Source organism: Eulemur rufifrons, chromosome 7 (assembly GCF_041146395.1).
Source record: "Eulemur rufifrons isolate Redbay chromosome 7, OSU_ERuf_1, whole genome shotgun sequence".
In the NCBI taxonomy this organism is placed as follows: Eukaryota; Metazoa; Chordata; class Mammalia; order Primates; family Lemuridae; genus Eulemur; species Eulemur rufifrons.
This window is the reverse complement of record NC_090989.1, coordinates 97,022,036-97,094,124: the sequence shown is the minus strand read 5'-3', so window position 1 is coordinate 97,094,124 and position 72,089 is coordinate 97,022,036. Positions and strand designations below refer to the sequence as shown.

The window sequence follows — 72,089 nt, the reverse complement described above, 5'->3', positions numbered from 1 at the left end:
GACCGGATCTGATTCTCAGCAGATCCAGGGGAGCTGTTTGTGTTTTTCCACAGGACGCCCCGGACCCTATCTGGGTTCCGACACGCCTCACGCGACGCCTCAGTCATCCTGCTGCTTCCTCGCCGGCTCCTGACGACGATGCTGTTGTGGCGGATTCTGCTTTCCCTGACCATGACCCTCCTCGCCCTGGGAGTGCTGTCCAGGGCGAAACGTCGTTGGGCCATCCTGCCTGTATTCCCGAGACCCCTGCCGGTGTCTCATGATTCGCAGATATTCCCCCGGTTCTTTATTACCAATGCTTCCCTAGGACTTCCCTACCTCCCGTGGTCCAACGAGTCTGGAGCGGTTCCCGGCAATGAATCCTATATCCTTGCTGGGTCCTTGTGCTTTACTACCATTATCCCGACTAACGGCAACCTGTCCTGTATACTTCTTGCCAACCAGACGGGTGCTTGGGTGGACCGGCCGCGTCCCCGCAACGGGACCTTTGCTAATGGGACTTTTGTGACAGGGATGTGGCCTGCGTTACACAAAACTGTGAACATTTGAGACCGCTGCGTCAGGTGCTCAGTTTTCCAACGTGACCTTCGGTCCCACGCCTGTTTGTCTCTGGCCTCCATTCATCTGGATTGTGGCCCACCTGGAAAACCATACGGCCACCCTTAACTGCTCCACCGTAAACTGCACGTATACACGTTGCTGGAATGCCTCAGAACACAGGATGGCCGTGGTTGCACGCATGCCCCGGTACGTCCCCTGGCCGGTTGACGCACCGGATTCGTTGGTTCTCTTTCGACATCGTAGGGACTTTGGCGTGACAGCTCTTGTCTTTGCTATTGCAGCGGCCTCCGCTGCGGCCCTTACCGCCGCTTCGATCGCGGCGGCGGGCGCCGTACAAACGGCACAGGTCCTAAATAACCTGTCAGCAACGGTAGCAACTGCCTTGGACACACAAAGCTCTATCAACTCACACCTGGCGGGAGGGATTATGCTCCTAAATCAACGTGTGGACTTGGTTCAAGAACAGGTGGACAGTTTGGTACAGCTCGCCCAGCTTGGTTGCGAGCGACGACTGCCGGGATTGTGTATTACTTCGATCCTATATTCTAACCTTTCCCAGGCGGCCAATCTCTCTAAAGAGCTTTCTCGGCTGTTACAGGGCTCTTGGTCTGCCAATTTCTCCAAGCTAGCCACTCAGTTACAACTAGAAATCACCCATATTAATTCTACCCGGTTAGATCCTATGCTTACTGATGGCCTCCTCCCCACCTTTTTGTCGCTTCTACACGGGGTTCGGGAATGGGCAGGTCTTGGATCCCTGGGCCTGCTGGGATGTCTTGCTTTTTGGCCTCGTGTTCTGGATGCTCATGCGTGTCCGTTGGCAGCAACAAAGGGATCGAGTGGTCATGGCTCAAGCCTTTGCTGCCCTTCATGAGGGCTCTCCTCCTGGAGTGTGGATAAGCATGTTACATACGGACGGCAACTACCGCTTTTCCCCTTGACAGCATGGCGTGGCCCTTGCACCCCGAGGGCTTGTCCCCATTGCACCGGGAAGGGCGCGCGACCCCTGTTTTGTGGTCAGCCCTTGCACCTTCATGAGCTCTCGCTCATTGCACTGAAGAGTGGTGACCATACGCCCCTTGGTGAACTGTGACCCTAGATCCGGACTGGGGCTTCCGTTCACCATGAGGCAAAAACAAAAGGGGGAGCTGTGGGGAGCGGTCTAGGCCTCCTAGTGTATCCGCCCAGGACATGCATAGTCAGGCCCTCCACCTATCCCTGTGGGACACGCTTGTGGGACACACCTATCCGGGGCTATAAAAGCAGCTTGCATTTCCTGTTCGAGGTCTCTCGCCATGTAACTGTTGTAGATGCCTCATTAAACTACTGCTGGAAGAACTCCAACTGGTCGTGTCGTACTTGCTGGCAACTGCGGCGCGACACATATATTAGAATGCCTAAAATTAAAATATTGAAACATACCAAGTATTGGCAAGGATGTGGAAAACTAGAATACTTACGCATTTTTGGTAGTGGAAACGTCAGCTCATATAACCACTTTGAAAAACATTTTGCTGGTTTCCTAAAAGGGTAAACATATATATCATTTGATCCAGTAATTTCACACGTAGGCATTTGCCAAGAGAAAAGAAAGTTTATATCCTTACAAAGATTTGGTCATCAATGTTCACAGCAGTTTTATTTGTAATAACTCAAAACTGGAAACCACCCAAATGTCCATTAACAGATAAATGGATACACACATTATGGTATATTAAGATAATGGAATACTACTCAGCAATAAAGAGAAACAAGCTATCGATACACAAAACATGAATAAATCTCTAAAAATAATTATAAATGTCAGAAGTTAAACAAAAGAGTACATAATGCATATTTATATAAAACTTTAGACAATGCAATGTAGAGGCAAAAAACTCAAATCAATGGTTGCTTGAGAGGATGGCTGGGGAAGAATAAGAGGGAAGGATTATAAAGGGGCAGGAGAAAACTTCTGGGGGTAACAGATGGACTCACTATTGTGATTTTGTGATGATTTCACTGGTGTATACATATATTGAACTTATCCAATTGTACATTTGAAATATATACAGCTTATTATGTATTAATTGTGACTCAATAAATTTGTTAAATGCATTGATAAGTCAAGCAAGAGAGGGAAAGCATTTACTTGTACAATAGGGCTAAGTATAAAGTATAAATACTTTAGAAAGATTGATTCACACTATTATTACAATGTCAAGGGACATTATCATACCCTTAGATTAGTTTGCTTCGTTTGGTAACTATGTGTCGTGAAATTACACGAGAGGACAGAGTTTTCATCAGTTGACATTTTATCAATTTAGGTATGTGATATCATAAATGTGTTGAAAGTTATAATTTTAGATATATTTATTGAAATAGATTATTGTTAAAATTTAATGATAGTTTAGATTTATCTTCTCTTAATTTCTACAAATAGTTTTATTGCCCTCCAAATTTATAATATAAAATACACATTAAACAGAATGCTATAATATGTGCCTGACATTGTGCTAAATGCTTTCCATAAATTATTGCATGTACGCAAATGTAAATAAGCAGCTGGAACAATTAACCAAACAATTATTTATGAAGCCAATATTATTAATATTTTAGTACTCATAGTTTTGCTTAATAAATAATCAGAATTAACATTGAAATGTATATATTATGTTATATATTATGTATTATATGTATTATAGTATGCATTATAAGTATATATTACATATTAATATATTAATATGTCAACATATAATATTATGTGTATGTATTATATATGTATATAATAAGTATATATAATATGTCAATATATTAATATAGTAATATAAATATATAATATAATATATTATATATTATATGTTGATATATTAATATTAATATATAATATAATATATATTATGTATATATTATATGTTGATGTATTTATATAGTAATATTAATATATAATATAATATATACTTATAATATATACATATATAATACATACACATAATATTATATGTTGATATATTAATATGCTAATAGTAATATGTAATATATACTTATAATGCATACTATAATACATATAATACATAATATATAACATAATATATACATTTCAATGTTAATTCTGATTATTTATTAAGCAAAACTGTGAGTACTAAAATATTAATCACATTGGCTTCATAAATAAATGGTTAATTGTTATAAGTATATATTATATGTTGATATATTAATATAGTAATATTAATATATAATATAATATATACTATATAGTTACTTGTTAAATAATTTATAATTATGTATTATAATTGTATTATAGTATATAACATGCAAGTATATAGCACATAAAATATAGTATCATATATTATGTAATATATAATTGTAATCATTGCATATTATATATATAAATTTTACATATATATAGAAATTGCCTTCTGAAAAAATACCTAAAACTATAGTTCACACTTTTTTTCTTATTGCCTATACACCAGAATTGTTTAAATTCTATATTTTAATGTATTTGTGGCTTATTTTAAAAATATTCTTTGGAATTGCCTTGCGTTAAAAAAATTAATGTAGTATGGAAAAGCCCTGTCATTTGATCAAAATGTAAATTTTCAAACTCTTTTAGAAGGTAATCTGATAATGTATACTTAAATTTATAATAAGCATATCCTATAATTTAATATTATATATATATGTGTGTGTGGATACAAATAATTATATAATAATTATTTACACATGCTTTGTAATGGTAATTCATATGTCAATAGATAATTGGTTCAATAACATGGTCACAAACTGGACACTATGCATTTGTTAGAAATAATTAGGCAGATTTATCTATCTATCTACCTCCCTCACCATGTATCAAGATATATTTTTTATGAATTAAGCTCCTCATAAGTAAGGATAGGGAAAACAAAGATGTAAAACAGAGTCTGCATGCTACCCTTTGTGTTATAAAAATAAAAAAGAGCACATACACAAGGAATCTATAACTGTAGAAATACATAAAATAAGCTAGGCTTAATGGTTGTTTTTGAAGGGAAAAACTGCAATATAGAGTAATTTGAAGTAGAGGGCTTACTTTTAAATCCACATTCATTTTTACTCATTAAATTGCTTTATGTATATATATATTTTCCAATAAATATCTCATGACTTACAAATCAGGTAGAATTATTAGAGGAACATAAAGACATAAAAAAGAAGTTAAAGAAACTCAAAGGCAAAGAAATAAAACACCACTAAGAATCACCACTCTGAAAATATTTTCCTTGACAGAAAGTTCACCTAACATCAAGGATAAGTCAATTTTCAGCAGCTGTAGACAACTATTTAAGTTGAAAATATAAATCACTCCAGTGGGAAATATAGTAAAAGATAACGTACTGTTGTCACACTGGAATTTATGTCTGTTTCAGTGAAGGAAATATGTATAGCCTGTTTTCCAGATCTCAGAGGCCAATATAACCTCCCATGTTGAGATCGATACCCTCTTAACTAACCGACTGGAAATTGATAGTTTATTTCTTTGGAAGTACTGGATTCATTCAAAAGTTATCACATATTGTTTTTACCACCAGGGAAAACTTCTTAACTGAATTTAGTGTTATTTAATGTCATAGTTTTTAAGCTAAGTTTGAAAATACATTCAAAATAATATGCCAAGTAGGACTGATAAGGATGTTTTCATGCACTGTAGCTCAGTCAGCAGCTCCATTTGACCTTGGACCTATTTCCCTTCTTTGTGTCTGCAGATTTTTATCATGTGTGGGACATATTTAACTGTCCATTATCAGTAATTAATTACACTCATTTTTTCACCCATGAGATGTAAGAATTAGAGTTAGCCTAAAAGTAAGGTTAGGACGAAGATCAATTTACCAGTAGTTCTAGACTTCCTGAGTGGCTTGCCCCATTGTATAAAACTTACCGCCATATTCTCATCTAATAACATCTGATATATAACTTGACTCTTGATATAAAAGAAAACATGGGTTTAAATAATGGCTAACTCTTTATCCTTAGCAAATTATTTTTTCTTTTGGTACCAGTTTTTGCTAGGTCTAACAAAACTTAAGTGTTCCCTTCATGGGGAAGTTCATATTTAACCATTTTATGATCATAATGGAACAAATGCACATGTAAAGTTAGAAATGAGCCCAAAGTGTTTCATTGTCTCTTTAGTCCACATTAAACAACATGATATACAAATGCAATCTGCTCTGCTCTTGCCTTCTTCTTGATGATAAAATGTTCCATAATGCGAATAGCCCACAGCCTCATTACCAGTGCAGATGATATGGCAATGTGAGCATTTGCAGGAGCAGGGGTCCACTATCTGCTAATCAAACTGAATTCCATATCAAAAGATAGAAGATATTTAATCACTTTTATTTTGCTTTTTATCACAGCAATTTTTGGTTAATTGCAATATTTAATCAGAATTCTTCCCATACCATATGTAATTGACTAAAACTGTGATATTGACACTCTTAATTGTAAGTACTTAGCTTTTACAATTTTTGTGATTGAGGTGTTAGAAGAGATGGGTTGGAAATGATGTCTGTTAATGCTATCTACAGAATCTGACATATTTAGTGCAGGAGAGAAAGAAGCTGAAGTAAGTAACCTCCAAGATGGCCCCCAATGTCTTTACCTCCTGGTATTCACACCCTTGTGTGGACTGGATCCAGTGACTCACTCCTAATGACTAGAATAAGAAAAAAACTATGAATGTGACTTTCCAGATTAAGTTACCAAATGGCAATGGCTTCCATCTTGGACTCTTTCCTTCTCTAGCTCATGCTTTTCTTTGCTGGCTCTGAGGAAAGTGAGCTTCCCTGCTGTGAGCTGTTCTAAGATTTGAACCATGTGGCAAGAAACTGATACATCTGAACAACAGCCACACAACAGAAACTGATGGTGGATCCTCCCTTACATGAGACTTGAGGTGACCGCAGCCTTGGCTACAACCTCTATTGCGGCCTTCTGAGAGATCCTGAGCTAGAGGGACCCAACTAAATTGCACCATTATTTCTGTTCCACAAAAAGTATGACATAATAAATGCTTTCTGTTTCAAGCAGCTAGGTTTTGTATAATTTGTTACTCAGAAATAGATAACAAATGCTTATTTGTAGCCATGGATGTTTAGATAAGGTATAGAAAAGTCTTGAAGTATCTATACCAAAAAAAAAAAGTTATCCCTGAATAATTGTATTTCAGTATTCTATAATTTTTCTTATTTGATTTTGATGATTGTTTTAATGAAAGTATATTACTTATGAAATTAAGTTATATACAACACATAGCTATAAATTAACAAAAGTATTTATGAATCCAAACAAAATTTTAACCTCATTCCAGATGATTGAGCAATTCTTTAATATATCATTACTGGGAATAAATGTCAAAAGAAATAATTTTTCTTTTAAGTTCAATCATAACTCTATGTGGAACAAAGCCATAATGGAAGAAAAACAGAATTGAAGAAATAACTATATTTTGCAATTTGTAGAATAACATTGAACTAAAGAAAAACAAATAAACAAAAAACAACAAAAAACAAAATGAATGCACTAGAAACCTCACCAAGGATTCTTTTTATTTAAATTATTACCACTATCATTTACCAAGAATTGAAACCTACTCTTCAGTGCACTCTATGGAAATAATTCTCATGTTGATCCCTCACACCAATTGGTCTGCTGCCTAGATTTTCAACTACTAATTCTTCAATTCATTCTCCTTCAGTTATGAAAAATTCTTTTTCTTTCTTCAAAATGTGTGTTACCTTATTTAGAGATGTTTGAATTTTCATTCAGTGACTTAGCATCTATTCATTAATTGGCATTTCATTAAATATTTTGATGAAAATAGGCTTTGAAAGTGAATATATAATTGTTTAAAATTCACTTAATTGTCAGATAATGCAACCAGAGGAAAGTTTGGAGTATGTGAAATCACAGTGATTAACAATGATAACAATAATACCATTTACATATAAATTAGACATTATGCTACATACTCTAAAGTAGAAAATAGAAAATAATTACAACTTTAAAACTAGGACAACTTTTTGTATATTATATAATAATCAATAGTTCGATTAATCCATTTGACTTTACTGAACACTTTTGAAGAGCCACGTACTGTATTAGATTCACTAATCTCATATATTTAATACCTAGGTGGAGCAACAATTTATACATACATATATAAAATAATACATACACATAAATTATAACAATAGAGTCACTTTCTCAACTAGCTAAACTTTATGAATTGTTCCAAATCATTAGTAATGTAATTTGTCTTGATCATGGCTGAATTTTCCAGACAGTAAAGTAGAATACTGTGAAACATCAGTGAGTTTTATTTCCTAGCTAGCTTCTGGTATAGCAGATGGACCCCCTACAAATTAGCTGATAGAGCAGGAGCTAAATATAGAAGCTAAACCACTCTGTTCCACATCCATTTCTCATACCTCGCTTCTAAACATTTTAACATTCTCCATTTCACCTCCTTCTCCTACAGTTTTATTTTCACTATGGAAAACCATCCATTGCAAAAGAAAAATAATAATTCATTTTAGACCCTCCATTGCATGCAATTATTGTGTTTACCTTGTCTAGTACAATATCCAATTATGGTCCTTGTAGGACTGCCTACACTTCAACCAATGTCTTTAGAGTCTTTTAACAGACTATATCATATGTTAGTTACCTGTATCTTATTCTATTTTTTTTTCTTATCATAAGTGAGCAAGCACATCTTGACTATGGGTCATTCCTATCCAAATCTAAAGTGCCCCTACTGATTATGAGATCAATAACAACTTCCTATAATTTTGCCTTATACCATGTTTATCAGTATAAAAGGGAAAAAAATCACATATGCACTAAGAACCTAAGAAATCCTTGGATAAACTCAGTGTGTAAAATGAATTTACTTCAAATACTTATTAAATTTGAAAGTGAGTATATATCATATTGAAACAAAGAACTCTTCTGTCAATGCATATATTTTGGCCCTCTTCTAGCCATGTAAGAAATTCTAATGGCCCTAGAATTGAATTCTATCTATTGTCATTAGATTGTACTGAAAATCAACATTATGGTTAGTCACATGAAATGTGATATTACATATGATAAATGTGTTATAATGCCTGTCATTCATTAAATTTTATAGATTCTCTGTGTATGACAGTGGGAAGAATTTTCTGCTTTATAATGATCAATAAAACTTTATTTGTCCTCTGCAATTGGTGTCTTTTATTTCATAGGCACTGAAAATAATGTCATTGATAAGGTTACTTTACCCGTCCAACTGTACTTTACTTGACCACATTGCAAAGCTTGTTGTAAAATAACTCATTACGTGCCACTCTCGCTGGTTTGAACCTCAGCCCAAGTATTCAAGAGGAATGCTGTTTTATTCAAACTAGGCTCTAACCTTTTAATCATTTTCAGGTTGAAAATTACAAAATGATGTCTCTCTCAAATGTTAATACATATTTGTTTAATAATGAATATAGACAGATAGCTTTTAATGTCTTAAAATCTATCACTGTTTCTTTTTTCTTTCTTTTTTTTTTTTTTTGAGAGAGATCTCACTTTGTTGCTCAGGCTAGAGTGAGTGCCATGGCATCAGCCTAGCTCACAGCAACCTCAATCTCCTGGGCTTAAGGGATCCTACTGCCTCAGCTTCCTGAGTAGCTGGGACTACAGGCATGCGCCACCATGCCCGGCTAATTTTTTCTATATATATTTTAATTGACCAGATAATTTCTTTCTCTTTTTAGTAGAGATGGGGTCTCGCTCTTGCTCATGCTGGTCTCGAACTCCTGACCTCGAGTGATCCACCTGCCTCGGCCTCCCAGAGTGCTAGGATTACAGGCGTGAACCACCATGCCCGGCCTATCACTGTTTCTTATTTAATAAAATATTTCTTCTTGTATCTCACACTATCAAATTGTGTTTTTTTTCCCTATTTTCCTGAAGGATCTCTTATACAACAAGTAAATTAGTTGTATCTTGATCATATGTGTTAAAATAATATTTTTATTTTTATTCAATTTTGTTTAGAGTGTTGAATAAATATTTTATTGAAGTAAATTTTACTAATAATTTATTAATATTATTAATTTTTATATGAAATCATTTCCCTTCATTTTAATTTTTTTTTAATTTTTATTTTTTGTTTGTTTTTCAGCTCATTATGAGGGTACAAAAGATCAGGCTATATACATTGCCCATACCTCCCCATCCCCCTGAGTCTGAGCTTTAGTTGTGTCCATTCCCTAGACAGTGCACATCACACTCATCATGTAGGTGTGCACCCCTCCCCTCACTCCACCCCATCCCCCCCAGTCAGAACTTCAAGCGTGTCCATTCCCCAGGCAGTGCACATCGCACTCATCAAGTAGGTATACACCCATCCCTTCCACCCAGCCCCGACCTCTGTCAGTTACCAAATTGGTGTTATTCCCAAATGTGCACTCAAGGAAACAAGTTTTCTGGTGAGTACATGTGGTGCTTATTTTTCCATTCTTGGGATACTTCACTTAATAGAATGGGTTCCAGCTCTCTCCAGGAGAACCAAAGAGATGCCATATCGCCATTATTTCTAATAGCTGAGTAATATTCCATGGTATACATATACCACATTTTGCTAATCCATTCATGAATCGATGGGCATTTGGGTTGTTTCCACATCTTTGTGATTATGAATTGTGCTGCTATAAACATTCAGGTGCAGGTGGCTTTTTTATAGAATGACTTTTGTTCTTCTGGGTAGATGCCCAATAATGGGATTGCTGGATCGAATGGTAGGTCTACTTGAATCTGTTTAAGGTATCTCCACATTGCTTTCCACAGGGGCTGCACTAGTTTACAGTCCCACCAGCAGTGTATGAGTGTACCTATCTCTCCACACCCACGCCAACATGTATAATTTTGGGACTTTTTGATAAAGGCCATTCTCAATGGAGTTAAGTGATATCTCATTGTGGTTTTGATTTGCATTTCCCTGATGATTAGAGATGTTGAACACTTTTTCATATGTTTGTTAGCCATTTTTATATCTTCTTTTGAAAAATTTCTATTCATGTCCTTTGCCCACTTTTTGATAGGGTTGTTCGATTTTTTCTTACTGATTTTCCTGAGTTCTAAATAGATTCTTGTTATCAATCCTTTATCTGATGTGTAGTATGTGAAAGTTTTTTCCCATTCTGTAGGTTGTCTGTTTATTCTTGTGACTGTTTCTTTGGCTGTGCAGAAGCTTTTTAATTTGATCATGTCCCATTTATTTATTTTTGTTGTTGCTGTGATTGCCGTAGGGGTCTTCCTCATAAATTCTTTGCCTAGGTCAATGTCTGTAAGAGTCTTTCCTACGTTTTCTTCTAGAATTCTAATAGTTTCTGACCTAAGGTTTAAGTCTCTTAACCACCGTGATTTTTGTGAGGGGTGAGAGCTGTGTGTCCTATTTTAGTCTTCTACATGTGGATATCCAGTTTTCCCAGCACCATTTATTGAATAAGGAATCTTTTCCCCAGAGTATGTTTTTGTCTGCTTTGTCAAAGATTAGATGGCTATATGAGGATGGTTTTATATTTGGATTTTCTGTTCTGTTCCACTGGTCTGTGTTCCTGCACTTGTGCCAGTTCCAGGCTGTTTTAAGAACCACAACCTTGTAGTATAGTTTGAAGTCTGGCAAATTAATACCTCCCATTTTGTTTTTGTTGTTTAAGATTGCTTTTGCTAAACGGAGTCTTCTCTGGTTCCATACAAAGCGTAAAATTATTTTTTCTATGTCTGTGAAAAAAGATGTTGGTAATTTAATAGGGATTGCATTGAATCTGTAGATAACTTTGGGCAGCGCCTAGCAACTGTCTCCTATACGTGGGAGGCGGGGCTGCCTCCCTCCCGGCTCTAGCAGATGCCGATCTGTCTCATTTAGGCGGGCGGCTGGATTCTCCTGGTGCCTGGCTCCTCTGGCCTCTGCCGGTCCCTGAGCGTTCAACCCCAGCGACAGTGATCTGCAAATGGGTAGCCGCCATTGTCGGGTTTCACAGCCTAAACGCTGCAGAGCGATTGGGTACCTGGCGGCTCCCTGGGCGGCTCCCTTTCCTAGTCCAGAGACTCGACTAGGAGCTCAGCCTTTGTGTGAACACTGAGTGGTTCCCCAGTCACGAGAGAGTAGAGCGTGGACCTTGAGGACATTGGGGCGGGGCCAACCATCGCCCACAGGAACTGCAGCAGCTGGGGCGCTGGGTGAACGAGGGTGCTGCTCCTCTCCCCCTATCCACTGTCTTTCTCGCAGAGAGAGACAGAATCCACCTCAGGAGAGGAAGAGGAGCAGCCCCCTTAGCGGAGGTAGCAAAATCCTGAACAACACGTGAAGGGCTCCCCCTAGCGACAGAGGAGGCAGCTTACCTGGAGCTCACGGTGTGACCTTATCCAAACTAAAGGTGAAAGAAGGGATTTTAAGGATTCATCTAGATGGGAAGGGCTCAGCGAAAGAACTCTAGGAGTATAAAGAATCAAGCTGAAACCTTGCCCTCAAAGAGGATTACTAGTTCTCCATCAATTAACACAAACCAGATTCCAAATAGCAATATGTCACAGGAAGAATTTCAAACATGGATCATAAATACGCTGAACATTATGCAAGAAAAAATGGATAATCAACACAAAGAAACCACCAAAAAGATCCAGGACTTGGAAGAAAAATTCACCAAAGAAATTGAAATACTGAAGAAAAATCAAACTGAACTGCTGGAAATGAAGAATTTATTCAAGGAGCTACAAAACACAGTGGAAACTCTCAAGAGCAGGGTAGACCAAACAGAGGAAAGAATCTCAGAGATCGAAGATAACACTTTCCAATTAAATAAGAAAGTCACAGAGTTAGAGCAAAGAAACATGAGAAAAGACCAGAGTCTACAAAAAATGTGGGATTATGTGAAGAAACCTAACGTGAGAGTTATCGGCATTCCTGAGAAGACAATAAATAAGGGTTGAATAAACTATTTGAAGATATAATTGAGGAAAATTTCCCAGGCCTAGCCAAATCTCTAGATATACAGGTTCAAGAAGCTCAAAGAACCCCTGGGAGATTCATACCAAATAGGAAGACACCACGTCATGTAGTCATCAGACTGACCCAAATATCCACTAAAGAGGCCCTTCTTCGAGCTGTAAGGAGAAAGAAACAAGTAACATACAAAGGAAAGTCCATCCGAATCATGCCAGATTTCTCAACTGAAACCTTACAAGCAAGAAGAGATTGGGGCCCCATTCTCACGCTTCTGAAACAGAATAACGCCCAGCCTAGAATCCTGTACCCAGCTAAGCTTAGTTTTATATATGAAGGTGAAATTAAGACATTCTCAGATAAACAAAAACTCAGGGAATTCACCAAGACAAGACCAGCTCTCCAAGAAGTACTCAAAACAGAGTTACACATGGTCCAGCATAAGAAGGACCCTCGAATGTAACACTAATCAAGAGATAAATATAAAAACCCAGTTATCATAATGGCTCAAGAGAGAAAACAGATCAATGAAATTCAACCCAACATGAGGAACAGCAATCTGTCTCACTTATCAGTTCTCTCATTAAATGTGAATGGATTGAATTCCCCACTCAAGAGACATAGACTGGCCCAATGGATAAAAAAATATAAGCCAAGTATCTGCTGTCTTCAGGAAACTCATCTAACCTGCAAGGATGCATTTAGACTGAAAATAAAGGGTGGAAATCAATATTCCAAGCAAATGGAACCCAAAAGAAAGCTGGCGTGGAGGTTCTAATCTCTGATAATGTAGTTTTTAAATCAACAAAAGTAAAGAAAGACAAAGATGGTTACTATATATTGGTGAAGGGTACAATTCAACAAGAAGACATAACTATACTTAATATATATGCACTCAGATTCATAAAGCAAACCCTACTTGATCTGAACCAAATGACAGATAACAACATTTTAGTAGCTGGAGATTTTAACACGCTGCTGACAGTTCAGCACAGATCCTCCAAACAAAAAATAAACAAAGAAATAGTGGACTTAAATAGAACGCTAGAACAAATGGGCCTGACTGACATCTACAGGACATTCTACCCAAAAACCACTGAATATACTTTCTTCTCATCAGCTCATGGGACATTCTCCAAGATTGACCATATCTTAGGACATAAAGCATGTCTTAAAAAATTTAAAAATATAGAAATTATACCATGCATCTTCTCAGATCACAGTGGAATAAAAGTAACAATGAACCCTAACAGAAATCCTCACTTCTACTCAAAGTCATGGAAGCTAAATAACCTTCTCCTGAACAATCATTTTATAAATGAAGAAATCAAGTCAGAAATCAAAAAAGTCTTTGAATTAAACGACAAAGGAGATACAACTTATCAAAATCTGTGGGACACAGCTTAAGCAGTCCTGAGAGGAAAATTTATTTCCATAAATGCCTATACCAAAAAGACAGAAAACTTACAAATAGACAATCTAATGAATAGACTCAAAGAGCTGGAGAAGGAAGAACACACAGACCCCAAACCCAGCAGAAGGAGAGAAATTTTTAAGATTAAATCAGAACTAAATGAAAAGGACAACAATCAAACCATAAGGGAGATTAATAAAACCAAAAGTTGGTTCATTGAAAAAATAAACAAAATTGACACACTCTGGCTAGACTAACCAAGAGCAGAAAAGAAAAATCTCTTATAACCTCCATCAGGAACACAAAAGGAGTAATCACGACTGATGCCACAGAGATACATGATATCATCTATGAATTCTACAAAAATCTTTATGCACACAAATTAGAAAACCTGGAGGAATTGGACAAATTCTTAGAAACACACAGCCTTCCCAGGCTCAACCAGGAAGAAATAGAATTCCTGAATAGACCGATATCTAGATCTGAAATCAAAACAGCAATAAAAAATCTTCCCAAAAAGAAAAGCCCTGGACCAGATGGGTTCACACCTGAATTCTACCATACCTACAAAGAAGAACTGGTGCCTATCCTACATAAACTATTCTCCAATATAGAGAAGGATGGGATTCTCCCCAACACTTTTTACCAAGCCAACATAATCCTGATACCAAAACCAGGAAAGGATGGAACTAAAACAGAGAACTATAGACCAATTTCTCTTATGAATATAGATGCAAAAATTCTCAATAAAATCCTAGCAAATCGAATCCAAGTGCTTATCAAAAAAATAATCCATCACGACCAAGTGGGCTTCATCCCAGAGATGCAGGGATGGTTTAACATACACAAATCTATAAATGTAATTCATCACATAAATAAAAGCAAAAATAAAGATCATATGATTCTCTCAATAGATGCAGAAAAAGCGTTCGACAAAATTCAACACCCTTTTATGATAAGAACACTTAACAAAATAGGCATAGACGGGGCCTATCTAAAAATGATACAAGCCATATATGACAAACCCACAGCCAACATCATTCTGAATGGGGAAAACCTGAAAGTATTCCCACTTCAAACTGGAACCAGACAAGGCTGCCCACTGTCCCCATTACTTTTCAACATAGTATTGGAAGTCCTTGCGAGAGCTATCAGGCAAGACAGCAGAATCAAGGAAGTCCAAACAGGGACAGAAGAGATCAAACTCTCACTATTTGCTGATGATATGATGTTATATCTAGAAAACCCCAAGGTTTCAACCAAGAGACTCCTGGAATTGATCAATGAATTCAGTAAAGTCTCAGGATACAAAATCAATACACACAAATCAGAGGCATTCATATATGCCAATAACAGTCAAACGGAGAACCAAATTAAGGACTCAGTACTCTTCAAAATAGCAACAAAGAAAATAAAATACCTAGGAATATATTTAACTAAGGAGATAAAGGACCTCTATAGGGAGAACTATGAAACACTGAGGAAGGAAATCGCAGAACATGTAAATAAGTGGAAAACCATACCATGTTCATGGATTGTTAGAATCAACATTGTTAATTTTAAATTATCTGTGTCTTTTTATTAAAATGCCTCTCTTGTAGAGAAAATAAAATTGAATCTTGCTTTTCTATCCATTCTAATAATTTCTGATTTTTGTTAAAATGTCTGGTATATTTAAATTTAAAGTAAATGGAGTGCATTTGAATTTTTTCTCAGTTTTTTTTCATTTATTTTTTGTTATAATTTCAAAAAAATTGGGGGGTACACATGTGTTTTGTCACATAGATGAATTGTATCATGCTGAAGTCAGCAGTTTCAGTGCACCCATCACTAGAGTAGTGTACATTTTACCCAATAGGTAGACTTTTATCCATCATTCTCTTCCCAGCCTCCTCCATTCTTAGATTTCAATGTCCATTACATCACCTTATGACTATACACACACACACACACACACACACGTATCCCTTGTTTAGCTCCCACTTATTAATGAGAACATGAGGTATCTGTTTTTGCATTCCTGAAATACTTCACTTAGGATAGGATAATGGTCTCCAGTTCCACACAAGTTGCTGTAAAAGACATTTGATTCCTTTTTATTGCTGAATATTATGCCATGATATATATCAATATTAATATATGCCACATTTTCTTTATCCAACCATTTCTCACTTAAACTATCACTGATGATAAAATACGTACACAATTTAGTCCTCTTTTACCTTTTTTTAAATCTTATTTTTAAAATTTTTCACTCAACTATTCTGTTACATCTGCATTTCCTTTCTTGAATTTCCTCAAGTTATTGCTCTTACCTCTGATTCATAGCCCTTCTTTTTATCTGCTTTATTACATATTTGTGTATATTTATTTTCTGTTTTCTTGAGCATAGCCTTATTTAGTCTCTCCTGTGTGCCCATAACTTGGAATTCTGAGTGGAACATAGTAATTTATAACTAAATATTTACTGAAAAAGTGAGCAAAAAAATACATAATCATTTCTAAATAAAAGTGCCAGGAAAGTTCAAATAAAGAATATATCTCATAAAAAGTTTGATAAAGGACACGAGTCTCAATCTTGTAATATTAAAAAAAGAAACAAAAATATGGCTTAGTAAAGTGCAAAAAATGTTCTATGACACTTTTTATGACCTAGTAGCTTCTTGAAAAAAATATGATGGCTTAATTTCAGGAATGAAAACAAGACAGAAAAAATAAGAGGGTAAGTCAATGGAAAGGAAGGAAAAAAAATATTGTAGATTCTGTTACATGCCAGACAACAGGTTTAATGTTAGTATAAATATCATTTTTAAAAGTATTTTACTTTTTTAGAGGTATAATTAAAATTAAGTGAATCAAACTTATTTAATAATAAGGTATATAATAGGGATGAAAATGCTGGTCTGTGTAATCCCAAAGATAACACTATTTACTTAAAATCATATTTCCTTTTGCCTGAATAATTTATATGACACAATTTTCCATACAAGATGAATCTTGTTTTTCTGAAACCACTTATATAGTCAAAGATCTCTTCAAGATTTTGAAGAAAATATTAGCCAGAAAAAATTCAGACACTCTCTGAAGGTGAGATAAAATATCAAAAGCAATTAGTTAAACAAAACACAAACAAAAAAACATTTCCAATAATTTCCTTTACATGACCTAAGGTTGAAATGTGGAATACATGTGTAAGATGTTATCAAAAGCCAGTATGCTTTGTCTCTCACTTAATTTGGGGGTCATATACAAACTGTCTTGCTGAGCTATTAACCAGATATTCAGAAATACAGGCCGCCTGTTTGATGCATACATATAAAATTGATACACAAAATTACTATTTTAAAAATTATCTTATTAATTTTTTACCATATTGAGACTATCCTTCAAATGTGATGGAAAGAACAACTATTGAAAATATCCAGAGAATTGTCAAGAGTAAAATTGAAAATGATCATTTTTGCACTAAAGATGCTTAATTTCTGGTGGGAATTTGTAACATTCAGGGCAAAATAGGAGTTACAGAGATCAGCATGAAAATAATTAGAGAAGGTTAGGACTCTGAAATTAGGTGCTTGACCAGGTTTAACGATGAAGTTTGTTTTTTACATGGTGCTTAAGCAGGTGAGGAGAAAGTTATATGTGCTTAAAAGTTGATCTGAATCTTAGAAATAAGGCAAAAAGCTGTATTGCACTTCTTTCTCCTAATGTCATACAGAAATAAAATCCCTCAAAAGACTGTCTAAGAAAATGTACTTAGTTTGACTCACTTTTTAGTGATTAAGTGTAGACGAAATGTCATAATTTATGATTGTGTAGGACATTAATGAGTTCTAGATCTAATCCAGCAATTGTATCTATAAATATCATAATTTTTCAAATGTTCTTTAAATGAGCTATAATAGTTTACTTATGTCATTAATTAAAAGTTAAATCGAATCTTTGAAACATTCATTTCACATTTCCATGCAAGTAACAATTCTAACTTTTTGAAAATTATGTTTTTGACACTTCATTAATGAATGGATTAAACACATTTTTGACACATGTATAAACAACATGTGTCAAACAAGTCTATTAAAAGACTGAAAGCTTATATTCATATGTTGAAATCTTAACCCCCAATGTAATCGTATTAGGAGATGGAGCCTTTGCAGTTAATTAACTCATGTGGCTGGAGCTCTCATGAATGAGATTAGGGCCCCCATAAAGGGACCTTAGAGAGCTCTTTCTGCCTCTTTTCACCATGTGATGGATAAACAAAAAGTGGGCAGTCTGAAACCCAAAAGAGGACCCTAAGCAGAGCCAGATCATACTGGAACCCTGATCTCAGACTTATAGCCTCCCAAACTGTGAGAAATAAATGTCTGTTTTTCAAAAGCTACCCAGTTTATGGTATTTTGTTATGGCAGCTAAACTACTAAGACACATGTTTATGTTGTATGTGTATTTTTAGTAGAGTCATGATTTTATCCTTTTGAGTTACATATTTTAGATGTATACTCAAAAGAATATAAAAATGCCACCTGGTGAATCTGCACTGTGTCATATCCAAAAGCAGGAGAGCAAGTGATATGGTAATTTGCTAAGAGGAATGAAAACAAGGAGAAAAAAAAATGGGAGAAATCAGTCAAAGATGTTTCTAAAGGAAGGATACTCAGAATGAGAGAGGAATGGAAATTACCCTTTCTGTAAGTCTTTGGTGTGTGGCATCGGGGTGGGTATGGTGCTTAAGCAACTATACATGGTAGAAGAAAGAGATATATCTGTAAATTTTCAAAAGTAATTAACAGATGCATAAAAATACTCATTCTTTAAAGTTCAGGAGCCCTTTGTTAATGGATATGATCCTACAAGAAAGATTATCAACTAGTCAAATTGGCTATTGTACATGTCCTTATTACATGCCTCTATAAAATCTCTACTACCTGCTGCTCAATAGCAGGGGCTTTCTCTGAATCGCCATTGTGTATGCAGAACCTGTCAAGGAATCTTGGAAATATTATAATATATGCACAATAATTCCTACATGAATGAATATGGATAAATGCTTATTTTGGTATACTCAACCCACAAATTGGATCTACTTCCTACATCTTATTTTCTGCCCTCTGTCAGAATTCTAAAAGGTGCCAGAAACTCAGGCTTTCTGTTTTTCTAATACAATGTGCTTTTTTTCCTGTAGCCATCTGGTTCTCCATCTCCTATATAAGCACCTGAAAATTAGATAATTTATTTAATCATTGTATCTATAGCTTCAGTATAAAGTAGTATCAATAAATATTTTGTGAAGTAAACTGAATGTTTCCTCCAATCACCAATATTTAATCAACAAAAGCTCAGATTCTTGATAAATTTGTTTCTATATACCTTTCCCTCTGACTTTACATTAATGTATACTCCCCACTGTGTAGCTGATTTTATACATCTGCAATTTTCAGCAGCTGATCATCAAGTTGATATTAGATAATCTGTTATTCTATACCTATAAACTTTTGACTTGTCAATCCTTCCTCATATCTTTGTCATATTCCCATTCTAATCACTTGAATTGATGTTTTATTTCTTAATATAAGCTCAAAATCCATCAAAAGACTCTCAGGAGTTCTCTCAATTCAAGTGGAATATTAAAAGTAACAAATCATAATAAAATATATGGGTACAGTTCATTTAATCTCAAGATAAATAAGAGCAATTATGAATCTGGGAAAATTTGATCTTTTTTAAAGAAAATCCATCTTATTATAATTTAATCATAAGTCATGAAATGCCAAGAAAAGCACATAAAATAGTTTGGCATGTCTTAAGTCTATTCCTTCTTTCATATATGAAAATGGTAGCTAGATTTTTCATTCTATATATCCTCTATATATGCACATATAAAATTGATTCCAATAACAATGACAATTTGAAATAAAACAGAGAAATACTATAACTATCTTAACATTATTGTGCAATGACATACATTGTTTTGACAATTCTTACCAATTTTCAATCATTGTCACTTTGTCCTGCAGAATTAACAAGCCTGTACTAAAGAGTTATTTATGGAGTACACTTATATTCTAATGAATAGCATGTATCTTAAGATACAGTTTAAATGTGGGAGCAACCTCAGAAACACAGATGACACTAACAGCTCAACATTATTATTTGCACAAAGTTTAGTGCTGCATAATATCTAAATTTATGTAGGATTATTTTTTCCTCTTGAAAAAAATGTTTCATAGTAAACAAAAGCATTGAAGTATCATATTGAAGAAATCACAAGGTAAGAATTAAGATTTTGAATTAGTGTGCTAAAGAAGTATTTAGCAATCAACATATGTGTATTTGATAAATGCCTTACTAATACTATACAAATAATGCTGTTCCTTGTATAAGATGAGACTTCATTGTGAATTTGGTTGTTTTAGATGAGCACACACATTAGATTTGCATTTTATTGAGGTCTTAGTTAAACACAAGCTCTGCTATCAAATATCAAGGTGTCTTCCAATTTAGACTAGGAGCAGACTCTTACAAACTTTCAAAATAAACTATTCAGCAACAGCTAATTGATACCAAATACCATCCAAAGTGGTTTCTTCATCCTAATTTAATATGATTCCTTCTTGAAAGACCTTTGCTTTATTCCCTGATAAATCGGGCAATTAAAAAAAGTTAATCATCAGGGACATGAAGGCTCTCCTGGAAAACATTTATCACCCTTTCTCAATGTGAATAAAAGGAATGTCTATTGTGACTTTAGACTATGTTTAAGTAAAGAGGGAAAATGACATTTTCTAGAGGTATCAAGTAGTAACAAATGGTAAAAAGGAATATTGTAAGATTTCTCTGAAGAATTCTCACGTGAAAGCCCATTCTACTTTAGCAAGGAGTTTGGTAGAAAGATGTAACGTAAATAAGCACCATCAATAACATTAATTACCTGCTGCCTCTGCAGATGTGTGTATTAGAGACACCAGGCCAGATGGGTTTTACTAAAGCAAGACAAACCCCTGAATCATACAGCCATGAAGGGCAAGCTGTGCCATGGAACCAGTTAAAGCTGACTTTACCACTGAAATAGAAATACTACAAGATTAAAAATGCAAAGCATTTCATCAAGGCTGCAGAGCTAGAAAAAACAATGAACAAAACCATAGAGATGCTCTCCATACAAAGAAGTAAATCTCTAGCCCATGGAATGCTTCATGCATTTTGGAAATGCATGCAGAGAATAACACTGTTAATAATGGGCAAATAACTACTCATTTTATACTTTATCCCATTCCAGGATCCTGTATCTCACAGATATCCTAAAGGCTTTGTAATACTTCTCCCAAGTTATTTGCTACCCATATTAAACATTTTTCATTTTTAAGTTCAGTAAAAATACAAAGAGATAGTATATTGTAATGACATAGATATATCTAGTTTAGTGAATACATCTGGATGACAATATTAGAATTATAAAAAGTATATTCATTCTCTCATGCAACCATAACAAACATAAAAACAAAGAGCATCAAAAAAGTGATAGTATCATATTCTGAGAAACTACAAAGGAGATGTATAATTAGTTACTGTGGGAGGAAAATAGCAAGAGTGATATCAATCCATGCATCAGGAAAAATACATTAAGAAGCCTGAGGATATGCAGTTGCAACTTGGGATTCCATGTGCCATGTACCTCTGAAAGTAGGGTTACAAGTTGTGCTAAATCACAATGGGCATTTGAAAACAAGCATCAGTTTAGTGTAATGGTTAAGAGAAGAAATCTTGAGCCAGCCTTCTTGGTGCTTCAAAATATTATTACTTTGGGCAAGTTAGTCTATCTCTATTTCAATATTCTCATCTGGAAAATGAAAGTATTAATAGTACCTAACTCAAATGGTTGTTGGGAGTATTAAAGGAGCTAATATGTACAAGGTCCTTCAAATAGTGGCATGTAGTTATCAATATATAACTGTTGACATAAGCATTATTCATAAAGATTGCATTAAAAACAGTTACTTAAACAGTAGATTCCATGCTTCATTTTTGCCCCAATAAAGCAACTATGCCAGATGGCATAAGCTCATATTCTTTCCAGAGAAGCTAAACTAGAAAGGCTCCCCATGAAATATTTAACTGAGGGTAGGAAAAAGGCCTTAATGAAAAGTTGGGGATTAAGTAGAAGTCTACACATTGAAGATAAGGTCCTTAGCCATTTCAATTATTGGCTCCCTCAATACTAGCAATGATTTTTATGGCTCATAGGCTGAAAATTGAAAAATTTCTCCTCATTAAAATGACTCACTAAAAATAAAATGTTTAGTAAAAGTCATGTTTGGAGAAGCTTGATTGACAAATAAACAAACAAGCAAAACATTAATGGCTTTGTTACACAACAGTGAAACCCGAGTCAGGACCTTCAAGCTCTCTCCTAGAAACAGACATATAGGTTCTAAAAATGTATTGCCTAAATTATAAATAAAAATGGAGAGCCAAGAATAGATATTTGTAGATATTTCCAATATGGAAAGGGGAGGTTATATTAATTAGTTATGGATTTAATAAAGCTGTCTAGCCAGCCATGTTAAAACTTAGGAAAACATGAAGTATTTGTCATTCACCTATCTGTGGGTAGGCTGAAATTCATCTAACCAAAGAAGGGCTTGGCTGGGCTTTACTCCAAGCTGTAACTTCAATATTGATCTGCTCCACTATCTTTCATTCTACTGGGTTAGCAGACTACCCTGGTCCCATTCTTACCATGGCAATGATAGAAATATAGTCATTCAACACATGACTACTTTTTGGTTGATAGCAAGCCACATTTACACTGTGGTCCCATAAGATTATAATACTATATTTTGGCTGTATTTTTCTAATTAGATATGTTTAGATACATAATTACTTACCATGTGCTACAATTGCCAACAGTATTCAGTACATTAACATGCTGTGCAAGTTTTTAGCCTAGGAATAATAGGCTACACCATATAGGTTTGTGTAATTGCACTTTATTATGATCACAGAATGATGAAATCACCTAATGACACATTTCTCAGAACGTTTCTCCATTGTTAAGCAACACATGACTGTACATGAGGGGCAAAATCCATGATGTCTCTTAAGACCTAGGCTCACAAATAACATAATGTCACTACCACCTGCACTCCACCAGTAAATGCAAATCACATAGCAAAGATCAAAATGATTGTAGTAGGGAAATACCTTGCTCATTTGCAATTTAATTCCTACTAAATAAGTCAAAGATTAGTTCTCCTATACTTCCACCTATGCCATTTACCTAATGCAGTTGCACACAAATTATTGTTGAATCCATATTTAGTTTTTTTTTTATTTTCTACTATGTGTGTGTTTGTGTGTGTGTATGTGTGTGTATGTGTATGTGAGTGTGTGTGTGTATATATATATATATATAGTATTGCCAAGCTATGTTCCTATATTATACTATAAATGTATATTTTATGTATTACTCTTTATCAGCAGTTAATAATTGCCTCATTTTACTGATTATTTTATCTATAGATGTACCACTACTTTATGTTCCCTTTCTACCATATTTGCAAAACTCCTATTCGTGAGATAAAATACATTATCAATTAGCCATTAAAACTGACTAAAATTGAAAGATTAAACAAAGCAAAAGATAATAATATGGTGTTTAGAAATATGAGGGTAAGTAGTAGATGAATCAGACAAAATAGATTCCTCTAAAGAAACAGAATTGAGGATCAGGAAGTGTGGATACATGGAATGATCTTTGACATTTTAAATTGTGTGACATTAGCTATTTAAACTATGTACAAATATAATGTGTAAAAATTATAATCTAATCTTAAAATATATTAATTAATAGAGATAGTATAAATTAAATTAGTAAATTAAGGGGATATATGTCAGTTACAGAGATGAGGATATAGAAAATAAGGAGAAAAAAACTGCAGATGGCTTTTATTCATGATCCTCCAAGAAGGGAGAAAGCTAGGCACACACCTGATATGACCAGACTGATCAGAGACTACCTAACAAGGAATTCAGTACTCACTAGTCTTAATGGCCTTAGCACTCTATATTATGACAGTGATGTTATATGTAGTTTCTCCCACTGACTTTGGAAAACAGAGATAGACAATAAAGCTATTAATTAAATGACACTTGTACCTACCCAGATCTTTTTTTTTGCATTTTTACCTATGGACAGTACTAAGAAACAATGCATTCTATAAAAAAGACATCTGCACTTGAATGTTTATAGCAGCACAATTCACAATTGCAAAGATGTGGAAACAACCCAAGTGCCCATCAATACATGAGTGGATTAATAAAATGTGGTATATGTATACCATGGAGTACTACTCAGCTATAAGAAACAATGGTGATCTAGTACCTCCTGGTATTTTCCTGGATAAACCTGGAACCCATTCTACTAAATGAAGTATCCCAAGAATGGAAAAATAAGCACCACATGTACTCACCATAAAATTGGTTTCACTGATCATCACCTAAAAGCACATTTAGGAATAATATTAATGGGGTGTTGGGCAGATGTGGGGGGGGGAGGGGATGGTTGTATACTTACATAGTGAGTGTGATGCGCACTGTCTAAGGGATGGACATGCTTGAAGCTCTGATTCGGGGGGGAGAGGGTAACAAGAGCAATCTACGTAACCTAAACTTTTGTACCCCCATAATATGCTGGAATAAAAAAAATTATTTAAAACAAACAAACAAAAAGATGTATTAGCCTTTAGAGCCCAGTAGTGTCTGGAAGCCAGAAGTAATTTTTGGATCCAAGAGTAAACTTAATAAAACCTACATTTGAAAAGATAAAAACAAAAAATAAACAAACAAAAAAGAAACAATGTAGTATTTTTCTCTGTGCAAAGGAGATTCAGTGCACTCCCTGCGTTTATTGTCAACATTGAGTCTTCCCCTAGGGGAGAGTAGAAATCAAAGAGCCATTGGATTATGTTTTCTTTTCTCTTAAAAACAATCAATCCATTTTTATGATCTTGTTTCCCTTTCCCCTTGTCATTTGCTTTTCTTTACCTAATTTCTCTTACTTTTTTCTATATCTATTTGTTAGGGTGCTATTGAATGCTTATGCATCATTTTCAGTGCTAGGATTTGAAGTAAATTATATATAATTATACAATCTTTCTCCACCAAATATATATGGTTGTTTCTATTTATATATATTTTTATTTTTTGCTTTAGCAATTTTATCAATTTTAATTTTTCCTTTTATAACTAAAAGATTCTTACTGATTTATGTCTGTGAAAAAAGAATAAAGTATCTTGAAGTTCTCTGGAAATAAGATGATGTCTTAATAAACTTTATTTTTAGAACAGTTTTAGATATACAGAAAAAATGAGCAAACAATGCAGGGAGTTCCCATATACCACCTACCCTCCCCACCCCCAGTTTCCCCTATGATCAATATCTTGCATAAGCATGGTACATTCATTACAATTAATAAGCCAATATTGATATACTATTATTAATGAAAGTCCATAGTTTACATGAATGGTCACTCTTTGTACTATAAGGCTCTATGGGTTTTGACAAATGCATAGTGTTCTTTATCCACTGTTATAGTGTCATACAGAATAATTTCACCACCCTAAAAATCCCCTGTCCTTTCACTATTTTGATCCTTTCCCCCCCTCCTCCCTCAAATCCCTAGGAACCACTGCTGTTTTCTCTATAGCTTTATCTTTTCCAGAATGCCATGTAGTTGGAATAGCAGAGTATGGAGGCTTCTTAGAATGGCTTCTTTTTTTCTATATACCAACATACATTTAAGGTCTCTACATGTCTTTTGGCAATTTGACAACGCACATATTCTTATCACTAAATAATTTTCCAATGTATGGATCTACAACAATATATCCACTTACCTATTGAAGGGAATCTTGATTGATTTCAGCTTTTATCAATTATAAAAAAAGCTTCTGTAAACACTTATATGCAGAATTCTGTGTGGACACAAGTTTTAACTCAATTGAGTAAATATCCTGAAGTGTCATTGCTGGAAATATGCTAAGACTATGTTAGGCTTTGTAAGAAATGTCCAACCTGTTCTCCAAAGTGGCTGTATAATGTTGAATTCTCACTAGCAATGATTGAGAGCTCTTATTTCCCTGCATTCTCACTAGCAGTTGGTGTCAGAATTTTGGATTTCAACCACTCTAATAGGTGGGCAGTGATATCTTGTTTTAATTTTCAATTCTCTAATGACAATGATGCACAACATCTTTTCAAATTCTGATTTGCCATCTTCACATCCACACTGATGAGATGTCTGCTCAGATCATTAGTCCATGATCTGAATACTTGGAGACAGTAAATGCACCTTTATACTTCTTTCAACTTATTTTTCCTGGCATTCTTAATAATATAAGAATGCTTATGTTATTGAACTAGCTTCTCCACAAACTATTGATATTTTATTCATAGTTTCACTTTTTTTACAATATCGTACCTTACCATTACTCCTTAAAACTTTTCATGAAGCAGAAAGTCTGTGAAACTGTCGCAGGGAAGACTATAAAGATCAGATGACTAAATGTAATGTGATATCTTTGATGGGATCCTGGTGCAGAAAAAAGCCATTAGGGAAAAACTAGTGAAATTGAAATAAAGTGTGGAATTCAGTTAATAACAACATACTGATCTCAGTTCTTCAGTTGTGGTATATATACCATAGTAATGTAAGATGTTAATAAAAAAGGGAACTGGATGAAGAGCAAATAAAAATCCATGGTACCATCTTTGCAAATTTCCTATAAATATAAAATTATTATAAAATAAAAATTTTATTAAAAATAATCACTTCTGGCCAGGCACAGTGGCTTACACCTCTAATTTCAGCACTCTGGGAGGCTGAGGTGGGAGGATCACTTGAGGTCAGGAGTTTGAGACCAGCCTGAGCAAGAGTGAGACCCCATCTCTACTAAAAATTGAAAAAAACTACCTGGACATGGTGGCACTCACCTGTAGTCTGAGCTACTTGGGAGACTGAGGCAGGAGGTTGCTTGAGCCCAGGAGTTTGAGGTTGCTGTGATCTAGCCTGACACCATGGCACTCTAGCCCAGGCAACAGAGCAAGACTCTGTCTCAAAAAATAAATAAATAAATAAATAATCACTTCTTAATTTTTAATTTCTTTTAAGCACCCCATTTTTATGTATCTATTAATACTATTATTTATTTATTATGCCAAATAGGACACCTCTTACATATGTGCAACTATTAACACTGATGTATTAGTTTTCTACTGCTGCATAGCAATTTACTACAAACACAGTGGTTTAAAACAACACCCATTTATTAGCAACACAGTTCTGTGGGGCAGAAATCTGGCACAGTGTGGTGGAATTCTCTGCTTGTGTCTCACTGGGCTGAAATCAAGGTTTGGCTAGGGTTCTGGTCTCTTCTGGTGTTCTATTAACATTACTCATTGTCAGAAGAATTCATTTTTTTTTTTTTTTTGTAATTGTAAGACTGAGATCTCCCATTCTTCACTGGCTATCAACTGGAGCCAACCTCTGCCTCTAAAAGTTCCCCCAACTTCATGTCCTCATAAGATTGTATCTCATCTTCAAGCCAGATATGATAAGGCCAGTGCCTCTCCCTCTTTAAATCTCTTTGACTTCCTACTCTGTTGCTTGTTGGGAAAAACTCTCTACCTCTAAAGGGCTCACACAGTTACATTAGACCCCACCATATAAGCTAGGATAATCTTTCTATTTTCAGATTAACTGATTAGTAGCTATGATAGTTAATTTTATGTGTAAACTTGACTGGATCATGGGATGCTCAGATATCATGTTAAATGTTATTTCTGGGAGTGTCTGATTTTTCTTTTGGTCTCAGTTGAAGAACTTCAAGTTGAAATTTCTAGTACCATTCATACATATGAAATTTCAACTATGTCTGTGAAGATCATTCTATATGAGATGGAGAATTATTGGCTGTTTTCCCATATCAATTTATCTACTATTTGTTGTATTAGTCAGAGTTCTCCAGAGAATCAGAACCAGTAGGATGTAGATGGATAGATGGATGGTAGATACATAGCTAGAGATATATAAGAGGAAATTTGCTACTGTAATTGGCTCACATGATTATGGAGGACAAGTAGTGTCATGATATGCCCTCTGCAAACCACAGAGCCAGGAAAGCTGATCATATAACTTAAGTCTGATTCTCATGGCCCAAGAAACAGGCAAGCTGCTAGTGTGAACCTTGGAGGGTAAGGATCCATGAAACAGGAGCTCTGATGTCTCAGGGTAGGAGAAGATGGATGTTGCAGTTCAAGAAGAGAGAATGAAAATTTATTCACCTTTTCTCCACCGTGTTGTTATATTTTGCCTTCTATAGATTGGGTGATTGCTACCCCACAATGTTGAGGGTGAATCTTCTTTATTCAATCTAGTGCTTCAAATGCTAATCTCTTCTGGAAACATCCTCACAGAAACATCCACTTTTACCAGCTAGCTGAGTAAAGCATTATCCAGTCAAGATGAAATATGCAATTAACCATCACATCTAGTTTTTGTTTATTTTTGTTTTTTGACCATAAGCAGAAGAGGTTAGTGATCAATTTATGTAGACTAAATTGTGGCATGTTTTTAAACTCAGAGCAATTTCTGAAATGTGTTTTTTGGTTTACTTTTTTTGTTTGTTTTGTTTGTTTTCTAATTACATCTCCTTAATCCCTTTGAATGATGTCATCATTCCTCACCATGTGCATGACTCACAATGCTCATGTTCTCAACTGTTTAGAAGAAAAGAAGCTTCAGAAAGTTGTGTAATCTTCATTAATTACTACTCTGCTGAACTGAGCTTTTATATCATCTCTCAGGACATGGACTGCAATAAGCCTTAGATAGGTAGCATGTGAATTCCTACTGTAGATGCCTGTCTAATTCTAGAGCCAATGACTCTTTCAAAATAAATGGCAGTCCCTAGCACAAACAGTTGAAAGAATGTAAGAGCAAATTTCCACGCTAGAACTTACAGTTTAGCTTCCCTTTTTCATAATACATATGCTCCTACACCCAGGCCTGGCCTTATAGCTGAGAGGAAAGAAATCCACCCCTATTTCTCCCTTCATCGTGTGTGTGCGCGTGTGTGTGTGTGTGTGTGTGTGAGAGAGAGAGAGCGAGCTAGAGAGAGAGTGCAAGTGTGTGTGTTGGGCACAAAGGTTGCTCTTCCCTTTATCTGAATTCTGAATCAGATGGAAAAATGGAAAGAACGTGATATTTAAAATAAGAAAATTGTTTAAATTTCAATTTTCTCTACTTTTTGTTTAGAAAATGCACAAATACTTGAATAACAATTTTCTTATCAATGTTACTGAAGTAAAATAGTTAATATAATCAACTTCTTTGACTTTGTCATTAGAAAGTTGGAAAATACTTTAAAAATACTTCTATTATATATTATGGTGTTTTTACTGTTAGTCTAGATCAAAATGCACGTTAATGTGCTACTAAACCTTTCACAACTAATACATCTATATTGCTTTACCATTTCACTCTTTTTTTGGCATAAATCATTTAAAAATATTAATAAAACATTTTAAAGAAATCTGATTTTAGTCTTCTTTTGAGCTCTTTACACATACCCAGAATATAGGCAAGAATTAAGGTAAACTGACTTGTTTCCCTTTAATTATATGGTGGACGATTTTATAATGGTTCTCAAGGATGGTCTTATCTTCTAATTTGGATTTGCTTGACATAAATAATAAATTTGTAACTTCAAAGTGCTGTGGAAATGTAACTGTAAGGCAATTATGCAACAAAAGTGCCAAACTGTCATTTAACTTTGAGGACATTTGATTATAATCTAATACCATTAGTTTATTTGCATAATAGAAAAAGTACTAGAGTTTTGAATTGCACAATAATTTAAACATACGTTCGTTATGGTATGCTTCTAAAATTAGTGCCAGAGATTGGATGTGATGTTATATATTTGGGGAAAAAAAAGATTTAAGCAAATTTTTAAATTTGGAAGATTAAATGTGTCCTTGATCATCAATTTCAATGACTGTGTGTTATTGAAACATGGCTATACATTCCTACCTGGTTTTCTTGGCATATTGATAAAAATTACTTATTTGGTATCTGCTTATAATTTTAGTGTATGTATATTGTACTAAAACAGTTGGTTGGATAGTAAGTAATATACAGATGTTAAAAGTGTATATAGTATCTATTGAATAAATGTTATCCTTTTCCTTCAGTTTTATCTGAAGTTCGCAAAATGCCTACTTGCTTGTTTGCTTGCTTGCTCGCTTGCTTTCTTTCTTTCTTTCTTTGTTTTTCTTTCTTTTTCTTCTGTCTACCAATCCCCCATCTTCGTTTTACTTAAAAATTTATTTTTAAATATAAAATTAAGGATACAAACAGTAACATTTAAGAGCCTTTCTTATTTTATGAGCACTCGCACTTCAGTGGGTTTAGAAATTTAAAAAAGGAAATTGAGGTTTTAGTAATGTCATCATTTCCATATTTATCTTTTACTCAAATTAAGAAGGTTATTTATTTTTAAATTATTCCAAGTACAGTCATGTGTTGCGTTATGATGAGAATACTTTCTGAAAATGTTTCATTAGGCAATTTCATCATTGTACAAACATAGAGTGTACTTACACAAAACTATAGCGCATACCTACTACACACTTAGGCCATATGGTGCAGCCTACTGCTCCTAGTCTATAAACCTATACAGCATGTTACTGTACTGAATACTGTAGGCAATTGTAACACAATATTTGTGTATGTAAACGTATCTAAACATAGAAAAAGTACAGTAAAAATGCAGCATAAAAATTAAAAATGATATATCTGTAGAGTACACTTATCATGACTAGAGCTTTCAGGGCAGGAAGTAACTCTGGGTGAGTCAGTAAGTACAGAATAAGTAAATGTGAAGGCTTAGGTCATTATTGTACACTACTGTATAGACTATAAAGCTATACTAAATGTATTAAATGTTTTCCTTTCATTAATAATAGATTAAGCTTAGCTTGATGCTACTTTTTTTACTTTATAAACTTATTTTTATTCTTTAACTTGTTCACTCTTTTGTAATAATACTTTGCTTAAAACACAAACACATAGTATAGCTGTGCAAAAATATTATCCCTATAACTTTATTCTTCTTTTTTCCTATTTTTTTCTTTTTAATTTTTATCATTTTTGTTAAAATCTAAGACACAAACTCTCACATATTAACCTAGCCTACATGGGGTCAGGATCATCAATATCACTGTCTTCCACCTCTACATCTTGTTTCACCAGAAAGTCTTCAAGGACAATGACACACTCAGAGCTATCATCTACTGTGATAATAATGCCTTTTTCTGGAATACATCCTGAAGGACCCGCCTGAGACTGTTTTACAGTTAACATTTTTTTTATTAAAAAATAGAAGTGTACTCTAACAATAAAAAGTATGGTATGGTGAATACATAAAGCAGTAACATAGTCATTTATTATTATCAAGTATTACAAACTGTATATAATTGTATGTTTTATACTTTTATATAACTGGGAGCACAGTAGGTTTGCTTACACCAGCATTACCACAGATGTGTCAGTAATCTGTTGCGCTGTGACATGGTGATGGCTATGACATCACCAGGCAATAGCAATTTTTCAGTTTCATTATAATCCTACAGGACCACAATGTATATGCAATTCGTTGTTGACTAAAACATTGTCATAGTCATTGTTGTACTCAAAATTAACTAAGGGATCATTTATTTTGAATTTGAAGGGAGCTATTTTTAGTGAAGAAGTAGGCCAGTTGAATCCAGTCCAATAAATGAGGAGAGAGGACAATGCTTTATTTTGGAAACTGTGCAGTTTACTTCAGTGTTTTATATGTAATTGGCCTACCATATTTAAATAAGCCAGCATATAACACATGGTTAGTAAATGCTAAGCACTTCTTTTATCTTCCTTAATTACATGACTAGCCCTTCCATGAATGAAAAAAAAAAAACCTAAATGAGAAACCTTCAATGAAACAATAACACAACTTCACTGAGATAAATAGCCTTTTTTTGGCTAGCGGTGAAACTCTCATTACTATATACAATTTTTGATTTTGAGAAGAAGGAAATATCAAATCCTGGCATAGTATTTGGTGTATAGTGCTAAATGTGTTTTTATTGAATGTGTCAATTAATATGTACACATTTTCATTCTGACTTACATATGACTTTTTGGAGCACAACCCAAGAATTGTCTCACCCTGGTATGAAACTCAGTTTGTGCAATGGGGTATTTGATGAGACCAAGAAATTTAAAGGGAGAGTTGGAATAATCTTATGGAAAAGACTTCATCAACAGTTTTGTCTTTGAAAGAAAAATCTGGAGGGTAATTGTGGAAATTAGAAACCAAGTAGATCTCTGCAGTAAGATGGCTTTCATTTTGCCACGTGGTCATCATTGTGCCTGAAGACAAGTCAATTTTGATATGTTGAATTTGCCTAGATTTGAAAATGAACAGAATAAAGTAAGAACTGCACTGTGGAAACAACCCAAATGCCCATCAATACATGATTGGATTAGTAAGCTGTGGTATATGTATACCATGGAATATTACTCAGCTATAAGAAATAATGAAGATACGACATCTCTGTGGTTCTCCTGGAGAGAGTTGGAACCCCTTACATTAAATGAAGTATCCCAAGAATGGAAAAACAAGCATCACATGTACTCACCAGAAAATTGGTTTCCCTGATCATCACCTAAATACACATCTGGGAACGACACCAATCGGATATCAGACTGAGGTGGGGGGTGGGGGAGGGGATGGGGGTATGCCTACACAATGAGGGCATTGCGCACCGTTTGGGGAATGGTAACGCTTGAAGGTGGTGACTCGGGAAGGGGGGGGTGGGGAAGGGAGGGATATATACCTACATGATGGGTGCAACGCGCATTGTCTGGGGATCAGACATGCCTGGAGCTCTGACTTGGGGGGAAAGGTGGTACATGGGCAACGTGTGTAACCTGCAATTCTGTATCCCCCATAACAATAAGATGAAATAAAAAAAAAAAAAACTACACAATGATAAAGGGTATTTGAGGAGAAAAAATATATTATATCTAATCTGTTTCTTTTTAATTTTTAATTTAAAATATTCATTTTATGCATAAAATATAGTATTTCTCAAATAAAAAGAAATATTTCTATTTTTACTTAACTGATTAAATAATATTTCAGGAATGATTATCTGAAAGATGGGCATCATGTTTCATGTCTTATGCTTTCTTTTTTTTCCATCTGCACATACAGTCTGTGACTAGATATGCATTTATTAAGACACAACTTATGCCAGGGTAAGGTCATAATGAAGGTGTCTTAGCACTGCCTTATGGTTGGATTGACCCCATTGTCATTCCATGCCCATAAGTGTCCAATAAATTGCCATATTTAGAAATATGTAGAGATGGAGTACTCAATTGTGTTGGCATCTTCACAGCTGTTCTACTTGTTTTTTGGCAGATTCACTGCCTCTTGGCCAATTCATAATGAGATAGACTCAAGAGATTTTAATTGTGTGATATGTTCATTATCTAAGAGATAGAAATGTGAATAGAGTCAGTATTAAAAGACATAATTTCAACTTGATATTTCATATCTAAAGATCATATAAATAAAGCAAAACATTTGTTCTCTGGACTATATCCATGTACAAAGAGTGGAAAAGTTTCAATTTATTAATTTTCTATTCTAACCCCCACTTACAGAAGAAATAGATTAAGCCATTAATCTTTCCATCAACAACTAATAGTCCCACAGTGCTAAGGATCCAATTTTTAAAGCAGTGGAGAGAACAGCATTTAGCACTGGCAACTGGTGGTATTTTTGAAAGGCCATACAGAGTGGTTTTATTATCTTTTAACCCCCATGATATTATGAAATAAAAAAAATTATCTTTTAGGTTTTAACATACATCCCACAGGGACATGCTTCTTCAGTAGTACAAAGGTGTAATGTAAAATGTATTTCTATTATGATCTACTGAGGAATATTATTATCTTAAATGAAATGAGCTTTAATTGATTCTGAATCTCTATTCTGCATATTCTCTTGCAACTAGCCCTGTTATTTCATTGCCCATGTAGGACAGAAGAGCTGCTTGGGTTTTTCTAAAATTCTCTTCAGTGAGTTTAGGCAAAGTAGTGGCTCACGTCCTAGAGTTCACTAGTCCATAACCAGCAATTCAAAGTAACACAATCAGCTTCATTGGTGAAATTCATAGCAGTACAAATTTAAAATTTTCTTCATTTTGTAAATTTTAATTAAGCTTTCATAATTGGCCCAAAAAAGTATGGGTGGAAATACACACAAACACACACGCACACACACGTGCATATATATATATATATATATATATATATAGTCTTTTCTACAGCAGTGTTTTTTAAACTATTCATGATAACTACATGTGCATCTTGTTAAAAATGCAGGTTTTGAGTCAGAAGTTTTGAGTGGATCCAGAGAATCTGCATTTCATACAAGCTCCCAAGCTCTCCTATGAATCTGTCTTTGTGTATCAGACTCATAATTCATTTTAGACAAAAGGGCCTTAACAAATTAATGTGATCACGATGTGTAAAATTTTACTACAGAGTTAAGAATGAATTGTTCAGAACATATCAAACACTGAGAAAGCAAATTGTTCTGAAGACGTCAGGGAACGTTTCACTGTGACAGCAAAACTTGAACCAAGTCTAGAAGGACTAGCAGAATTTTGCTAATGGACCTGTTAAAGAAAAGATGTTATCATTTCAGGCAGAAGTTATAATATAATGTATAAGGACACTAAATTATAAAAAAGTCTGGGATAATGTGACATTCAGTGTGATCTGTGGGAAGTGATGAACTCGAAGGATATTGGGAGAATAGTCTGGTCAAGATACTGAGGGCCAAATTAACAAAATAACTTTTATACTCTTTGAATTGCATAAACAAAATCAGTTAATAAATAGTGGAGTAAATGATTGCTTTCTTTTTAAGAAAATAATTCTACAAGCTGTTTTTAGGATTTATTAGGAGGAAAAGTGTGGTGAAAATGAAACATGATAGTTCAAATGAGGGAAGATTACATTAGAAGCCTACATTAAAGCAGGGATGTGAATGATGGAGAAGAGTGACCAATTTTAAGAGATATTGTCAGATTTTTATTAATAGTAACTGGTGACTGATTTGGCACGAGAATCAGAGAGAGAAAGCAATAAATTATGAAGCCAAATTTTCTATTTTAGGAATCAGTATTAAATGATGGCAGCATTAAACATCATCATATGTCAAAATTATTATTCTTATTAAGATAAATCTGCAACTAGCCATAAATTCAGTAATTATTCTGCCTCTGTCATTTAAAAGTTAGTACATAATAATTATCAATTCATATAATACAGTTCTGACTATCCTTTGTTTTATTTTAACATTATGCTGATCAAAAATACTTTTATGTTTAAAAATAGAAATAATTTCCATAGGCTTCAAAATTTTAAACAAGAACATTTCTTTCAGTGTTATAATTAGAGAGGAGGACATTTTCAATTTCTGTTGTTTTATTTTACATGCTACTTGTCAATTATTTTTTTCCTGGTCCTCTGGTAGCTTTATTTGCAATAGAAATAAAAAACTTTCTGGCATAATTGGACAGTTTCCACTTTTACTGGACTCTGTAACTGCATATTCAGCAATAAGAGTAAAAACATTTTCAAAAAGTTAACATACATATTTGTAGGCATATGGAGGATAAGGGCGTTTGTGGTTTTTGTAGCTAGTAACTGAGATTAAAATTATGAAATAAAATTTAAAGTTAGAACTCTGCTACATACTGCCATTTCCACTAACAGGGGAAAATTTAATAATCTTTATATTTTCTGAACTCAGCTGTAGTTTATAGCAATGGAAAAGGCAAAATATTTTGCACAAAAAATGAGGATAAATATAAAACATGCTTTTCAGTAGTATCTTGCAATATTTACAATAGCAAACAGCATGACTTTCAGAAACTTGAGCATATAATAGCAATTTGTCATTTTTCTCCAAGTTCATTGACATTGTCAAGGCATATTTAACTCAGCAGGAGAATTTAAATTTTATACTTGGTGATTTCATGAAGCATTCTTCTCACCCTGAGGTTTCAGCTAAAAACTCTCTTTTCATTTCTTTCAATAAATTACCATCTATTCATTTCTCATGGCTTCATTAGAATGTTCAAATGCAAATAATCAAAACACCACCTGCTTTCCAACTATGTTTATACAAAAGTTTACTTCTCATTTGTAATTTGGATAATGGCTGAAGAAATGCTTATGAATATAATCTGTGTGGGCAAGCAGAGTTAGGGAATTTGGTCAGAGTCTCACATGGTATAACATGTTCTGTATTATCAATAGGTTGGATTTAAATTGGTTGTGTTGTATCAGACCACTGTTACCACTAGGGAAAAATAGAACACATTAAAACAAAATAGAATAATGGAATTTGAAAACCAATAACTAAAAGGAAAACAAAACCACTTCTTTAGTAGGAACTATGTGCTCCTATCAGTTTTGCTCTAATTCCACTTGGCTGGATGGCATAGCCACAAACCAGATACATACTGTATTGTACTATAATTTTCCTCTACCTACCCCACCTCATAACAGTATCTCCTTGACAATCCTGTGAACTATAATTCAGAATTCCAATTCATGCAGACAAGGCTCTTGAAGACATCTTGAATTATGTTTTCTCCTTAATGTTCATAATGCTAGTGTTGTTTATTACATTCATACAGTAGCCAGGTGTCATGGTAAGTTTTACACATATTATTCCCTGTAATCACATCAGTAGTTATTATCCTATCTGTTGCATGTCATCTACATTGTGTAGAGAACAAAACTACACTTTGGTAAGTTATTTACCTTGCCCTGTCAAGGCACACAGCAGGTAAATGCCAGAGCTGAAACATGAACCATTTATTTTCACTGCATTATATTGTTTCAGTGCCTTATGTTTAAACCTTAAAAGTATGTCATCAAATTATATCTTGTTTTATTCCAGCATGACTCTTGGGCTCACTTTCCTTTTCTATTTGCACATCATGAACTTGGATCCAGAGACCTAACAGTTTAAACTTAATTTGTTCCTGTACCTGCTCTAAGGTTGTCTTCCTATTTCCATCCTCATTCATTCTTCCATTCTTTTTTCCACTGCCTGCTGTACTTCTTCTGTTCCAAAAATTTCATTTATTTAGTGCAGTGTTATAAAGCATAAAATATGATATTTTACTTTCAAGGTCTTCCTTAAATTTTCCTTTAACTCTTATTAAATTCATTTCTCATTTTAATTATTGTTAGAGGTTAGCTATCTCATGCTATTTGCATTTGTCATCAGCATGGTAAGCAAGCCATCTATGACTAGTTTTGATTTTGTATTTCACTCCAACTTTGAATTCTCTCATATCATTTTTATTTACATCTACACAAAATCCATCCATTCCACAAAGCACAAATTTAATATCATTATTTACATAGACATCATTTTTACCTGTTGCTCCCAATATTCAAATTTCCTATTCAGAAACTTAGTCTGGTCCACGTAGTGAGTGTTACACATTTTCCTAAAGTTAGCTATAGTTCTTTCTTCTTGTTCCTCGGAGATGATGGGCTGCATCATTGTGAAGCTAAATATCTCCTTCCTAGCAACTGGCTGCCAGAATCTCATTGAAATGGACAATGAAAGCAAACCTTTTACTGTTTATGAGAAGCATATGGCCGCAGAAGATGCTGCTGATGCTCTAGGTGAAGAATGAAAGGACTCTGTGGTTCAAATCAGTGGTGGGAACAACAAAGCCCTTCAAAGTTTTCCCCATGAAGCAGGGTGTCTTGACCTATGGGCATGTCTGCCTGCTACTGAGTAAAGGTCATTCTTGTTATAGACCTGGTCTAGAAGAGCTGGAAAAAGAAAGCCCAAATTTGTTTGCGGTTGCATTGAGGATGCCAATCTGAGCTATCTCAACTAGATTATTATAAAAAAGGAGAGAACAACATTCTTGGACTGACTGACACGAATATCCCCCATTGCTTGGGGCCCAAAAGAGCTAGAATCCTCAAACTCTCTAAAGAAAATGATGTTTGCCAATATGTTGTTAGAAAGCCCTTGAAAAAAGAAGGTAAGAAATCTAGGACCAAAGCAAAAGATTCAGCCATTTTGTTACTCCACATGTCCTGCAACACAAACAATGGCATGTTTCCCCAAAGAAACTGTGTGGGCAAAGAAAATAAGAAAGAGGCCACATAATATGCTAAACTTTTGGCCAGTAGAATGAAGGAGGCCAAGGAAAATACCAGGAACAGAGTACCAGGAGATTCAGGCTGTCCTCTCTCAGCGGTTCTGCTTCGGAGTCCAGTCAAAAATAAGATTTTTAAGGAGTAACAAAATAAGTAATATCAGACCTCAAGAAAATAGCTATAGTTTATTAAATTGTTTACACGGGGCCGGGCGCGGTGGCTCACGCCTGTAATCCTAGCACTCTGGGAGGCCGAGGCGGGTGGATTGCTCAAGGTCAGGAGTTCGAGACCAGCCTGAGCGAGACCCCCGTCTCTACTAAAAATAGAAAGACATTATATGGACAACTAAAAATCTATATAGAAAAAATTAGCCGGGCATAGTGGCGCATGCCTGTAGTCCCAGCTACTTGGGAGGCTGAGGCAGTAGGATCACTTAAGCACAGGAGTCTGAGGTTGCTGTGAGCTAAGCTGACGCCACGGCACTCACTCTAGCCTGGGCAACAAAGTGAGACTCTGTCTCAACAAAAAAAAAAAAAAAAAAAAAAAAAAAATTGTTTACAAGGGTCAAGAATATTGATAACTCTACTTTTTTAATTCTGCAAAAAACTCAATGAGTTATGCATTATCATTAACATTACTTAAGAAAGAAAAGAAGAACAGGAAAGAAGGAGGAGGAAGAGGAGGAAGAAGAAGAGGAGGAAAAAGAACAAAGTAGCTTTCTTGATGTTGCACAATTACTAAATACTAAATTTGTTATCAGATCTAGCATTTCAGCTATTTGCTTTATGATTTATAAAAAAATGATGATTTTTCTTTCTCTCTTTGCTTTTTTTTTTTTTTTTTTTTTTGAGACAAGGTCTTGCGCTGCTACGCAGGCCAGAGTGCAGTGGTGTTGCCAGGCTGATCTTGAACTCCTGGCAAGTGACTCTCCTGCTTTCGCCTCCCAAAGTGCTAAGATTATCGGCATGAGCCATCACACCCAGCCTTGAGGAAGAGGGGGAGGGGATGAATTGGAATTTAGCATTTGGCCTAAGAGTAAAACCAAGAAAAATTTAATTCATATGGATACCACTTCATTTTTTAATTCAACAACATAATTTCTGTCATAAAATGCCTAAAAGAACTTTGCTTCAGTCAATGATCCCAGATAAATAAAAGTGGAATCCTCAATGTCTGTGCTGTACCACAGGTGTTGGCAAACTATGGCACATGGGTGAAAGATAAAATGGAACGTCTATACAGGGCAAGGAACAATGAAAAATTTCTCTGTCAGATTTCATCTATGGAGTAAAAGAAAAGGCATCTTAACATTTATAAGATTTTTTAAAAAATCAAATAAAACTTTGGTAACCTTCAAGCTTTTAATGTCTTAAATAGGTTCAAACTCCAATGTGGTACCCAGCTTAGATTTGTATACTCCTTTGAGAGTGTATTTTTAGTTCGAAATATAATCAACGAGAATGAGACTAACCAGATTTTGTTCAAAAAATACTGTATGTGGCAGAACTGAAAAAGTCACTTCATGTTCAACAGTAATTAATTCTTTTGTTTTAAAATGCATCCTCTAAAGCTTTTAGTGTTGCTGATGAGAGAGTCTGTCTGACACTAAGTAAAGTCAACAATGAAGCTGGAAAGAAGGAAAATATCCCACACTAACAATGTTTTAAATTAATTATGAGAAAGACTGAGCTAGTCAGCCAAGGAAGAAATAAAAAAACACTGTTATACATTTGACCTTCTTTCTTAAGTGTTCAATTGTTTGATTTTATCCAAGTAGCTTTGAGAAATTGCAATGTCAATAAAAATTGGCTATATAGTGACACATTCTATAAGTACAGTCACATGTACTTAGATTATGTACAGCTCTAAATACATAACACTGAATTTGTAGATTTCACATTAAAAAGTCTCAGTAATATAAGTGTCTGGAAATTTAGTAAATTTATTTTTTGTGTTGTATGTCTATATTTCTATAAAAATGTTTTTTATGTTATAAATCATTATATGACTACTCAAATAAAAAATACATAGACTAATTTGATTTTGTAGCTGTGAAAAAAAAGAAACTAAATAAAATTGAAGCACCATTATTTTCTCCTTTCTGTAAATCCATCACAATGTCTACTGAGCTTTGGTTTCTTATAGTAGTTTTATTATTTCTCAAATTGTAATACCCTCGTTTACAGTACGATCCTGAATTTTAAGTTCCTACATACATTGCATTTACATTCATTCTTTGTGTAATTAACTTAGATTTAGCTTTAGATAGAGTGCTAACTTGAAGTTCCCTGCATGGTACTATCTCTACCATGTGTAAATATCTTTACTTTTGTCATCTCACACTTATACCAGGCAGAGTGTGAAGCACAATATGTCTAAAGGAGAATCCAGTGGGCTTCCCTATTTATGGCTACAATAATATTAGAAGAATTCCTAATATTTCCATCATTTTATCAAATTATATTACTCAAGCATAAAATCATACTCTATTTGAAATTAATTTGATTTCAGTTAAATAATTTTAACTTGAATTATATAAAATTAAATACATTTTTTGTCTATTTAATTGAAAATTTCATAAGGTTATGCCTAATATTTATGTATCAATTTTTTTAACTTTGGTCCATAATCGTATTCATAAAAGTTTACAGTTAATTCTGAAATATAATTGGTCCAAAAAGAAGCTACTTGCAATATCAATATTAACATGATTTACACATAAAAGATTCATATTCCTGAATTATAGCGAGATAGAAAAAACAAAGAGTTTTTCATGAGTTTTTTCCCTACTTTTAGCACTATCAACATAAATATCCGATCAACGTTTAAAGCCTCTACTAATATTAATACAGGCTAAATTATCCAATGGCTGTTAAGAACCAGAAATCTATTTTATTGCATATCAAACAACTTAATATAAATAAGGGACAAAACAGATAATTAAAACAACTACCCAGAAACTGAGGACAAGAGGCATCCACATGCTAATTTACGTGATATAGCCAATAAAATATTAGGAAACAATGAAATAACAGATGAAAGTCAGTGATAGAGACTTCAGGGTAGAAAGTAGAACTTAAAATAAATTATTTGTTTTTAAATGATACATGATAAGCATCAAAGAAGAGAAATTTAAGTTCTAAAATTAGATCTAAATAAATAAATCTGCATGTATATATCAGGAAGGTCACATTTGAGAAATAATCACAGCTATCCATAACATATATTTCATACTAGGTTGTGTACATTGTTTCCTGACTTGGGGACATTTACTTTAGCAAGCTAACACAAACACTTTTTTAAAAATATTTTTCTCTCCTTAAAATTAGTTTGGGCTCACTATTACACAGCTAGAAAATGCAGGAAATAAATTAGGGCATCAGAAGCTGACGTATGTTTGACCAGTCTGTTTTGCACAGACTTTTATATTTGAAGTAGTAGTTTTCTTCCTTTGTTTTATTTTCCTCTAAGACTTGCTGAGAAATTCTAATTATTACATGTTCAATTGCATTATGCTACCTAGAGAGACAAACGCTGATTGTAAGCAGAAATAAAACTTTGTCTCAGGACAGCTTGTACTGACTACAAAATTATTTTTAGTTTTTATTTATTTTAAACCAAACTATTTTCACTACTCAAAAGTTCAGTAAAGCATGACTTTTTTAGAAATTCTCTTTTACATAGAGAAAACAAATTTAGTAATATTCTGTAGGAAGTTTCTTAGTTCATAAACTGATGCCTTCTTTATCTTTTATTACCATCAAAGTTAAACATCAATAAAATATAAAGATATCCTTCACCAGTTTAGATTGGAAATTTGAGTACCCATGCATATACTTTGCCATTGCAAAATTTAACAAAAATTACAGAGAGAAAATGTCTCCTTTTAAATATTAAATTTATAGTACTACTAAAATCAAGAAGAATACATTGCTGAAAGTTTGAAGAGAAACAAGATTTCCCTATTCTCAGAGTTTCTCCTCTAAGACATAAAATACAAAAGGGAAGATAGTCACTTTACAGTGAAGAAAGCCGGAAGACATCAATTAAGCCAAGAAGTCAAGGTTAATATCAACACTAATAAGGCATATCAGCATCATGGGCCGTGTGGTATCATGCACTTAAAAAGACAAATATCATTGTTGTGCTATTCGTAACCAAAAGCCCTGAACTAATTCTAATCATGTGTAAACATAGACAAATATAAATTGAGGTCCACTTTACAAATAACTGATCAGTACTCATCAAAAATGTCAAGGTCATGAAAGACAAGGAAAGGATATGGAATTGCTACCATCTGGAAGAGAATGCAGAGAAAATAACAACGAATTTTAATGTGGAGTCTTGGTTAGGATCCTGAAACAAACAAAAAAGAACACTAGAGGAAAAATTGATAAAATTTTCATAATGTTTACAATTTACTTTATAATATTGTGCTGATATTTGTTGTTCTTGACAATTGTATTATGTTGTATAAGATATTAACTTCAGGGGAAGCAGGGCGAAGGACTGTAAGAGCTTGCAACTTTGCTAGTATTATAAAATTAGTTCAAAAGAAAAAAGAAAAAAAACACACCAAAAAAAAAAAATGAACATAAAATCTTTAGCAGCCTTCAAGAAGGAGGAGGAATGGCACGAGAAAAAGTAGGAGGAGGAGAAGGAAGAAAAAGTAGCATAGACAGAAACAGAATTTTTGTAATTTTTCTTTTTTGGGTAAGACTAGAAAAAAGATTAAGAACTAACGCAGGGAAGAAGCCAAAACTTTTTTAGGGCCTAAAAAGGAGAAATACTTGAAGAGATAAGACCTCTTGTTTCTTACAAAGCTTAAGCATAGTTATCAAACTCAAGTCCAGGGTAATTAAAAGCAAAGCCTCAGGCTATACATTTCTTGTTCCTCTCAACATCCACCTGGAAATAAAGTGTGATTAACAGCATTTTAGGCTGTGTTAAAACATCTTTCTGATAGGTCTGAAATATTGGTTTTGGATAATTAAGAATTTTCTTCTACATTGAAGGTGAAGATTCTGATTACGTTGATGTGTTTAAAGTGCCAGGGGAACATAGGGGGAGGAGAATTTTAATTTCCACTTGCGTTTGTGATTTACTATTCATTTTCCATGAACAGTTGATTTTTTCCTTGCGTGGCAACTCTTCCCAGAATATAAACAGGGAACTAAAATTTACAATCTATGACTTTCTACTTTGTTGTCTTCTGTCATTAGTTATGTTTGAACAAAACAAAATAAATAAATAAGGGAGAGGCATTGCCTTGAAAGCCTTAAAATCAGCACTCTAGCTATTGCCAGAAATATTGTGAGTATTTGATCTAGGCAGCAGAGAATGGGGACCTAAAAACACATCTCCATCCCTTCTTTCAGGGGACAGGACATTTCTCTTTAACTAAGACATTTTATCTATGATATGACACCCACTGATCCACAACACAGTCTTATCAGCCTTATGGTCAATGTGAATCTATGCAACAGAGGGAATAGCCTAAAGAAAAGAGTAAAATGATCTACCAGTTGTCTCTCTAAAACACCCTCACCCTTTTGGGGAATTAAAACCTGCATTTCCGCCTGAGACTAGTAATCTGAGGGTCTGGAGAGTGTTCTTTTGTTCTTTATACCACAGGAGATGGCTTAACTGAATTGTCCCTGCACAGGTCACAAGATTGTCTTCCCAGAAGATGGGATGGATCAGAACCATCAACTATAGTTAAACAGTAATAGCCTGAAGTTGAAAACCGTCTCTTTAAAAGCTCTGTATTTTTGCTTACAGGGAGGATTGTAGTACTTTAAGATGCAAGTCTGCCATACTCCTCATTTGCTGGCAAATTAAGAAACCTCCCTTTCTTTGTTCTCAAACCACTTGTCCTCTTTCACATGATGCAGCCTCAGGGACAAGTGCCAAACTTTCGGGTAACAAGTGTAAAGCACTAAGTTGTCTCAGTCTCTTTCATAGAACTCTTGAATGTACAGTTTACTTTTTTGTATGTTTACTTATAAATGGTTTTCTGGAGAAGCTTAGAGAGGTTAATTAATGTAAAGGTCTAGATTAATTTTCTTCCATATGAATATCCAGTTGCATCTCCATCATTTATTACAAAGAATGTATGTTACACCGTTTAAATACTTTAGCATTGAAATCAATAGAAGAATACATGTAGGAGTTTATTTTGCATGCTTTATTTTTTTCTGTTGATCTGGTGATTCTTCTCATGCTAGTACATAGTAATTCTACTAAGCTTTGAAATGAGGTAGTTGGAGTCCTCCAATGTTTTATTTCATTTTTTGTTTCCAAAATTATTTTGCCTACTCTAGGTCTTTTGGATTTCCATACAAATTTGGAATCAACATGTCAATTTTTATGACATAGCTTGCTGGAATTCTGATGGGATTGCATTGAAACTATATACCAATTTTAACTCTGTATCATATTTGAAAAAAATATGGCTATAAAAATACGGTTATATGAACTAAAATAAAATCTTAATATTGCTCTAAACAACCACATAGTATATCCCTCCATTTATGTTTTCCTAATGAATTTTAATGTACAAGTTTTAAGCATCTTTCGTTATATTTATAACTGAGTATTTTATTTTACTTAGAAGCATTACCTTTTTAAATTTCAATTTTCCACTTTTTTATTGGTAGTATATAGAAGTAGAGTTGATTTTTTTTTATATGTTCTATTCTTCAACATTCCTAATTTTCTACTGATTCTGGTAGATTTTTGGTAAATTCTTTTGGATTTTATATGTACATAATCATGTACACATTACTTAGCTTCCAATTATAAGTGAGAACAAGAAATATTTGACTTTCTGTTTCTGAGTTGCTTCACTTAAGAGAATGGCCTCCACTTCCATCCAGTGGATGGAAGTGCTGAGAAAGACATGACTTCACTCTTTTTTGTGTCCAAATAATATTCCATTTTGTGTATATGTATGTATATATGCCACATTTTCTTTATCTAATCACTTACTGATGGACCGTTACATTGATTCAATATCTTTGTTATTGTGAATAGTGCTGTGATAAATATACAAGTGCAGGTATCATTTTGATAAAATAATTTCTCTTCCTTGGGTAGATAACAAGTAGTAGGATTGCTAGATGGAATGGTAGTTCTCTTTGTTAGTTTTTTGAGAAATCTCCATACCATTTTCCACAGAGGTTGTTTTATGCTAATTTACATTCCCACAAACAGTGTATAAATGTTGCCTTTTCTCTGCATACTTGCCAACAGCTCTTATTTTTTGTCTTTTTATTAATAGCCATTCTAACTGGTATGAGGTGATATCTCATTATGGTTTTAATTGCATTTCTCTGATTATTAGTGATGTTGAGAATTTTTTTGTATGTTTCTTGGCCATTTGTATGACTTTTTTAAAAATTTCTATTCATGCCATTTTCCCAGGTTTTAATGGGATTCTTTGTGAGTTTTTTTTTAATTGTTGCTGTTAAGTTGTTTGAGTTCCTTATAAATTCTGGATAGTACTTCCCTGTTGGATGGATTATTTGAAAATATTTTTTCTCCCCTTTTGCAGGCTATCTGTTAACTCTGTTGCTTATTTCTTTTGCTGTGCAGAAGCAGTTTAGTTCAATTAAATTCCATCTGTCTATTTTGGTTTTTGTTGCCTGTGCCTTCGAGGTTTTAGTCATTAATTCTTTGCCTAGACCAAAGAGTTTCCCCTAGAATTTCTTTTAGTATTTTTATAGTTTCAGGTCTTATATTTGATTCCTTCATCCATATTGAGTTGATTTTTGTATATGGTGAGATATATGGGTCTAGTTTTATTCTTCTGCACATGACAATTCAGTACCATACTATTTTGGTTACTTTAGCCTTGCAGTGTAATTTGAGGTCAGGTATTAAGAGACCTCCAGCATCTTTTTGCTTAGGATTGCTCTGGCTATCCAGGCTTTTTTGGTTACATATGAATTTTAATGTATTTTAAATATTTAATGTAACTTAATTAAATATTTTATGTAAATTTACGTTCTTCTGATCCATGAGCATGAAATGTTTTTTCCATTTGTTTGCATTATCTACAATTTTGTTCATCAATGTTCTGTAGTTTTCTTTGTAAAGATCTTTTACCTCCTTGGTCAAATATATTCTTAAGTGTTTTATTTTTGTAGGTATTGTACATGAGATTGTCTTATTGATTTGGTTTTCCACTTGATCATTATCGATATATAGAAACACTACTAATTTCTGCAAGTTGATTTTATATCCTACAACTTCACAGAAGCCATTTATGAAATCTAAAAGTTTTCTGGTTAAGTTTTTTAGGATTTCCTAGATAGAAGATAATATCAGTGAACAGGGATAATTTGACTTCCACTTTTCCAATTTGGAAGTCTTTTGTTTGTTTGTCTTGCCTGATTGGTCAGGCTAGGACTTCCAGTACTATGTTGAATAAGAGTAGTAAAAGTGGGCCTCTTTGTCTTCTTTCACTTCTTAGAGGGAATGCTTTCAACTTTTCCTCATCCAGTATGATGTTGATGGTGGGTTTGCCATAGACAACCTTTGTTATTTTGAGGTAAGCTTCTTCTATTGTTTGTTTGTTGAGGGTTTTTACCATGAAGTGATCATGAATTTTATGAAATACTTTTTCTGACATCTATTAAAATGATCATATGGTTTTTGTCCTTCATTCTATTAATGTGATGTATCACATTTATTAATATGTGTTTGTTGAACCATCCTTGTGTCCTCCCCAAAATCCATTTGATCATGGTGTATTATGTTTTTGATGTGCTGTTGGATTCTGATAATTTTAGAGCAGAGCTAGCTTGGCAGACTTCTTGGTAGGAAAATTTTTGTATAAATTTTAAAAAATATTTTGTAAAGAATTCTGAGTTAAAAATAATTTTCAACCAGAATATTTAAAGCATTGCTTTGTTGAGTTATACATTTTCTTTAATAATATTACCAAATGACTAATCATTTTGTCTGTATAACATACAGTGTTTAACACTTTCTTTGGATACTAATTATAAAAGATTCTGTAACAAGGAAAATATAACAGACAATGCAATAAGATTCTCATAACCAGAGTAAGAAGGAAGATCAAATAATAAATATTCATTTCGTATCTTGCTTTTTAACAAGACAAAATTATGCCTGAAGGTGAAAGCCTTATGTGCAGGATCATTCACTTTGTTATTCTTTTTCCAGAAATGGCATCAAATGAGTATTGTTTTATTGTATCCACTAGGTTGTATAATTACCAAAGGGTGTTATAAAGATCAAACAATAAAAAGTAGGCATGATATTAAGTTTAAATTATCAACCAAGTAAGATAACATGCAAATAATAAGAGGTATAGAAAAAGAAGGCAGAAAAAGGAAAAAAGAGAATGTGAATTAAGGGTCCTTAGTTGTGACTTTGAGAATAGCACAGATGATAAAGGTGACCTATTCATCTTGGTCCCTAAATCTTTGTGTGTGTGTGTGTGTCTCTGTGAATAGCTATATTCATTACTTATCTTGTGATAGAAACTAGAATCTACATCCTATTCTCAGGATATACAGATTCTATGTCTTTTATTTCTCTCCAAATTATCCAATTCTCTGTATCTATTTGGTAACTAACTCAACTCAAGTCATCATCATCCTGTACCTAAATAACGACATATTCTCCTAAATGTCATTTTTTTAGTAGTATTCCCTTCAATTATTTCTCCATTAACATTCTTCTTATTCTAAATGGCAAATACCAGTTCCAGGCACTTTAGTAGATATCTATGCTTTTAATGTACAGCTAAAATTTCCTAGAACACCTCACAAGGCTTTGTTGACATAATCTCTGGTTAAATGACAAGAAATCCTGCGTAGTATTCCTTGTCCTTGTCAGTGCCTTTTATATTCCAGCTCTATACAGTAACTTTTAAATCTCTGATTGCTTATCTTAATAACATTAAGTGTCCTCCTATGGCTTGATATGTTTTCCCTCATCTCTCTCATTTTGGTTAACTTTATTGTTATTTATCCTTTAATTAAAATGTTGGTACTCCAGAAAGCCTTCAAGATAACCATAACCATATTCTGGGCTTTGGGAAATCTTTAACTTGCCCAAAGAAACTTTGTTTATATGCTCTATTGTAATTGCCATTTTTCAATGTCAGTTCTGCTAAATTTGAGTCATTTGAAACTAGAAACTCTATATGATTCTGAAATAAATATATGTTGAATCAATATGCAGCTTAAAAAATGGTCAAATTCTTTACGGTTTTTCCTAAATATAGAAAACAAACACTAGACTAGCAAGTCAGATAGCAAAATTTTGGTTTCAGGATTATGACAGAACCACGTGTTTCCCCCAAAAAGCAATAATAAGATCAATGAGAATAAAGTTTTCAAATGACTTAGTTTGTTTTATTTATTTGTTTATTTATATATTTTTTATTTAGTTTTAGAAACAGGGTCTCCCTCTGTCACCCAGGCTGCAGTGCAGTGGCTTGATTGTAGCTCACTGTGACTTTGAACTCCAGGGCTCAAGGAATCCTCCTGTCTCAGTCTGCCAAGTAGCTAAGACTAGGCATGTGCCACAACACCAGTTAATTTAAAGAAAATTTGTTGTAGAAACTGCGTCTCACTATATTGCCCAGGCTGGTCTCAAACTCCTAGCCTCAAGTGATCCCCTTGCCTTGCCTCCCAAAGTGCTGAGATTGCAGGTGTGAGCCACTGCACTGAACCCAGTTTTGTTTTATTATTTAGTTCTAGGAAATTTCCTTAACATTATATATAATCTGAAAGAGGTGGACCTTTTTTAAAAAAAGATATAGATAAATTAGTAATTCAGCAAATACATAAAGAATGAATATACTTTACTATGCTTAAAACTAAATTAATCTCAATATGTTTTAATTAGAAGAGTATTGCTATTTGGGGGAATAATACTTTGAATAATGTTGATTAGCTGTTTTCAGTCATTTCATAGTAATGTGGAGAAATTAGTAAAGCCACCCTTCCTAAAGATTTCATGGTAGGTTTTCATAAAATACATTTAGTAAATTTTAAAATATTGGGCACAATTTTTACACACAAACACAGAAATATGACTTATGAAAATATTTAGGCTGGGTGTGGTAATCCGAGCATTCTGGGAGGCCAAGGTAGGAGGATAGCTTGAGTTCTGGAGTTTGAGACCAGTCTGAGAAAGAGCGAGACCCCATCTCTACCAAAAATAGAAAAAATTAGCCAGGTGTGGTGGTGCATGAGTGTAGTCCCAGCTACTCAGGAGGTTGAGGGCAGGAGGATCGCTTGAACCTAGGAGTTTCAAGTTGCAGTGAGCTACAATTACACCACTGCACTCCACATAGGGTTACAGAGGAAAACTCTGTCACAAAAAAAAAAAAAAAGAAAAAAAAGAAAAGAAAGAAAAGAAAAGAGAAATATTTTGCTTTATAAGTTGGAGTCTACTAGCTCAATATAGAGCTACTTAGATCAATCCCACCAACAAAATAAAACAATATAATTTCTTAAGCATGACCTAGTGAACTTGACATTTGGAAGGTGTTAAAGAATTTTTCTTTGCGTCTGTTTGTTCTTCTCTCATGTTTATTTTATTATCAGCTGAAAATGTTAAAATGATTCTGTAAAAGAATCTGAAATTTTCAATTTTTGTTGTGTATGACACATTTCATGTTTTCAAGGCATTATAGCCAGGCAATAATTACTCACAGTACTAGTCTCCCATAAAAACATTGACATCTTGCTGTGAGTTACTCATTTCAGTAAATGACACAAAGTGTTCCCACTGTCAGCTCATGGTGTTTACACAACAGATGTACTTCAAGAACTTAAAATTATCTTACCTAGCACAAGAAATTTTATGTTGGAGATTATATAACACTTCTGGAGATGATTTCTAACTTTGCTTATGTAATTAGGCAAATAAAATATATTCAGAATTGAATAAAACATTGAAAGAAATGAGTTCTGACTTTACTTTCAAACCTGGAGTTTCTCTGTGATCTTTTGTAAATATTGTATATATAAACTGAATTTCTAGCAACGTCCCCAAGTATCTCATCATTTTTCTACTCCAGCAAAAGAAAAAAAAAAAAATTGCAAGAATCTCTATTTCCTTCTTTCTAGGCCTCTCAACAATCTCATTTGTGAAAGTCAATGGAATTTTGCCCTACTTTGTTCCTAGACGTGAAAAGAAGGTACTTTATTATCCCTTTTCTACTTTGTGCCATAGATTTTCCACTAAATACTTAGTGATCTACTGTTAGATTTTATTTTCTTGTTATAAAAGCTTTTCTTCCCCTAGGTAAATTTTTGTGTTTGTAGATCTGTTGTACATTTAAAAAAAATAATAAGCATGAACAACAAATTTCATAATTACTGAAGAATATAACTAAATTGAAAGATATCTGGATTTCTTAGATTTTTTGTCTTTAACTTTGAGTAATTTTTCTATTATATGAATATGTATGTATGGCATAAACTAATTTAAGCATAGTTTGGATATAATCATTGCACAGAATAGTAACTATGTGCATACACCTAACTTAAGATTTCACTAGGTTCTTGGCAGTGTCATATACTATCCTTCGGGATTTTCATTTTGTATCCAGTTTTTATGCAGATTTTTAATGCAGCTAACATATTTTATTGTTCCTTGGACTCCATACACCATGCAACTACAGTTAAACATATATATGTCAAATGGTTTTCAGAATCTCAGAAGTTAAAATATGTAAACTCTTCCTGAGTTAGTTTAACCCCTTTTTAGAAAGCATTTATGAAAAAAAGTTTGACATGAAAAGAACCAAATGCTTAGCATGTCTACACAAATACATAACCTGGAAGACAAAGCAGAGCAAGATATATCCCATTAAATTGTGTCAACAACTATTTATGGGATGAAAAGAATTATTATATCTCTGTGCTTCTCTCTGGTTTAAATATCTGAGAGCTAAAATTACAATCCTATTTCAAATTATTATCTTAACTATTCTTTAATGTATTAAGAGTCTTTTCAATATTTAAATAATCACATCAAAACTTAAGTAATAAATAGTCCCTGGAAAATATTAGTAACATTAATTTATTTATAACATATTATTGAATCATAAACTTTAGAGATCAGCAACATGTTAAAAGATATTTTTATACTTTGTGCAGTGTTCCTAAGTCTACCATCCTCCATATTATTCTAACTTAAATTCCAGAATTGTCTCTCACTGGTTTATAATATCACAACTTAGGCTGCATTCTTGTTTTGTACATAAATTTAAACTTTCATATTTTTTTCATCAATCAAATTACAGTACTTTGTAGTGTCAGATTCACAGTCTAATCAGGTGAAAACAATCTAGTCTGACCACTCAGAGTGAGTATTTTTAAAATTTTTGTTTTAAATTTTGTTCTAAAATTTATCCGGGCCTCCGACTTCTTCTGTTCACTTCCATGCTTCTATAATGCTGGTTAGGTTTTAATGTAGTTTAAAGTCACCCTCAGCAATAAGGATAGACCTTGATTGACCCAGAAAATCACTGTAACCTCATCACCCTTATAGGTAATGCACCTAAATTGGTCATAGTAAAGCCCAGGATATATATTCAGGGTAGGAAAAAAAGAAGGTCTTACCATATAATTGCCTAGGAATGCAATAAAAAGTTAGAAACTGAACTTCAAATAAAACAAACACAAAAAGAAGGTCTTTCTTTTCAAAGTAAGGATATTTTGATATGATGTATGAAATTGTTTCTGCTATTTCTGGTAAGTGATCCTCAGGCCAGATCCATATGTGGAAAATGGCAGATCTCTCTGTTGTGTTCTTTCTCAAAACCCATAAACCATTTTCAATCATCAGATGAACCTAAATCATCAGACAAACCCATATTGAGGGTCATTCTATAACTATCTGAGGATAACCCCTCAAAATTTTCAAAGTCATAAAAAAAAAGACTGAGAAATTGCCATAGGCCAGAAAACATTAAGAATATAAAATATCGGTCAGGCGCAGTGGCTCACGCCTGTAATCCTAGCACTCTGGGAGGCCAGGGTGGGAGGATCGCTTGAGGTCAGGAGTTCAAGACCAGCCTGAGCAAGAGCGAGAACCCGTCTCTACCAAAAAAATAGAAAGAAATTATCTGGACAACTAAAAATATATAGAAAATTAATTTTATAGAAATAGTAGACATTTTATTATTCTTAGCATTGCTTAGATAAGAACCACATGCTAACCATGGAGATAGAAAGTAGGTGCTATATAAGCTATCTTACTGTCTTGAGGCAACTCCTTTATTTTTGAAAAGTTGTACAAATATATTCTTAAATAAGAAAATTTATTTTTAAAAGAAAATTGCCAAACTGGTAATGCTAATTTATATCATCAATTTTAACAGTTTAACAGATTTTAGGGGCAAGGACCTGTTGCAGCATAGTTTTCTTGATTATGTAACCTGCATATTTGTAAATGACCAATATCTTGAGTTTAGACAAATACTAGCATTCTCCATTGAAATATGGAGAAAAATAAGGGAATCAAACTGGACTTATACATCCCCACTAGGGACAGAACAAGTACTTGACTATAAGACTCTAAATTAGAGAGAAGGGATTGCTCTTAGATACAGCAGAGGATCCCAAGTGTTAAGATAATAAAATTTCAGATTTTAATAATTCATAGCAGAAATTCCAGAGTCTATGGTGAAGGAGACAAATGAATAGAGTCAGTTATTCTCTTTAACATTTGCAATTAGTAATGTGGATCTTACTATCAGAAGTGATTTTTTACCAGAAAAAGTTATAGTACTCAGTCTTAAGATGCTGATTAGCTAATAAGGAATTGTAAACATGGAATAGACAACATTCCAATTATCACTATCAACATTCCAATTATCACTATCATGGAAAAAAATGCTAGCAGCAAGACCTAATAATACTAGATCTAACTTAATTACCTATGGCCTGGATTACTGTGAGTACAGACTTAGTATATAAAGCACTCTTTCCATAATACATTGCAATATTTTCTCTCTTAATGGAACTGAGGACAGGAGACAAGTTTTCAACCTGCAAAATATTTTGTAATTCTTCAGAAAATAATTTATCAAAATTTTATCAATTCTTTTCAACAAAAAATTCTATGAAAATGGCATATTACATCAAATCACAAAACTTTTAAAAAATTACTGGATAAGAGGCTTAGATTTTGGAATAAGTGTTTAATGACTTTGGAGGTGCCATTTTTGTGTAGTAGATTAGAAAAACTTTCAGGTAGTTATTTTATTTTCTAAATTATGAAGCAGGCAGAATAGTATTCATTATGAAATGTCAAAGCGTGAGACATGGTTAAGTTTGCACTTAAAAGATAATGAAGTATTTCAACAGCCAGCTGTACATTAGTTGTTCCATTATGTAACATTTAAATTAGAAATCACTAGATGTGTTAAATAAAAACATAAAAGCAATGCATTATCTAAACTTATGGTATTTAATAATATCATGTAACTTAGTTGCAAAGTAAAAAAGAAAAGCAACAAATGTACTGTAGGTTTTATTATGTATGAATACATGCACAGTGTTAGATGCAGTCTTGATTTGGGTTGAGTACTAATTAAAAGTACTCATTTTATTCTTTAGGATCTGTTCATATTTGATAAAATGGGAAAAATGAAGTGATTTTATATTTGTTAAATGTGTCTCAACTCATGCTATTTTAGGATAAGTAACATGATCGCCTTTTTACTTCCATTATATTCTGAGTAAATCATGCAATGAATCTATGTTTAATATGTCATTTGAGGTCTAAGATTGATTAAACCCAAAGAAAGAAAACCAAGATTGGTACAGCACTGAAGTAGCATATGATTATAGCATACAGAAATCTATGATCTTCACATGAGGTGCATTACTCAGTATATTATTCAAAAGAAAAACAGAGTGCTTCAGAATCATCCTAAGCCCACGTATCACTTAAATCATTGCCATGTTCTTTTTGAAAAATATCATCTTTAGCCTCAGATAATTAGAGGTGAGTATAGATTGTATATTTCTTCTTTTTGTATCCCTGTTACATTGTGATTTATAACAATGAGAGTGAGTTTCATTGCTCATGTAGAAATTATTTCACATGAGCAAACATTTTTTTCTTTTTGGCAAGCAGGCATAGAATCATTCTTGCAATCTTCCTTGTAAATTTGACGAACTTCTATCCTCCCTTATATGACAGATGTTTGGATGCAAACAAAATTGCTTAATGACAAAATAAGCTGATTTTTCAGCCATGTTAGGAAATAGAATACACCTTTATGTAGGGGGACACAAATGATGATCTTAACCTGGAGTTACTTTCTTAGGCCAAGTCTACCTATAGATCCCTAATACATCTTAACTATGAGTAATCATGCCATGGGTAATTCCACGGGAAAGATTCAACCTAGTTTACTCTTAACCCTTGTACAAGATAAACTATTTTTCCAGCATTTTCCTTATTTACCCATTTGCACTGGTATTAAATTTCAAACATGGTATCTACAAAGAAAATCAGACCTAATAAAATAACAGTTAAACTTCTAAAAACAAACAGAAAAAAAGGAAGTGGCAGTAGAACCTTTCTTTGGTATGAACTAGTTGTGTAATATTGATCTGATTTTCCTGCTTTCGGTCCTTTGTATGTCTTACCATATTAAAAACTGCCACTTTTAAAATTTCCACAATAAAAAAGTTTTTAACAATTTGAAAATACTGGTAGTAGGTGAAATTTTGGAAGAAATATGTATCTATCAAACATGAATTAATAAAAAGGAGAATGAACAGAAGCAGTTTGGTATGATTACTTGTATTATTATTGTTGTTAAAATAATAATAATAAAAATATAGTTGTTTAATATTATAAACATTTTTCAGAAAATAATGTTATTTTAGAATGAAAATTACCCAGGAAATTAAAAGAATGAAAATTACCCAGGAAATTAAAAACTGATAAGAAGGAGCTGTTGGAAAGAGAACTATTCAAGGTAGAGTGGATAACTATTGGATAACATTTCCTCAGAAAACAAAACAAATAGCACCGTGAGTAGATCAGGGGTAATGGGTTAGCCTTGGACGGGAAAAAAGTGTGATTTCTCATCTAACAAGGTCAGGATATAGGCAATAATAGATACTATTTTAGGAGCATTTTTAGACATAGGTTTGGGAAATTGGACAGTTCATGCCGGGTAGTATCTCTTTGATCTGGATGTACAAGATAAGGCCATCACTTGAAATGACAGGGAACAATGACAGAGTTTCATACCAAAAAGGAGTGTTAAAAGCTAGAATAACTGTCGTAGAAATAGGACATGTAGCTGACTCTGGGTTAGTATAGTAGGGACTTTTAGCTGGCTTCAGTGCCTTCGCTTAAGATAAAAAAAAATCTTAAATATATAACACAGTGGAGACAAAAATATGTTATACATAATTTTTCTGACACCACTCAGAAGGCTGAAAAAGTGGGAGCACAAATTACTTTTTATGTGTAGGAAATGCACATGATAGGTGAGAAAATTATGCGAATATTCTAACTAGTATGTCTTATAGTTGACACCCTTTACTAATGAGTAAAAATTTTATACATAATCATTTGGAGCTAATCAAGCCCATGAAGTCACTTATTAGTCATGAAAGGCACATGAGGGATGCTATGTCACAGTTTCAGTGCCTGGCAGACAGTTATGGAAACACACAGTCAGTGAATTTATGTTGATAGTAGCACTTGGGAATTAAGTGCTGAAATTCCACCACTTCATAATTGGATTTTGGCACCTCCTATTAATCTCCTCAGGATAAAGCATAGCACTACTAGCAAGTGGTATACTACAGTGTTACTTGGAGCTTTGTTAAGTGGCAAATTGCTGCTGACACTACCAGCATTTTTAGCACTTACAGAAAAGCAAAATAAAATTGATACTAAAACAAATGGGGTTAACCTAAAATGTTACAAGAAGAAGAAATGTCATCCTAGTAGGAAACAAATTATCTTTTGCTATTTTTTAGTGAATGATTTACGTTGAAAGCTATTTAAAGATGGATTTTAAGTTGCTACCTTTTTGTTGTTATCACTGCTGTTGTTTCAAATAAAAAATGGAAAATGATAACTTTAACTCTTTAAAATATTTATAAAAAGATCTAAGAACTATATATTAATCATATATTTTATAAATACCTTGCAGAAAGTTAAGATGGTAAATAAAAAATCAGGCTGCTCGCAGCTATTTCTTTCTCCTTATGGTTGAATAGACTTAAGGCTATAGAAGAGAAAAGAGCGAGACTTTCCCTGTTTATTCATGATGCCCAAAGGCTAACTGTTAAATATAAGAAAAAGGCTCTAAACTAAGGACTAAGGCCATGAAATCAAAGTGTTGAATTTGGGTACTTATATGATAAAAAGGAATTTAGTTAAACTCAAAGGGTATGATCATTTAATATTATTTGTAAAATATTCAAACTACCTTGCTTCATGATTTGTGTGCCACTAATATACTTAACATAATGAGGTCCTTAATGAGTTTTAGAATGATGTTCTTTTGTGGAGTTACAATATATACAATTTATTTTACAATAGGTTGATAGTACATCAGGATTTGGGAGCTGTATTTCAAAGTTTCAAAAAAAATTTTCAAACTAAATTTTTAATAGGATGCTTTCCAAATTCTAGTCAACCAAATATAATGGTAGATGCTCAGAGATTCCGAGTGGCATTTACCAACAATTCTTACTCCAGACTATTTCCTTAAACTGTGAAAAGAGGAAAGAATAGCCTTGTGGAAAGGCTCATCAACTCCATTGGTTCTCGATTTATAGAATTCCTTGAAGAAAAAAAAAAAAGCTACAGGTGTTAGGGTACCACTAAAGTAGCTAACGCTGGACCTGAGACTAGATGAGTAAGAAGGGACACTCTTCTTTGTGATATCCCACAATGGAAAATGAACAAGGAATCATCCATATTTTGGTTGTGCAGGATAGGACTTCTATTTTTTCCATTTTTACCTGCATTCTCTGTATCTCTGTATTCTGAATCTCGCCTTTAACAGTATTACAGAAAGTGCTTACTTGGCTGCATCTTTAGCTTTTCTTTAACATTTTTTCTTGAAAGACTTTCTCAGACACTATCACTTGTAATTCACAGATCCATATCTACATCTGTATAACATCAATATATAATATCCCAAGATAAATCATGTTGCAATTTGTAATTTTCATACAATGGTCTGCATTCTCAAAAACACATATTTGGTGAGAGAAGTCAATCCAAAAGCTCTGGGTCATAGAGACAGAGTTTTGACAACTGAGGGTTTTTCTCAGATTGGTCTTTACTACGTGGTGTTTCAGGGAAAACTTGAGAGCTCATTTTAATAGCTTTGGCAAGCTTTGGAATTAATTTTTCTGTAAAATCCCACCCTTCCATCCCTCACACAATAAATAATAAAAGACAAAAGACTTTGAAATGTAAAATTGGCAATCTTTCTGACATTCTTTGAGAGAAAAGAAAATATTTATAGGTGTTGATTATAGTTATCTACCTTTTTATTTATTTTTCAAATGGGCAACTCTGTCAAAATATGTATTTTTATTTAAATATTTGATAAACAAGACACGAGAACCTAATAAAATATTTTAAAAAGCTTTACATAATCTACAGCAAGATGGAAACTAATGCTTGTGGTCCAGGAGAATGAATATTGCTGGACATCAGCTTCTGTTCTTGTAGTTCATCACATTCCTGCAAAAATAACAGCAATTATGTTAATAGCCTTCTTCATAACAACTGTAGTTGATAAATGGCATCCATTTCCTGGTGTCCAGACAAGAACTACACTTTCTTTTTGGGGGCTCCATAATTCAGAACATAATTATATTCTGACATCTTGCCCATCATCATAATGCTATTCTCTGGCTATTCCTAGGCATCCAGATAGCTGCGTCTGTGAAATATTCTGGAAAGCACTTCATTCCTGGCTTTTCAAAATTGTTCAGTTCCCAGTTGAAATGTCTTCCTACAATCATACTATCCAAAAGTATCCCAATTGTTCTCTCTGTATCTATAAGAATCAAGAGAAACCCATTTGTTATTTTTTAATATTTATTTCCTGTGAAATATTTATTTTATTCACTAATTCATTTACTGACTGACTTTTTTTGCAGTCTGCATATTTGATATTTGCTATCAATCTCTATATAAATGTTAGTTTTTACCTTTATATATTTTGTTTTCATCTTTTTTTTTTTTATGTCAAACAAGTACATGTGCTAATGTCCTAAAAAGGTTTGAGAAAGGCTCATCTCATGCATAAGCGTGAAATCCCAATCATCACACTTAACTGCAAAAGGATCTCATCTTTTAACACATTGACTGTGACACTAGAAAAGTAATTGTTCCCTGGAGCCACGGTATTTTATTGAAACAAAACAATCCTTTCTAATTTGTTATTTTTTATTGTTTTCTGTGTGTGAGTTATATGCAACGCAATCCACGTTTTTAGAATTAAATTGCCGATATTAACTGTAACAATAAGAACATCAACAAGTGAGATTTTCAGGAACCAACTGCAGGATTTTTCTTCACAATGCCTGGTCTCAAAACTAGCCTGAGTTAAATATAACTCATATGGCAGTCAATGTGTTAATTGTCCATTTTACCAATGATTTTATGTTTGAAATTGATTTGATTCCCAGAATCTATTAAAGGAGCTTCTAACTTAATCTTTTTGTTTCACTTGCCCTACCAAAATGCATTTTCTACACACCAGCCAGAATCTTCTTTTAAAAAATAAGCAAATATGTTAATAAAAACATCATAAAACTCAACTTCTTGATATCAATTAATTGCTTTCTCTTTCACTTAGACCCAAACCTGACTCCTTACCATATGGTACAAGGTATTGTGTGATTTGACCCCTGCCAACTTGATTGACATTATCCTTCATTGCAATCAAGCCAATGGACCTAATTTCTGATTCTAAAACACAGAAAGTTCATTCTTATATTAGGAGATTTCCAGTTGCTCCTCCTTTTGCCTGGAATTATTTTCTTCCATATCTTCACATGGCATATTTCTTCTGATCATATAGTTTTAGCTGAAATAATCACATCTTAATTAAACTGCATCAAGTCCTTTCCAAAGTAAAATGTACCTCATTCCCAGGATCATTTTCTATCACAATGCTCTTTGTATTTTTCTGTTACACAATTGTATTTACCTGAATTCATCATTGCTTATTTACTTGTTAACTTTGTTTTATCGCCCCGTTAATGTAATGCAATCTCATCAGAAGATGAGCCTTCTTTTTTTCTGCCATATTCCCAGTACAGTTAACATTGTCTTAGAGGTCCCAATAAATATTTAGTGAATGTTCCTTCTTGTAAAATTCTTATCAGATATTTCTCTTTTGATAATATGGATTAAAAAAATCTGCTTTCATTCGTAGATATGTCTTTATGTAAGTTCACTTTATTTCACTAGAAGTAAATGCTAAGGAGGAGAAAAGTGTCATCATTCGTGAAAGGCCTAGGAAATGACAAGCAAAATAATAAATTATATTTTTATGATTTTCAAAACATCCCTACAATGAAGGCACTCTTGTTTCTTTTTTACAAATGAAGTACATGATGCTGAGAGAAATTCAGTCAGTCTAAATTCAAAAGTTCTCTCAAGTTCTATTGATTTCAAAGACTGATTTTTTCATTACATAATTCTTTTTCTTTGGAAAAGTCCATACATGCTTATTTTTAATACTCTGTAACATATATATTAAATCAGAGATTACAGTAGTCATTCATATACAAGGTTGTGACAGCAGAAAGTAGTGTAATTAAATGTAAACCGCTAGCATATAAAGAATATTTGGTCCATATTAGAAGCTACAATCTGCTTGGTCACAAGGTCATTCGTACAAAGTTCAGTAATCTAAAGTGAAGTTGTTAAATGGGCACACTACATATTATGTTAATGACCTCTCCTTACTTGGGAAGTTCAGTGGCATAATACATAATGCCCATTCTAGCCCCCAGGCTAGAATCTTTTAGTGATTTAGTTGTACACATGCTGACATATTAATACTTTTACTATGGTAAAATTTTATGCTAAAAACAGCCATCAAAATTAATTTCCCAAAGCATAATTTATGACAATGTTGATTTAACTTACAAAAACAATATAAAAATCTCACATATCTTTCCAACTCAAGAAGTGCAGAAATGCACCTGTAATAACAAGTAACCAAAAGCAAAACAAATGGAAAAAAAACACAGGTGGGAAAGTAAAATAAACAAACAAACAAACAAACAAAAAAAAACAGCAAAAAGAAAAATGACATTTTTTTTCATTTTTAGGATAAAAAATTTTGGATGGATTCCTAGAGTACCATAAAATTACTGGATGGGTAACAAAGTGTATTGTGAGTCATCAGATTTAAGTTAAGCTGCTGACATGATAGTTGAGTAATGCATGGTGCTTCACAGATGATTTCCTCAATTCTTTATGGTATACAGTCTTCTGTTTTTCTTCCTGGAATTCAAAACTGAAACTTCCTGTAGCAAAACACTTTAGTTGAGGAACTAGAATCTCCTCAATATAACTAAATAACATTTAATCTTACTAGGTCCCTAGAATTTCTAGATATGCTTCTTCATTTGATGAATGGTAATTAAAACATATTCCTGGAAGATTTTTTCATAAAAGATGATTGTCAAGTCTCAATTAAGAGCTCTCCCTTAGAAATCCCCCCAAGGAGAATTCCATGCTTTCTATGCCAAGGGTTATATTTTCCCAGAACCTCTCAATAGTATGGTTCACATTATGTGATTATTTGTATCTCTCTAGTTTTATGTGAAGGTCTAATTCCTATAGAAGGTCAAATCTGAAATGTACTTATATGGAAATCCTTCTAATATTAATTTAAAAATTATATACACTGATTCATTAATTAATTTACTCAGTCCATAAGCAATGATTGAGAACTTAATATATAGCAACCACAATGTTAAGGACTGTGAGTTCTAACATTATTATTATTTGGGTCTATCTTGAAGCTCTCAGGTGGTTGCAGAAACAAACTCTTGCAAGATAATGTTTATGAACTATGATAGAAGTATTATGCATATTATGCTTAAAGGACTCAAATAAAACAAGCAAACCTGAATAATGACTGAAAATTTAATTAATTTTATCTTTCCTTATTGATTGTCAAACTATTAAAAAAACATCATATGTAAGCCAATTCATTTACAATTCCAATGTATTTGAAATTTCCTAGAATGGTTTGTTATTCAGTCAAAACTCATTAAGCATTTTCTTCAAATAAAGTATATTTATAAAACAGATGTTGCTCATTTATTGAGGCTGTAAATATGAAGGTTAGTTCATACAGCTAATTATGACAGGAGGTAAGTTATTTCTTTAAAATCTGTTCTTAGCACCTTGAGCCCTTCTTACTGGGTTTTCTGAACTCTGACAACAGAGTTTGGGAATTTCTGACCCAGAAGATAGTTTCTGGAATTCCCCTCGTGTAGGATAATATAACACAATAAAACACATTATAACATAAAAGCCCTATCACATTTGTTGTTCTTTTTAATCTTGTTATTTTTTAACATAGGTGTTAAAGATTATATACAATATTTCTGTGCCTTATAGGTGGACACAAATAGACTATATAAATTATTGGTGGATAATCTATAACCTCTGATTTTGTTATAGCTCATGGTTTGACAGTGCAATTTAAGACCTAAGATCTAATTTTAGGCATCATCTCATTTTGAAAGGTCAATTTTATTCTTGTAGGACCAGGACCAGACCAGGACCAGATCCTGTTCCTGTCTGAGAGAAGAGGGAGAAGAGGACAGTGATTTGGGTTTGCCTGCATGTGCATTTGCCAAATCTGCGTAGTGACCACAGATTGCTCAAAGTGGGAAGTGGAGAGGAATGCTGAGAGACCTCAGAGAGAGAGAGAGCATTGAGCCCATGACAAAAGGTTGTGAAATGCTAGTTCTCTCAAGACTTCAAACTCTTCATGCTTGGCTGCTGTACCTAAAAGCGAGCCACCCATATGGGAGAGGGTGAAGGGAAAGAATGATTTGAGTTTGGGTTGGGGAGCAGAAGCTGAGGGAGGCTGTTTTAGAAATAAGCTTTATGTTAGGTTGTTAAGTATGAAATATCTGAATTCTTTAAGTACTAGGCTTGACAGTTGATATCTCTGACATTTCACTTTGACACTTGTTTTGTTGAGAACATACATCCTCATTCTTTCAAACACATGGTTTGGCTTATGATTATCTTTCAAAAAAATTTTTTTTTTTTTTGGAGCAATTTTTGTGAAACCACAGATATGTAAAAAGTTCGTGTTATATTCGCATATGACTTCTGTTGTGGAACCAATGCAGCTCAGCCAGCTCAAAGTATCAATGAAGTGTTTGGGAAGGATGTAGCTAATGAACACACAGTACATTGATGATTTGAGAAATTCCATTCTGGCGAGTTTAACCTTGAAAATAAGCCACATGGGTGACCTTAGATCACGGTGAATAATGACGAGCTGAAAGCTGTAGTGGAAGTGAATCCATCTCAACCTACACATGAATTAGCAGCAAGGTTTGATGTTGCTATTCCAACAATATTGGACCATTTGTAACAAATGGGCAAAGTAAACAAACTGGATAGGATTCCTCATGAATTAAACGTGTGTCAGAAGAGAAATCGTCTCCAAACTTGCCTTTCTTTGCTGTCACAACATAAAGACAAACCATTTCTACACTATTTTGTTGCATGTGATGAAAAGTGGATTCTTATTGACAATTGCAAGGCTTTGGAAAAATGGGTGGATAAAGATGAAGTGCCAAAGCACAGTCCAAAACCAAATATTCATCAAAAAAAGCTGATGGTGTATGATTGGAGGTCCAGCGCTGGTGTTATCCACTCTAGCTTCACGAAACCTGGTCAATCAATTACAGCAGATGTCTACTGCAACCAGTTGGATCAAATGATGAGGGTGCTTGCAATTAAGCAACTGAGATTGGTCAATAGAGACAGGTCAATCCTCTTGCAAGACAACATTCAACCACCTGTCACACAAACAATGCTGCTCAAACTATAGCAGTTGGATTTGGAAACTCTCTGTCATCCACCATATTCACCAGACCTTACGCCAACTGATTACCACTTTTTCCAGGCTTTGGACCTTTTTTTGCAATGAAAAATATTCAATTCTCCACAAGCTGTGGAAAATGGCTCTCACCATTTCATTGCCACTCACTGTCCAGGCTTCTTTGCTGCTGGCATAAACAAGCTACCATTAAGATGACAAAACTGTGTTGATAGTTTTGGGCAAATACTTTGATTAATTGTACTGTTTCTTATTTTAGATATAATGTGCTACACTTTTGATTCAAAATCAGATATTTCATATTTAATGAACTAATATTTCTGCCATATTATCAAGAAGAAAATGGTATGTTATCTATAGAAACACATTTCTATAGGTATTAAATAAAAAGCTTCAAATCATCTAAACATGAAGTTATGTAAAGGGAAGCTTCATTATCCTATTATATAATCTATTTTAGTGAAGTAATATTTGTATTTAACAAGCTATATTCTCCAGTAATGGGGGTATAATAATTACAATGTTTAAATAGCTGCAGATCTTGTATAACATGGCAGATTTTTTAAATGCACCTTTTTTTTTTTTTTTTTTTTTTTACTAGCTTGGCTATTTATGTGGTTGCCTTATTAGAGAATAAGTAACAGTGCCTTAAACAAGAGAAAAGACTCATTTTCTCAAGTACACAAAAATCTAATCTGATAGGTGGCCCATAAGACAGGGCACCCGAGCTACTAGAGATCTTACAGGTACACATTCTTCTATGTTCTTGATTCATCATCTCCATCTGCAAGGCCAATGCTGGCCCATTAGCACCCTTTCTCCATATCAGTGCTTAGTATAGAGGAAAGAGTAAACGGCTTCCCCTGATGGATGTAATTGAGAAATTGTGTATGTCATTTTTCCCCACATCCCATGAATAGGAATGAAATACACATTACGTCTTTGCTGCAAGAGGGGCTGGAAAATGTTCCTGCTACTAGGCAGCTCTAAATACAGAAAAATTTGTGTTTCCTTTACTAAATGAAAAGAGAGAAGATGGATATTGAGAGAAAATTACAGACTGTTTAGCTATTTTCTTAAAATTAAAAAAAAAATGAGGGCTGTGAAATTATTTGATATAATTAATCTCATAAAAGAAAGGGCAAATAGCATCAAAAATGCATACCACTATTCTAGGAATTACCATTTAAAAATCACTGAAAATTTCTTGTTTAAAAAAAATCTGATGTTCACCAATGACTTACTTATTCTTCTAGAATTTTTAAATATTATATGATATTCCCATACTGCTAGTAAACTTATTTGTGGTTTAATTTTACAAATAATAAAATTAAATGCCAGAAAAGTAAATATCCTGCCCAAAAGCATCTGAGACTCAAGGACAGAATGATAACCAGGATACAGATGTATAATCTCTATATTCTTAGGTCTTTTCACCACTGAACTCTCAGCTATCTGTGTTGTCAATTCTATCTATGGACCTATGGAATTCTGACTTTTTGGAAAGGATGTTTTTATAAAGCTTACACAAATCTAAAGAAAAACTAATAACATATACTAAAAAAATAAGAGGAAGCATGTTCATATCTTTGCCTTTATCTTTTTTACAGAAAGATGCACAAATGTTACTCCCTTCCCATGTTCAACAGAAAAGTCATAAAGGTAGTAAAAAATGCACCACTAAAAGAAAATAAAAAGTAGAATAAAAATTGTATGATTAGAATGGAAATATAGTAGGATGATTATATATTAAAAGAAATTTGAAATATAATTTCTTGTTGATCAGTTATGTTCCTAAGCTATACGTGATAGAGTAAATATAATTGCCTTATATTAGAAATATTTTTTCAGCCTCTCTATCAGCTAAATAAACTTCAAGCAAAAAGTTTTCTCCATACAACATATATATCAAAAGAAATGGTGTGAAGTAGCTTCCTTATACTTACAGCTTTTCAAACACACGTATATGCCATATATATGGTAGTATTATACAAAAAATATAATGAAGTTAAATATATATTACTAACCTAAAATTTCAATAGTATATTTCTAAATTGTTTCATTCTGCTTTCTGGATAGATGTAGTGGGAGTTCTTTCCTGTTGGATACATCAAGAAAAGGGAAGTAAGGAGGAAGAAGTTACTGATTGACAGATTAATTGATTGATGTTGCTCTAAATTTGGGTTTTCCAACATAAACATCAATTGGCCTTGCTTCATTATTTCCAGATTTTCCTAGTTAGCTGTTGTCCAATTCTCCAGAGGACTAATTTCTCCATATACTCTACCCTTGTAATCCTACTACCTCTTTCATTTGCTCCAGCAGATAACTAGACTTACTTCAAAATCAGAATGAAAATAGAGAAACCGATCTGCATTTTAATCTTTTAATCCTTTTATAACAGATATTTTCCCTCCTCTGCTGGAAAGGTAATCCTGTTGATTATTATTCTTGCATTTGCAAAACTCTCTCTCAAATATCTACATCACATCAACATTTAAAAGGATAAAGATTCTTCAAAGCTTCACAACAAAGCTGAGGAATTTAAAGAAATAAAAACTATAATCAATCATAGGACAGACAATTATTTCTCATACCTACCTCCCAAGACAACTTTAAAAATTTAATTTCTCCACTTTGACTCTCTTTTCCTCTTGAACACACTTTGTTTCACCCTACATAAAATAATTCAACCTCTTCAATGCTCTCTAGTCCATTGCATTACATTTTTAAACACACTACTCTCCACACATTTCTTTATTTATTTTCTGCCTTTCCATCCACAATCCAATGTTAAGTACTCTGAGAGAAGGAAATTCATGTTTGTTTTTCTCTGCATACTCACCTCAAACAGGTTTCTTTCCCCCATATATATTTGCTTTATTTCTTTGCTGAATGAATAAACAAATACATATTAATAAATAGTTTACTTTTTCCCCTGGTGGGGTAAATGATAGATTAGGGAATATTAAAATAAAGAAAGTTCTCAGCAATCATTTAGTCATATTGTCAATGTCATATTGGTAAATACATGATTGGAGAAATCAAGGCAATTGCTAATATCTAAGCTTCAAAGGGTTTTAATGAGAAATAGTTCAAAAATTTTAGTACATTTTCAGAAAGACTTTGAAGTTAAACTCTCAGTTTCTCCTCATTTAATGTTATTTCCTCCACTGTTTTTTATAAAGGACATTTTAAATCCTGATATAAAAATAAATGTTAAAAGAAAGAATATATTTAAATAATATGTGAGTATTCTGCCTGCCATCCTGAGTTTCTCTAAATTTGATCTAGCTGTTAATTATCTCTCAGTTTATATTTGTTTGAACTATTTGTATTTAGATTTCTATTTTTGCAAAATATTAAATAAATTTCCATGACATTAACAAATCTTTAAACAGGGAAATGTGAAATTAGTTGTATGCTTTATCTCAGTAGAAGTTTGAAATGTCGAAATTACTTTCTTTTATTTCACTGAATTTCTGAATTTCAATCAGCTTTGATGTAATAACTGTCGGTTGACCTGATTAAAGTGAACCTCTCATCCAGTTGATTTAAGTCTACTTTGCTGCTACCAAATAATCTGAAATATGTGCTATTTTAGACAACCATCTGGTCTTCTAAATTCAAAACGTTACTGCAGTCCTAGGAAACAGACTTTTTGTTTCTAATTAAATCGTGTTTTACTCTGTTGTACATAAAACTTGCAATCTGGCAAGTACTTTTTTTTTAACTTATATGAATAATTTTCCTTCACCATGAATTTTACCTGAAGAATGCACCCAGAACAGTTAGTAGAAAGTCAATTATAATGAATAAGAGATCATAGAATTTTCAGAGAACTATAATAGGAAAAAAAGATAGGAAGGAAGGAAGGGAGGGAGGGAGGAAGGGAGGGAAGGAAATGAGTATCAACAGAAAATAATTTATTGTAGTATGACATAACCATCTTTTTCAGACAGTGTCAAATTATCTACTAAAAATCTGAAAGGTGACTTATAATTCAAGATTTCTACAAAATATTCATGTTGCCATACTACCTTTCTGGGTCTCTAATCTCAGGAAGTTTCACTCAATGAAGTTTAGTGGGAATATTGATAATTTTTATGCTTCCCTCAATGACATGGCCAATAAGGACATAGTTGAATTGAATGGCTCCATCAATCAACTGGATCTAATTGACATCCATAGAATACTTCATACAACATCAGAATACACATTCATCTCAAGCTCACATGGAATGTTCACCAAGATAGAACACATTCAGGGCCATAAAGCACAGCTTAACAAATTTAAAAGAATAGAAATCATACACAATATCTTCTCAGACCATAGTTGAAATAAACTAGAAATCAGATTTCAGAAAGATAGCTGAAAAAATCCCCAAATATTGGAGATTAAAGAACACACTTAACAACACATAAGTCAAATAAATCTCAAGAGAAATTTAAAATATTTTTGACAAAATATGATTAAAGTTACAACTTAAAATTTGTGGGATATAACAAAAACAGAAATTTAGAGAATAGTATACATATATATGTAGAGAGAGAGAATATATATATTTGTGTGTGTGTATATACACACGCACATATACACACATGCATAGCTATACATATATAAATAGATAGATGGATAGATAGATATGAAAAGCAGAAAGCTCTAAAATCAGTTTAAGTCTCTACCTTAGGAAACTAAAAAAAGGAGCAAATTAAGTACGAAGTAAGTAGAAAAATAAGAATAAAAATTAGAGCAGAAATTAGTGAAATTGAAAATAGGAAAGATACCCAAAAAAATCAATAAAATCAAAAGCTGATTCTTTGAATGTACTAATAAAATGGAGAATGATCCAGTCATGCAAAATACTGGAGAATAAGTATTTTATGCAGAGAAAATCAGTGCTAATCTAACATGGAAAGAAAGTTAGTGATGTTTGAAGAAAAGTGAGGACTTAGTGTGGTTAGAGCTATGGACCATGAGAAAGTAGACCAGGAGCAAGATCATGTACTGCCTTGTGGGGAATGATAAGGAGTTTGCAGTCTGTAAGGGAAATGGAAATATCTTTGAAATTTTTAAGGAAGAGATGATATGAATCGTTTTACATATTTTAACAATCTTTCAGGAAATATAGTTAAAATGATTGAAGAAGGACATGTTTAGGGGAAACGAAGCCTGTAATTTGGCTTTTGATAAGGTTGGTTGAAAATGTTGGGGAACTAGATATTGGGGAGGTGATCAAGGTAAAAATAATCTAATGTCTTTAAAATATACTATTATGGGTTTTACATTCCTAGAAGCACACTGCTGAATATTTAAACTCTCAATTTGGAGAATCACCATCAAGTTATATCCTAAACATAAACTATTAAATTATATTCTAACCAATAATATATAAGTATGGTCATCAATATTGGTTATCTTTTTTTTGTCTCTCATTTTACCATCAAAATTTGATGGCTCTACCGTACTTAGCAAGCAACTATAGTTCAGTACCTCTAATTTAAGTACAATACTCCCTTAGCCATAGTGCTGCTCTTTCTCTTAGGAATTTGTTCAGAGATCCCTAATTGCCTTGGTATATTTCTGTAATGATGTACAGTGTCACAATTTCATATTTATTCTAACCAGAATATATCTTTGTACTTTTATTCAAATCCTAGGATTTTATCTCTAGAAAATTCTTCCTTTAAGCAGTGTCAAAACTCAGGGATCCATGAAAATTGAGAGACTTATCTTACCATAAGTGATTGTCTGAGGACATGTAATAATTTCCACTTTTCATCTGACACAAAAACTGCAGTGAGATTGGACTAGCTTAGATGGGAGATAATCAGTACTAATCTATAGATCTTATTCTTTATTCCCTCTACCTGTTATTGACTTCAGAGCTGATCCTCTTCAAGAATGCCACTAGATTTGAATTTCATTTAGGAAGGAAAAAGAATGATAGAACAAAAAGATTCTCTTTATTTGGTAATGCCAAGGCTCAGAAGATAATACCACAAGGTATGGCACCTTGCCATGCTGAGTACTTTAAACTAAAGAAAGTTGGAAAGGGCTCAGAAGCAACATTGTTCTGACCTTCTGTCCTCCTCTCTCCCTTCCTTCTTTCTTCCTCTCAGAAAGTCATGGAAACTAGAATTTCTCTTCCCAAAGGCAGATCATATAAGCTAGAACTCCTCTCCCCCAGGGAAAACCATAGAACCTAAAAAGGTCACTCTCTCCCTTCTCCCTTGAAGATTCCCATTCCAAAGAGGTCCTGTCCCATGCCTGAGAGGAAGGAATGCCAAACAGAGAGGCCAAGAAGAATCTGAACAGACAGATCTTGTTGGATTTTCTCCCTCAGTCTATTACCAGTAGATCCTACTCTTTTGTCCAATCACGTTTCTACATGGCTGTCAATCCTTCATGAAACCTAAACATAAAAATAGTCCATTTTTCTGAGTCTTTGATTCTTTATTTCTGAAAGCTCACATGCTATGTAAAACTCTGATTAAATAAAGTTATTATGTGTTTCTCTCATTAACCTGTCTTTTGTTATAGGAGTGTCAGCTGTGATCCTAATGATGGATAAGGAAAGGTATCACTCCTTGCTGCACCTATGATAACTTATGAAAGTAATTTATGTTTGATATTAAAGTTTACTTTTTAAAATTTTCTGTATTTTTTTTAATTTGTTATGATAAATCTCAGTTGTATTTACCAAGGGAATCAATGATTCTACAAATTGGATAATCTATTTTATTTCTTTATGTAACAGAACAAACTATTCCAAATTGGAAAATAAAACACATTTTCTTCAAATTAATGCCCCAATGCCTAGCCGAGGCTTGGGAGGACGTCAGTAAATATTTATTTAACAAATGGATGAAAAAATTAATTAAAATAGCAATGTTTTATTAAACAGAATTATGTACTTGTTTAAACATGCCTTTTCAAATAACTCATAGTAGAGTTAGCTTACTGTGCCAAAGCAAGTATGGTTAGCATAGATAGTCCTAAATTTATATCCTAGATATGCCATTAGAAGAGCCATGTAAAATTTAAATTCTCGGGGTTTAATCTTCATCTGCAAAACTGTCACAAAAATATCTATTTTGCTTAGATATTGCATAGTTTTAAGATATTGAATGTAATAGATAATATGAGGAAAAACTTAATAGAAAGTATAGTTATTGAGAAAATAATTTTAGTATAATAAAATCTTAGTTTTTTAATGATATCTTTATTGAGGTATAATTCACGTACCAGGCAATTTATCCATTTAAAGTAAACAATGTAATGGTTTTGTATTTATTCATAGAGTTTCACAACACTTTTACCTCAATTAATTTTAGAATATTTTCATCATCCCCCTCAAAAACTCATTGCCATCATCAGTCATTCTCCCTCTACTTCCCCTAATAAATCCCTCAGCTCTAGGATATAATGAACCTGTTTTCTGCCTCTACAGACTTGTCTATTCTTGAAATATGTATATATAATATTTTAAGAATAGATATTTGAATATTTGGACAATATTTCAAAAACATATATACATATATATGGCCTTCTGTGACTAATTTCTTTCATTCACTTAAGGGTAATGTTTTCGAGGTTCACCCATGTTGTATCATAATGCATACCAGTGCTTAATTCCTTTTTTATATGGCCAAATAGATTTTGTTGTGTGAATGTACCACATTTTATTTATTCATTCATAAGTTGATAAATATTCATATCGATTCCATTTTTGGTTATTGCAAATCATGTTGCTATGAACATTTGTGTATATGTTTTTGTGTTGACTTATGTTTTCAATTCTCTTAGGTATATACTAGTAGTTAGGAGGGGAATTGCTAGGTTTTAAAATAACTCCATGTTTAAACTTTGAAGAACTGCCAAATGTTTTCTAAAGTATTTTTGCGATTTTACGTTTCTGCCAGCAGCATATGAGGGTGTTGATTTCTCCACATCTTCCTCAATATTTGTTATTACCTGATTTTCGATTCTAGCAGGTATGTAACAGTGTCTTATTGTGGGTTTTGATTTGCATTTCCCTGGTGGCTAATTGCTTACCACCAAACTTGAAATGTTTTAGAGTTCTCTTAGCTCTTTAACTTAACTCAGAGAGTGAACTTACCCAAATTTTATCTGTTCCAAATAAAGTCAGTTCCTTTGGGAAAAACTTCATAGTTTTGTGTTAGCATAGTATGATTTTGGTAGACCTTCTACTCTATTACTGTGGGCTCAGTGGAGGAAGAGGATTCCAGACATATTAGCTATTTATTCCTGGAATTGAACTTCTGCAACATGGAGCTTTAGAAGTTAAAAAATGGTGGTGACTTCACCTCTGGAGAGATACTGTAGCCCTTGACTGGGAACCTGGGCAGAAGGAGCCCTGTCTTTGCCACATTCAACCGCTGTGTAGCTTCAGCCATGCTGAGCTGGGGGGTGTGGAGGGTTTGGGTCATATCTCAAGTACCATGTACTATAGATATTCTTGTGAAGGTTTTGTAGAATATTTTTTTTTCTTTGCTGTATTGCTTTAGGACAATTTTCAGAGACTTTAAATACTTTCTTTGTTTTTCTACTTTTTACCAGTTTTGGTTGTTTCACTGAAGAACAGATGCAAAATGAAACCTAGGCAGAAGTCATCATACAAACCTGGATTTTTTTCCTCCA

General features: G+C 33.5%; 1 non-coding gene and 1 pseudogene across 1 annotated transcript; one reads left to right on the top strand and one right to left on the bottom strand.

The window, feature by feature from the left end:
* Positions 1–37,680: 37,680 nt before the first annotated feature.
* Positions 37,681–38,440, top strand: LOC138385772 (small ribosomal subunit protein eS6-like; annotated as a pseudogene).
* Positions 38,441–58,556: 20,116 nt separating this feature from the next.
* On the bottom strand, positions 58,557–58,658 carry LOC138388635 (small nucleolar RNA U13). The gene has a single exon (XR_011234169.1). It is a non-coding gene; the product is annotated as a small nucleolar RNA U13 (small nucleolar RNA).
* Positions 58,659–72,089: the final 13,431 nt, after the last annotated feature.